At 42.0% G+C, this 72,089-nt stretch overlaps 2 protein-coding genes across 3 annotated transcripts; both read right to left on the bottom strand.

Moving 5' to 3' along the window:
* Positions 1 to 30,171: 30,171 nt before the first annotated feature.
* On the bottom strand, positions 30,172 to 45,074 carry rbm6 (RNA binding motif protein 6). Of its 2 annotated transcripts, XM_079578183.1 has the most exons (24): positions 44,949 to 45,074; positions 44,449 to 44,520; positions 42,912 to 44,340; positions 42,739 to 42,828; positions 42,596 to 42,665; positions 41,745 to 41,818; positions 38,125 to 38,199; positions 37,756 to 38,029; positions 37,218 to 37,372; positions 36,992 to 37,092; positions 36,844 to 36,910; positions 35,528 to 35,642; positions 35,392 to 35,450; positions 34,650 to 34,725; positions 34,478 to 34,569; positions 33,945 to 34,391; positions 33,646 to 33,789; positions 33,502 to 33,567; positions 33,178 to 33,402; positions 33,034 to 33,108; positions 32,719 to 32,805; positions 30,852 to 30,943; positions 30,711 to 30,771; positions 30,172 to 30,528 (listed from the first exon to the last, which is right to left on the bottom strand). In XM_079578183.1, exons 2-24 carry the CDS (start codon positions 44,499 to 44,501, stop codon positions 30,436 to 30,438), a joined length of 4,020 nt encoding a protein of 1,339 aa, XP_079434309.1. In that variant the 5' UTR covers positions 44,502 to 44,520; positions 44,949 to 45,074; the 3' UTR covers positions 30,172 to 30,435. The 2 variants fall into 2 exon arrangements, with proteins under 2 accessions (XP_079434309.1, XP_079434310.1); XM_079578184.1 differs by lacking the exon at positions 32,719 to 32,805 and having other exon boundaries at positions 30,173 to 30,528.
* Positions 45,075 to 47,297: 2,223 nt separating this feature from the next.
* Positions 47,298 to 65,598, bottom strand: LOC306979322 (caM kinase-like vesicle-associated protein). The gene is made up of 11 exons (XM_079578212.1): positions 65,296 to 65,598; positions 54,597 to 54,737; positions 54,375 to 54,506; positions 51,955 to 52,029; positions 51,732 to 51,870; positions 51,455 to 51,575; positions 51,302 to 51,377; positions 49,623 to 49,756; positions 49,474 to 49,552; positions 49,237 to 49,324; positions 47,298 to 48,514 (listed from the first exon to the last, which is right to left on the bottom strand). The coding sequence occupies exons 2-11, from the start codon at positions 54,689 to 54,691 to the stop codon at positions 48,233 to 48,235; spliced, it is 1,221 nt and encodes a 406-aa protein (XP_079434338.1). The 5' UTR covers positions 54,692 to 54,737; positions 65,296 to 65,598; the 3' UTR covers positions 47,298 to 48,232.
* Between the last annotated feature and the right edge of the window lie 6,491 nt (positions 65,599 to 72,089).

Below are 72,089 nucleotides of genomic sequence, written 5' to 3'. Positions count from 1 at the left end.
TTTGGCGGATGTGATTTCTGACACAACCAAGCCAAAGCTAAGAATCGGCAGCCTTCCGACACACAGACAGACTTATCTTATTAGGCCCGAGCCTGGATGAAGTCCTGGCAAAGGAGTTTTAGTCTCCCCGGTTTCTTGTTAACCCCCTCTTTTCCAAATTCATAAGGAATAATTTATCTTTTTTCCAGACTTGGTACAGCCACAATACATGCTTTTAGTTCAGTGTGGTTCTGCTTCTATACTTCCACTAAATGCCCCTTAATGGTCACACTAATACAAAATACCAAGAAAAAGCTAATTGTATCAGGTGTGTACTCTTACACAGTGACTCCATGACCACAGTTTTGCTCTTTTGGAGGAATCACATGCTCCTGACCTTTAGCTGTCCTCGCTGACACACAGATATTGAGTAACCCTTATCTACAGAGCAGGAGTAGCCAGTCCTGTCTGCCTGTCTGCACACTGGTCCGATGCACTTTCTGACCTCCAAACGGTGCCGTAAACACAGTTATGGGCCTGTGCCTGTCTCTGTGAGGGGCAGTGTCCTGTCACCACGAGGGAGACGCCAGTGTTCAGGAATTATGGGAAAAGGACGGTGTTATGTACAGACAGCAGATTGGAAAACAGATGAGGATGCAGCAGCGAGAGATAAGAGTGGCTCTCCACATGTTAACTGTAACTGTGACTAAATGATGAGGATAAGTCACGTCTATAAAACATGCTATTGATGGATAGGAAAATATTCAGAAAACTGCATATTTGGTTATTTCATTTGACGAGAAAAAAAATGTACTTTTATGGCAAGAATTGGAAGCAATAAGAATGATAAAATAGGTGTATGTAAGCATTAGGTGAGACCTGTCAGAAATGACCATACAAGCCCATACAACATTTCCTAAAACCCAAGCACTTCAGGCACACTTCAGTGACACATGACTAAACTGCATCACCAAGGAATTAGCCGTGATTTCTTTCACCCTTCATTCAAACATATGTCGTCGATTAGACCTTCATTACGGCTGGCCTTGCTCTCCAAAGTGTCGCCGATTGCAGCAGCAGCAGCAGAGCCTCATCAGGAAACTGCGGGGCTAACAAGGCGATTTCGTCTCACTGTGTTTGAAAGACGATGTGTGGTCCAGCTTTGTTTTGGTGACGAAATTAGCCCAGCTGTGTATCCTAAACAACAGCTAATCGGGGCACATTCTCCACAGCTAATGAACTGTCGCCGAATATCTCCGAAAAACATATGGCTTCACGCTCGGGAGGAGGCCGCCATATAGGCCCCGCATATACATTACATCACACCAGGCAAATGTGTGCACGTGTAGCTGAGTATCCCATTTACGAATGAGATAAGAGGGACAGGGACATAATAGTTAATGCTTCTTTTGTTTGAGTTGTGGCTTGTCACCCTTGATGCTGTGACACCACTCAAGCTGCAGAAACATTGCAATGGCTGATGTTGTGCTGCTAGAAACCAAAATGCTGATTTACTGTGGGATATTGTAAACTTGACAGCTTTAATTTTTCCAACACCACTTGACATAGATGAGATTTCTTACCCATGGGTTGGACACAAAATCAGAAAGTAATTGAGTAAGTATCGGTCCTCTGTATCCTCTGTATCCTCTGTATCCTCTGTATCGGTGCAGCTCCTCCTGGGTTTGTCCCTGTTTCAGAGCATGGTGTCCTGCACTGGTCAGCTCCTCTACCTCCTCCTTCCTCTACCTCATGTGCAGCTCCCTCCGCTCCACAACAAACTTTCACCATCTTCTAGGAAGAGGTTAGCAGTTAGTCTGTTTTATTATCCAGTGAACGTTCATAAACAATAGTAGGATTGAAGGTGTATGTTAGCTGTGAGTCTTGCCCTGATACCTCCTCCTTTGTCCCTTCCTAATCCTCCAGCCAGGTGATTCTGACCACCAGCCTGGCTCCACATCATGGAGATGGGTCCCCGAGCGCCGGCCAATGCTGGCAGCTCACTGCTCCTAAAGGTCGCCCCATGCGATACTGAGGATGGGTCAAATGCAGAGAACTAATTTCTCTAAAGAGATTTCTCTGCAGAGATTAATACAGTATCAGATTTAGATTTAGATTAGCTAGCAGCTTTCTTCAGGACCATTATTGACTCCACCGAACCCCACAAAAACAGGGCAAAGACGTACAAAAGCTTCCAGTAAAGCAATGTGGAGCACAGAACCCATAAATGCAGTTCGCAGAAAAAGGCAAAAAAAAGAAAAATAAGGAAAGCAGCTGTACCAAGAGAGGCAAGTTGCTGCTTGTTTACACGTCGCCAACCCCACCAACCCACCACTGTCGCCGTGCAAACTCTGTATTATCTTGAAATCATCTCATTTGTGTTGTTGACATGTACCTCCATCACTTAGGGGAGCGCCCCCAACACTAATTTCTCATTGGTACAGATAGTTTATCAGGGTAATTATGTGGTGTCAGCTCCTCTAAAGCAGAGCTGCTCTGGCCATATCTCGATGCTGGTTCTCCGAGGATTACTGCCTTCTGTCTGGGCCTCTGTGTTATCTCCATACCTCTCTCCGCTCCTTATCTATTGAGCATGAACCTGCAGAAAAACAAGAGTTCAACACAGCCAAAGCACACAGATAGTTGGAGGGCCAGACATCCAGTGCAAAGAGATGAGCAGGGAGAACAGTTGCCAAAAGCAAAATGGCGTTTTACAAGGAACATATGTGACAATAGAGCAGATTGCTTGTTTTAAAAGATGCTGCAGCAGAGGTGAAGCTCTTGGGAAAAACAATGAAGTAACTATTCCAACACAAGCAGGCACTTTTTAAATGATCTTACGCAGCAAGTATGTGATATGGTTCAGCTTACATAAAAAAGCTGAAGTGTACATTGTTGTTGTGGCACAATTTCATATCCTTTCCAAACAAATGATTGCCTTCCAAAAATGTGATTAATTTGATAAATTGTGCTATTCATTGTATCACTTTGGCTTTCAAACAGAGCCTTTCTACATGGTTGACCAACACACACTAGCCATATTATTATGTGGAGACTCCATGGCCACAAAATCCCACCGCAGCTGACCCAGTGCCACAATTGTTTTAGCCTCCATTTAGTGAATTGAACATGTTCCCAGCCTGAAACAGCACTAGCACAATGCCGGCTTGGAAAGGATTATTCAGTGCGGTGCCAGCTTTCTTTATGTCAATTTCATGTAAAAACATCTTGGTGCAAGGGCTAAACAATGGACAATACGAGCTCCCGGTCTGCCCATTCACGGCCTGTAAATTTGCTGTCTGCTGAGGTAACTGTCACTCAAACTGCACTATGTGAAGCAACAGTATTCAATGGCAAATTGGCTCTTTATCCCATCGTTACATTTTAGATTGGATGTTTGACCATGTGATTTCTTATACACTACTTATGGTTCGGTTCACTATGTTTAGATTTCCACAATGTTTCCATTTGCCCTTGTCATTTGGTAAAAATTGTGCAATTATACCATTTTTCCATTAGGGTAAATGGGGAGTTCTGGTCATCACTATGGTAACTCCATGAAAAATATGACAAGGGTTTCATTGACGTTTTTGACTGGAACGACCATATGGAATTTTCTGCCAGATTTTGTACATTTCTGCCAAACTACATTTTTCACTCCCCATATAAATGTTATTATCGCTATTATCACTATTTTTTAGTATACTATAGTAATATACTATTACTATAGTTTTGATACTTTCCACAAAAATCAGGCAAAATTACACAGTGAAACAAACTATCCATCCATCCATTTTCTTCCGCTTTATCCGGGGCCGGGGAACGGAGGCAGCAGTCTCAGCAGAGATGTCCAGACTTCCCGGTCCACACACACCTCCTCCAGCTGTTCTGGGAGGACCCCGAGGCGACACCAGGCCAGCTCGGAGACATAGTCCCACCACCGTGTCCTGGGTCTTCCACGGGGCCTTGTCCCACTAGGACATGCCTGGAACACCTCCCGCGGGAGGCGACCAGGAGGCATCCGGAACAGATGCCCGAGCCACCTCCTGCTCCTTTCGACGTGAAGGAGCAGCGACTCTACTCCGAGCTCCTCCCGGGTAACTGAGCTCCTCACCCGATCTCGAAGGGTGCGCCCAGCCCCCCTGCGAAGGAAACTCATTTCGGCCGCTTGTATTCGCGATCTTGTCCTTTCGGTCATTACCCAAATCTCATGACCATAGGTGAGGGCGGGAACGTAGATCGATCGGTAAATCGAGAGCTTTGCCCTCCGACTCAGCTCCCTCTTCACCACGACAGACCGAACTACAAACAAACAAACTATTATCAACATTATTTGAAAGTCATTGGTCTTGAACTTTTCTCAAGGCATTCCCGTCATCACAAAGAATGCATAGCAAGCTCTTCCAAGGTCCAAGCAGAAGATTGGGAGCTACGAAGAATACCATTACAAAAGTTATGAGGACAATATTGAGGACACCATACTGTCCTCAATATTGTCTTTCAGTGTGTAGTTTTACAGACAGATTTATTTAGCTTACATTTAGAGCCACATGCATTCCTCATACAACCCTGTCCGTTTGATCGCGCATCAAGAAGACCCTATCCTCCTCTTTGTCTCGACCCTCAACGTCCCACCGTCTTTCATCTAATCAAGCCCACTGAGTCATCGTAAACAGTTCCCCTGCATTATTCAAAGTAAAAAGCGCGATCAAAGTCCACGTGTCAGCGCGACCGCCCCATCGCTGCTGTTCCCGCTGCCTTTGCACGCCATCCGCTTGCCTTTCCTGTTGCCCCTTATCAAATCCTTTATCTCCGACTTCAAACAAAAGTCACTCTCCCTCCCAAACAACATCTTCGAGAGGCTTCTACTTTTCCTCTTCTATTTTACCGTCAATGCACGGAAAGCAGATTATCAGCCGGGCGTCGCTTTGTTGCTCCGCGGGGGGGAATGCGGGTATTTGAGTTAGATCTGGCGATAATGTTGGAATCATCAGAATATCATGTCATGCGACGGTCTTTCATGTTTCCCGGGGAAGAGAGAATGTGGATTTGAGCTAAAAGTGCAGAAAGTATACATGTTTCTTATATTTGCTTGTGTGTTAGTCATTTAGCCATGTCAGTTTTCAATGTGGACATAGCCATAAACCCAAAAGCGTTTGTTTCAATGTTTTGCTGTCCTTGTCATGAAGCATAGAAGTAAATTGGGATTTTACTTCATTACATCATTTTGAAGTTATTGTAGATTTCCTTCCCTGTAGCCTCAGTGACGTTGAGGAATGCCAGGATGCAGCGCTCTTATCGTCAGGCTTTTTGTGGTGAAGTTGACAGACCTTAGGCTCAGATTGGATCAAGTGTGCGTTGTTTTGATTTGCTCAGAGCAGTGACTTGGGAGCGAGCCAGACTTGGATGTCACCCCCCCCCCCCATAGACAGACGACACGCTATACGGCCGTGTTATCTACTGCTCTGTCACGCGTGTCCCGTCCTGGCACCGCACCTGCACCTGTCGCCATGGAGACCGCTCAACAGCTCTCACGCCAAGCCACCATATTTGTCTGTTTATGCCCACGAGCATGAGTTTTGTTTACTGTTCTGTTCATCAAGGAAGACTGGGATCACTTTGGATAGGGGCCCTCTTTCAACTCCATCTAGAGCCGTACATCGGGAAATACCAACTAACTTTTTTAAGGGTGTTTTTGTGGCGGATAATACCTCTGAAAACATGTGTCAGTATCTTTGAATGTGGCATCACCATATTGCGTCCATAGAGATGCAGTCTTGACTTTGACTGTAATCTCACTGCAAAAAAGCATCGTCCGTGTCCTACTAGGAGCTTGCTTGGTATCAGCGGGATGTTTGTTCATGAATTTAACGGCCGCACTTGTAGCAACATGTCACTTTAAAGTGATAGTCTAGACATCTAAATGTATTACAAATGTTATAAAATGTGCGAAATGGATCACCTGGTCTTGCTTTTTCATGTTAAGTAAGTAATAATATATACTGTATATGTTATTGTTTGTAAAGTCCGTCCTTCCTGGATCTCAGCGACTAATCAGAGACTTGTATCCTCCCACGTTGACCAATGAGACAAGCTTTTCCTGTGAACCAACCAGTCAGGGCCAATCAGGAGAGGTGGGGGAAGAGCTTAATAGTTTACTTTTGACAATTCTGTTACTGCTCTCCTCATTTTACAAACGAAGAAGGGCTTTCTAAAGAGGGGAGAAATTTTATTGTTTACTTAAAAATTTCACTCCATCTTTCCACACTTTGCAACTGGGTTTGTATGGATATCGAAATGAGCCATTAAATGTATTTCTTTTCATAATTCAATGTTTGTTTTTCACTCTGTGCATAACTTCAAATCATAACAACACCACCCAAGAAGTGACTTCATGTTTCAATCCAGCGTGCCAAAATAAAAGCACACAGCTTGTCTCATTGATTGGTTCAGCAGGTACTTGCAAAACTTCAAGAATATAATTAAATACACATATTTTAAATGTTTTGTCTGTTAACAGTTAAGAAGAAAGAAAGTTGAACTAATGAATAAGATGGTGCTTTTATTTTGGCGCGCTGGATCGAAACAGGAACTCACTTGTTGGGCGGCGTTGTTATGATTTGAAGTTATTCACAGAGTCAATTGCATTCATGACACATCATCAGATCAGCAACAAAAGCTTCCATAAAAGTGTGGTCTCATCTGATCTTCCCATTGCAACCTGTCATGTTTTGACTGAAGTGTCTTGCCCATGGACAGAACAACAGTATGTTCGTCATTGTTGCTCTTCATTTCTTTTATTACACTGACAAAACAAACATGTTTTCATTGTTTTTTTAAACGCTTCCAACATGCTGTGCTTTTGCCTAAATCAGAGACACATGCTGCACAGTGCCATGTGCGCGCGAGGAGTGTAAGCCAATGATCCTCACCTTCACAGGGAAACTGCTTTACAGTAATATTTACAGTCCTGCTCCCAGTGTGGGTCATGTCAATGGAGAGCGCTGACACACATAAGGAGACTGTTTACAAGAGCCCCTTCACTTTATGTGTATGGCCAGTTTGTGTTCAAAATGGATAGATCTAAGATAAGCTTATATTGACATATATCTGCTTTAAAGTAGACATTTATATATATATTATATATATATTTATATATTAAGATGGCACCACTGATGAGAAAGAATGTCCGACTGCACAAGGGCTGTATCTTCGCCAGTTTATCGTTTATCCAAGTGGTCAGTTTTACTATCACAACTTAAGGGCGTAAAAAAGAAAGAAAAAATGTCTATGCTCAAAATGGAAATACACACAAGCTATGAAGAAAAGTTACTAGGTGAAGGCTCCAAGCATAAACAATTGCTTTAGAAACTTCACAGTCAATAGTGTCATCGGATATCAGTAATACATGCGCTGGGTACCATATAGTCTCTCATTTTACAGTGTGCAGCATAAAAGCAACAAAGAAGGAAACTCAAAGACTAATGACAACATTGAAACCAAGTGGAAATGCAAATAAATGTCTTCATTTGGAGTCGTCAGTGCATGAAGAATGAAACACAGATGCTGTTCTTGGAGAGGTCACAAACTTTGCTGTAAGAATCTTTAATACAACTCTGATTTTAAGATCAAACTAATGATAAATTGATGGCCTCAGCTGGCAGGTTGGGATCCCCAAATTACTGTAATGTTGAAAAATTGCTTAATTTTATAATGAGCTTCATTATCAAAGCCTTAATGACTTTTATGTGGAAATACAGTATTCTGATATTAACAGGGTCAAACTCCTAAATGGTTTAAAGGAATAGGCCACTGTTTTTACATACTGAGATATGTTTTTACCTGAGCTTAGGCGAGTTGATGCGAACCTGTCTGGTCTTTGTGCGTGCGCTCAGTCACTCAAAAAGACCAAAGATGTTGTTCGCCTTTAGCCTCTCCTCCTCTCCTCCATGGGGCCAAACGGGGTGAAGTTAGAAGTGACCAAGCTCTTCCACGTTTCACCTATTTAGTGCTGATACGTAATGCGTGATACAAAAGTGCACTTTTCCTGTCCTCTCGTTCATTAAAACACTGGCTCGCAGTATGAGTAGTGCCCTCTACGTAACTCCAGTGCCATGTTGTACCAGCCCAGATCGAGTTCCATATAAATACATTGAGACGAGGAGACACTTCTTCAGGGCATTCCTCGGACACCAGGCTCAGGAGCGGCAGGTCACATGATCTGAGTCCTCTTCATCCACCGCCGTGCGACCGTCAGGCTTCGCCGGCTCCCTGTGTGAAATATGAACTGTCCTGGACCGGAGCCATGCCGCGAGGGTTGGAGAGAGGAGTCCTCGGGTTGGCAGGAACATGGGTAATCAACATCTTGTAGTAAATAAATCATCGAAATAAAATGACATGTTTTGATGACATATAGGCTATAATATAAGGATTTTGAATGACAGCACAGGGACACTCTGATTGGCCGTTGGACAAAGCAGAACAGGCTAAGAACTTGTAAAAAAAACTTAGCTTCATAGTTGATTATAAATGTAATGTGTGTAAGAGACAGCTCATCATAGCCCATGTCTGAGTGACAGTTATAAAAGAGTGCTTCGCTTTAAATGCCCAGCCCCAGCAGCGAGGGAAACCATGGGCAGCTCTGGGCCATATCCCATTTCCTCACAACTTGTTGCCCTAGTGCTATATAAACTGTGGCATGTGGAGTTGACACTTGATCCTGACCAAAGGCACCGACAGAGAGATTCCCCCGCGCCTCCTGTGTTCCCCTGCTCTTTCAAGTGCCCTGTCCCCTCTTCGTAACGGGGCGGACTAAATGGGACACCGGCCAACGCGAGGAAAGCAGCATAGGACCGGTGAATACATGCTCCGCTCAGTCATCGCCGTCCCCCCTAATGAGGCTCTCGAGGGAGCGTCTGCCATAGTGTCAAAGTGCTGCTGCAGAGTCAAGGCCCGGACTGCCCGGAGAGAACTGGACCATACCCGGACACGCTAACGACAGACAGACGGTTTGAGAGGAGTGTAGAGATGAGGACATTGTCTGGACTCATCTTATTTACCAACATTAAGCATCATCTGGGCACTGAACAAAATAAAGGGAATATGAGCAACACAAACTCAAAGTGGATTCCATGTAGTCTTCACCTTGTTCCCAAAGTTGTAGAGGTTTTCAAAGTAGTAAATACAGGACTTGATTGTAGTCGTTTTGGCCTCTTTTCTCAGAGGCTTACTGCTTTTTTTGTTCCAGACTGAAAGACTGAAAGTGTAATTCCTTTACATTCGCCAATAAATATAAAAAGTAATACAAAAATGACTGTGTGTTGACATACTATAGACTTATCTTTCACTCAATCACGGATACACTTATATGCACTTAATGAATGCATACATTATTGTTAAGCATTGGGTCAAAGTAGCAGATTTAAGTGGAAAGAATGTGACGAGTCTGTTTTGTGGAAAAGGTCAGTGGGCTGGCCCATGCAAATTTTACCATCAGTGCAAACAATCAGCAGCCGCATTAACCGTCGCCAAAACAAAGAGCTGCAGTTCTAAACAGCCGGAGCCTGACATTTCCACTACGTTATGGAGTAATGAGGTCCACTGGCATCAATTATTTACCTTTATTGAGTAAAAGGAGTTTCCTCCATCTTTAATATGAGACCTGATGAGCTGACAGGCGCGGAAAGGTCGACAAGCTGCCATGAATTTATCATAACACAAACCTGGAGATCGATATCATAGGCTTCTGAGGACGTCCGCTAATGCACGCGCTCCGGCGAGGGAGCCCCAGAGACAAACCGGGAGGAAGTAGTAACTGGAAACAGAGCAACAATAAAAGGGGCCATCTTGGATTTGTTCCAGATGTGCTGCGGACAGACTGCAGAAAAGTATAAAAAAAACAATAAGAGTTGATCATATACTACTCCAGTGCATTCCCTCTCCTTTGTGGCACATAGGTCTCTCAGTATGGACAAGATGGCCTGACACAACTCACAGAGGGCTGAGTGGCTGCAGTGTCTGGAGATGCACATTTTCAGACATACATTGGTTTGGGATATCTTGCTAGAGGTTTTACCTTATGCTGCGAGAACTAGTTGTTGTGCTGCCTCTGCTGTAAGTTTAAAGTGAGATTGCTACAACCAAATATCAAATACTGCGAGAATCCCCTGATTTAGGAGAAATGCTCTTTGGATTCACAAAGCTTTTATACTGCACCTTTATTAACTGGTGCATTGGGGCAGGTGTTGCGATGCAGACTCTCAAACAGTAGATCAGTGATAAATGTTCAATCTGTTGGGTCACCGTCTCATGATGGTCAAATGAATAAACAGCATAACTGAAATTAATTGTCAAAAGTAAAATTTCGTTAGTTATAAAATTGTCAAGAACATACTGTCAGATGTATCACCATTGCTCCATCGTTATTATTAGCTTCTGAAGTGCAGCATACAGAATATACATCAGGAATGATGTGAATCACCTCTTATCTCTCTTACACAACACTGCGAGTGGCACCTAGCTTTACTCTGACCACTCCGCTCTGAGCTGTACGCTCCCCCACTTTGAACAACAGGGCTCGTGAACTCCTTAATCCCTTTGTGGAGTCTCTTCATGAGGATTAGGGACTGGGCATGAGAATGAGGCAGAAACCAGAGATTGATCGTTATAGTTTCAACAAGAGGCTGAATTAAAAACAGACATATTTCCACAAAGAAATTCTTCCTGAATGTTGTTTATGTTGTTGACAAACCTCCAATCCTCCTAATCCCAGTCAGCGAAATCTTACTCATTCTGACCCAAGGGACTTGTGCTTGTCTCCACCGAGTCCAGCCAAACACTCTGCATTATTTATGAGAGCAGCGCTTGTTTTTATAACTCCTTTATAGACATTGTTGGTACCTCATCCCTGAACCAAAATAATGAGGAGCAGTAAATCTGGGTGTTGTCAGCAGCCACTTGAGCGGACAGGCCGGGCCCCGGTGACATTAGGTCCCGTTGGGCGTGTGATATGCTTTTCCTTTTGGACAGGTCGGACGGATTGGCCTCAAGGCCCATTTCACACCGGATTAGTTTCCATTTCAGCCCCTCCTGCTCCTCTCCAGACGTGAGCGGAGGTTAAGTCCCATGTCTTTTGTAAAAGGGTCTTGAATGCATCACAGGAGACCAAGTAAAGCTACATGCTGTACATTGGCAGGCACATTAAGAGACATTCCAAATAGATGAATTTCTTGTCATTATCTTAGCTTGAACACGCTTTTCCCTTACTCTGCAAAGTCTCCATGCTCTCCCGTGTCTGGAGAGAACATGGGCAGCCCTGGTGGGGGATCCATGATTCAAAATCAGCCATGAATTTCTTGAATGAATATGTTAAGATACACGATAAGCAAACAGAACTGAGTAATCAAATTTGTAATGAGAACATGCAAATGAAGTAAGGGAATAATTGCAAATGTATTCCACAGTTGAGGGTGCACTGCATTTCTCGTGCACAATGTTTTCAGTCGACATCTGTAGATACAAACCACAGGTCTCTCACCAGTGAGTTTGTGCATCCAGATGTGGACTCAAATCAGTCATTCTGGTTTTGTGCAAAACAAAATGGCTGTTTGTATCAGGGGAAATCATAACAGGAAGAGAGCGGGGGGGACAATAACGGGCGCCGAAAGACGTTTGAAGGACACCCGGGGCCCAGACACTTCATTACCATCTGTGTTAGCGGCATGTGCTAATGACGGCGTCTTTACACCCAACATGCGACCACAGCACAGAGCTATAGACATACACACAAATAATTCAATAAACATATGTCTCTTTCCACAAACACACGCATAAACAATATTATGTCTATATTTATCTCTATTTATAAAGCACTTGAAAATAAAACTCATTTACAAAGTGCTGAACAGCTTGAAAACGGGGTTACCAATATAAAGCTCAAAGTACATTTATTTTGCCATTGATTTGCCACATTGATCTGTAAACACAGCAATTTGTAAACAATCCCACGTGCAATGTTCTGATCAAACATCCGCAATACATTTTTCTAGGGGGTTAGACCTGACAAATTTTCCATCTTACGAACCCGCAAACGTGCAGAAACACACATTTGATGAGAGGGAAGCATTTGTGAGAGCTAGAAATGAGTTGGAGCAGCTGTAACTTTGACTCTCACGGCTTGGTAGTGCATCTTTAAAATCATGACTTCAAATCGACATTAATATTTTAGATAAATAAATGACAAAACATGTGTATTTACCGGTATAATCAGCGTTTCATTCTCCTCAGAGCATTGTGTGTGTTTTGGTAACTTAAATTATTTGTAAAATGGCCTCGCCCCAGACCTCACACACACTTTTAGACTACGGGGTCTTGGGTTTCTGAGGCTGCTGTATTTCTTGTCCAGTAACACTTCATCACAAAGGGGTTTTCACTCACACCACATTAGCCAGAATTCGGTGAGATAAATTAAGGGTGACATATGTGCGTTAACTTGAGCTACGGGCTTATAGGGAAAACAAAGGATTTGGAGAGAACATTGTGAAATCAACACTACAGATATTATACGTAAACGTGTGACTTTCGTGACGGTTGCCAACACCTTGCTATAGGTCTTACGATGTTGGATTTGAGGACAGATCGCCTGTACAGGATGGCACAGCGATTAGCACTCTCGCCACAAGAGGAACTCGGGTTTCCGGGCCGGGTGGGGAATTTCTGTGTAGAATTTGCAAGACGTGCAAGAACTGATTTTTTACTGAGGAGGCCTTTTTCTCCAGTCTGGACAAGCATCACAAAATCTGATTCAGAGTGTTCGTGCTACCGGCTGGAAAAAAGCAACCGTTCAAACCCGACGGTCTTTGTTGTCCAGGCACTTTCATACCTGTTTAGCAATCAGGAAAAAGTTGCTGTTCTGTCATCTCGACTTCTCCGTAGCAACAGCAGATCCGTTCAGCCACGCCTGCTGCTGAGTCCCATGTGGATGTGAGCCTTGCCCAGGGGTCAGTTTGGTCAGCTTCATTAGACCAGAACTTCAGCGAGGGCTCGACTTCCCCATCCATGCACCTCCACTCTACGCTCTACTGCATCACCTTTTGTCACACCTTTTCTGCCCCTCTTCTCCACCTCTACGCCACTCCAATACTCCTCTTCCCTTTCACTGTACCCCTCCCTTTCTGCCCCTTTTTCTACCTCTCCACGTCTTCTTCTTCCTCTGCCCCTGATGTGTTATGACTGAGAGGAAGGCGAGGCGGGACCTGTGTCAAATATACTGTCGACACTTTAAACAGGAAGAGGCCGGACACAGGCGAGTGGCAGCGAAGGGTCCCACTGGGAAGGGTCCGCTCGGATTCTGCAGGAAACTGAAGTCTTCTGCTCGCGAATAAATCTGGCAGCGGAAGAGATCGGGCAGGAACTCTGTAAGGGCGGCAAATATAAGGTGGTGTTATGTTCTACGTTGAAAAAACAAATATCCACAATGAATGTTGCTCTGTCATACTGTCTACATGAAGTCCTGAAGTGGTAAAGGCGTGTGTGTTCACAGTGCAACTCCATTTATACAAGTGTTGTCAAGAATAACTGAAAATCGCACCTTCATTCTCCACCTGTACGGCAACGTGACTTTATACAAATGTAGTGGAGTAAAAGTATTCTAAGGTTATAGGCTACACATTAGTACATACCGATTCATCAAATCTACGACCAATCGCCTGAACATACGATCAGCTTAAATGCCTTTGATGTATAAGTCTTTTATCAAATGTTACAATAAGTTCAAACATCTGTACAATATAAAACGTATAAAACACTTTTTATTTTTTCCCCCGCAGCTCACAAGGGGTTTGCCGAGAGGTGGGGAAGCAGCCAAAGCATACTAAAGCTCTCTGTGCTTTCAAACACATGTATTTTTGATTTATTTGGAGTGTAGCTGTATAGAATCCAGAGCACAAAAACACTAGGCTTCAGCCAATACTTTTCCTACCCAAACTGAACGAAAAACACCTCCCACCTCAGATTTCCTATTCAAAAATTTATGTTCAAGAAATCCGGATGTATAGTATATAAAAAGTGGAGTTGTAAAGACACCCCTGTATCCAGGCCCTGAGTGAGTGTCAAACTAGCACAGACATACTGCTGAACATAATCTACTATTAAATGATTGGCGGCGTTTACGGGACATTTTTGTAAGGTAACGCACCGCTTGCCTCTGATCATAGTTTCACGATGCAATTTTAGGATTAGTGGTCATCGGATCCGTGGATTATTTAAGATGGTGGCAGGGATGATGTCACTCGGAGCAAAAGGGAAAGCGGGGCTGTCCGGAGCGCACAAGGCAGACGGGGTAATTGCGATACACCCGCGTTGCTTTGGATATCCTCCTAAGACCTGCCTGTTGCTCTGAAATATGGGAAGTATTATGTGACCTGAAGCTAACTGGAAAAAGCTGTGGAATTTGTCAACACGGATACACAGAAATGTCAAGTGATAGGGCCCGCTCTGTGCTGGGCCTTTTGGAGTCGGCGTGAGTTAGAAACAAAGAAGAACAGAGCTACATCAAACTCGTGTGTTTGTTCCTCTGTTAAAATGGATTGGGCTAAATAATATGTCAGATCTTCGATGGGAGAAGAACATTCATCAAAATCGCTGATACTTCCCGTAACCCACAACTGATTGAAGAAAGATGAAGTTTCACTTTCATGTAGTTTTAAGAGCTGCTTTTTGGAGCAATTTCGTAAAACACAAACATTCTCTTTGTCCCAATAGCTAATAGGTTGTCAGCAACAATGCAGTTTCATTTATTTGAGTTACACAATTAACTATATTACACAAAAAAGATTTTCTAAATCGTCAACCCAAAAGACAGCATAATTTTCAAGTCTTTAACTGTTAGAGGATCATTTGAATGTGATTGTAAAAACTTCTCAGTGACAACGGTATTTTTTTCAAAAAGAAATATTGTAAACAACTCAAAATGCACTGTTCAGAGTTGTTATGCACAGCAGCGTTTCAATACATTTTATAGTTTGTAAAGAGCTAAACATGTTTGTTGAAGTTGCAGCATTAGGAGGTCATATTCACTGAAATCGATAGCAGCTTCAAAATTCTTGCATCCATTGAGTTTGAGTGAGTTTTTGGAGAGTTTGTGCTTGGATTTCTTTGCAGGATGTCAGAATAGCCTCCCAGAGCTGCTGTTTGGATGTGAACTAACTCCCACCCTCATAGATGTTTTGCTTGAGGCTCCAAAGATCTCTATAGGGTTAAGGGTCAGGGAAGGATGGGGTCCACATCATGAGTTTCTCTCCTTTTATGCCCAGGTAGAGGTATTCTTTACAGCCAGAAACTCCACATATTTTTCAAAGGTCATTTTCACACCGTCAGGGAGCCTTAAGGGGCCGACCAGCTCATGACTCTGGCCCAAAACATGACTCCGCCCCCTCCTTACTGACGTCACAGCCTTGCTGGGAAATGGTGGCCATTCACCAACCATCCACTACTCCATCCATCTGACCATCCAGGGTCACACAGCCTCATCAGTGAACAAGACTGTTTGAAAATGAGTCTTCATGTATTTCTGGGCCACGGCAGCCGTTTTTGTTTGTGAGCATTCAAAGAACAGTTTAGGGGAAGCCGGATAGAAGGTTTATGCACAAGGGAGTTACAACATTAAAGATAAAAGCCTAAAATACAGTGTGGCGTGTAGACTCACGAGGGGCCATAGGTCTGTCTGAACAGGTAGGTTTAAGTGAGGTTTTGAACTGAGTTATGGTCTGTATGGTTCACATGTGTTGGGGTAGGGAGTTCCAAAGTCGCGGTGCAGAGTAGCTGAAGGCTGTGTGGCCTATGTGGGACAGATGAGCTGACGGAGTGTGAAGAAGGTCCTGAGAGGAGGAGCGGAGTGTTCCAGACTGTGTGTAGGTTCTAATATTTGTAAAATATCAAAGGTTTTCATACCTAGTCGAAGGCATTCAACTATTTCACGCTTTTCATCAGCAGAGAGATCCTTTTTCTTTCCCATATTGCTTGAAAATGATGGTCTGCTTAAAAGTTTAGTAGTTTTTCCCTTCCCTTACCTTACCTTTATGACACTGAAATACAATTTGCATAATCATTTGGAATGCAGTGTATGCCGGTCTAGTCCAGTCTGTTCGATGCTGCTCTTTTGGTTTAGTCCAATCTACACAAAGGCTAAGTCCCATTTCAGAGCATCGCTTTCAGCCAAACTGTGGACCTGGTGGTGATACTTGGTGTGAAAAGTTTGACAATGTACCTTTAGCCCTTAAAAAGTACTTCAGTAAATGACTCCAGCTGGAACACTATGTCCCTGCTCCCCCTGTCCCGTCCCTCTCCTCTGGACAGACAGCATCTTCCGAGGTGAGCCCCAGGTTAAGTCGGCCATACCCTGGTGTCACACTTTAGTTTCTTTCATTTCCTCAGCAGTGCCCTCGCGCTCTCCCCGCTTCACGCCACACAGCCTCCTGACCGGGCCGTGATGAGGACCAGATGTGCTTCAGATGGTCGTCCCGAGAGAAGAAGAAGCGCACGCTCCAACGGTGAAACAAGTTCCAGGAAAAGGTAACGTCTGGGAGATAGTGTTCACGCTAGGATCTGCAATTTATGGGACTCCGAAGCAGGAGGTTTTATGCCGCATTAATGAAGTGCTGGCTTTATGATACAAGCCTCGTAAACACCTGCATGATTCCAGGTGTTAACACGTTATGTTATGCAATGTTCACGTTCACATTCCTATAGCCATACAAAAAACTTGAAATTTCAGGTAACACTTTCGTTCCCCTTATTCTTTATACTGTATTATATTTTGTTAAAGTGTTGGACAATATGAGTGCATCCAAAGGCATAAAACAAGAAATGAAAAACTAAATCGCTTCTACTTCATACATGGTTTGACGATAGATCTTTTTTTGTTCAACACCGTTTCCAAATGAAAACAGCACATCCTCCGTCACCCCCTGCACTGTGTGTTTAGTGTTAAGCAGAGAGGGCCGTGTGCTGTGTCAGAGGATGTAATCTAGGGCTGTGTTACGGCAAAGCTCATGGCACCACATGGCAACAGCTGAGCCATGTCAGGAGCAGAGATTGGACAGATGTGCTGATGGTAAGTACGCCGGGATTAAGCCTGCAGTGTGGGCGAATCACAAATAGGAAGCTCTACATTTACGAGTCTGACATGATTCAGGGACTTTTGGGATTATACCGGGACATGGAAATGTACGAGTTGGAGCATGTATTTGGCATCTTCATCGACACTGAAACAAGCGTTTGATTAAGAAAACATGTTAAGATATTTATATATTAGTAGAGATTTTCAAATACTATCGACTAAACTTGCTTGATGTAGCTTGAGAGGTTGTGGTTGTATTTTCGGGAGCTTCTTCTTCTTCTCTTGTTGTCAGATATAAGACTGGTAAACACACAAGCCAGAGACTTATTTAAACTCTGGCCACTCCTGAGAGGAGGGGTCAGGGCCCCCATTATCACGTCTCGTCTAATTACAATGATCTTTGTTCTGTCATTCTAATCAGTGAAGCAATTTCAGTGTAAGCGAAGTTTTGATACTGTAATTGAAAATTGACCATACCTTTGCAGTCAGAAAGAAGGGCTTTGTAAAATTAGCTAGTTTGCTAACAAGGGCTCATTTCACATAGCCTGGCATCCAGACTAATCTCCGATGTTTATTAATTAATAAACAGGAGACTAGTCTGGCGAGCCTGTCGTAGAAAAGCTTCTGCTTGAGGCGGGACTAATGTGGGACAACCGAAGCGCAGCAGCCAATGAGAACATAGCGGATGTGACGACAGAAACAGCGATAAGAAAGTTGTATCATTTGGACATTAACAATGAGGCTCCTGCCACACGGAGTTCAGTAAATGACTTCTGTCGTTTATGTCAGAAAAACTTAAGAATACAAGCATACCGGAGCATTACGTGAAGTGGTTGCTTGTGTTGAAAAACTACAAAACAAAAGTGCAACAACGTGACGCCCGTTCAGGGAGCTGCTCTGATTGGTCGGTCGGCTCCATATCGCTGCGTCACTTCCTTTGAAAGCGCAATGGAGTGTTGCCAGACCCTCTTCTGTAAAGAAGCGGAGTCTGGTTGGCGAGACTACATTTCACATGCCACCATTTTGCAAGTGATATTATGGGGACAAGAATTCACTTCCTGTCACTTGACTTCTCCAGTATGCTACGTGGATGTCACTCTGGGACTTAAATGGTTCAATTCAAGATTAATGTTCTATTAGGAACTTTCCAGAGTATTTAGATGGTGTGTGACATCTGTGTCACCGTGGGTTCTGGGCTGTTTAAAAAAGTTCCTCTCTATCTCTTTCAGGTTGGCTGGGGAGTGCGGCTGCACAGCTGTTTTCAGGTCTTTCCAGAGATGTCCCAGCCTGAGGGTCTGAACAATCTGGAGCAGGTTTTCATCCAGGATGTCTCTGTACATGCTGCATGAATCTGACTAGTGTCCCAGTTCCACATACAGCAGGATGCTGCCACCTCTATGCTTCACCATAGGTGGTATTTGCCTGGTGATGAGCGATGCCTGGTTTCCTCTAGATTTGATGGTTGGCATTCAGACCTAATAGATCTATCAGACCAGAGAATCTTGTCTCTCGTGGTCTGAGAGTTGTTGCGGTGCCGTTTGGCAAACTCCACCATAAAGGCCTGATTGCTGGAGAGCTGCAGATATGGTTGGTTAAGGTTCTCCCATTTCAAATAACGCTAGAGCTCTGTCAGAGTGACCATCGGGTTCTCGGTCACCTCTCTGACCAAGAACTCCTGACTGCTCAGTTTGGACAGGGGGTCAGCGAATGACGAAGGACACTGTGCTCTTCGGGACCTTCAATGTTGCAACAATTTTTCTGTAGCCTTCCTTCCCCTGATCTGTGTCTCGCTACAAACCTGTCCTGGAGGTCTACAGACTTTTCCTTTGACTTCATGGTTTCTGCTCATCAGTTTTATTGCAAAACATTCAAGATTTTATTGTTAATTGCGTCGCCAATTTGTTGCAAATATAATAATAATAGGGGAGCCTATAGGAACATGGGAAAATGAAAGGGATTCTAGACGTGTCAGCCAAACAAAGGACAAGCAGAAAGGTATTTTCAAAATGAATCCTAAACATGCACAAATCAGATAACCGTTATAGAAACATAATCCTGTGATCCTTTCTATGACCTGAGACAAATCCAATTTTCTCCAGTGCAACTTGAAAGGCGGGTATAGGTACAGCGCTGCATTGTCCGTCAGGAAATAATTTATCTGGTACATTCTTAACTTCATCTATGATTTACCAAATTACCCCTGCATCTTCTCAGATAACACCTCCGCCGTGAAACGCTATCTACTGTATAATGCAGTCCACCTTTATCAGCGCCGTCTCCCACATCAAGGCACGTCAAAGGATCCAGGCAAAAGGAGGGGAAAGAAAAACCAGGGGTAATTAATGGTTGTCGTGGGATACGGATGGGTTAGCAAAGCATTCCAGATGACACATAAATTGCAGTGTAATTTCAGAGGCTAGGGGCATTTTTTTTTTTTTTTTTTTGGAGCAAGTCTTCTCTTGTGCAGCCTGACAAATGAGATTCAAATAGCTATGAAGACGTATTACCTGAACCAGGGCCTGATAACACAACAAGAACTAACAGATTTTTGGGGGATTTTGTGGATTTTATGTCTGGAGTTTGGTCTCTAGAATCTACCACTTTCTCTTTCTGAATCCAGTTCAATTTCAGCTGTCAACAAGTACAAATAGTCCTTTAATATTGAAACCTCTCCATGGTGCACTGTGCATTTTCAACCCGCATCTCCACCTCTCGGCAGTCCTCAAGGAATTTGCTGATTACGTGTATCTGAAGCATGTATTTGGATCTATCAAAGCAAACAATGGGTCCCTGCTGACTGGTTTGTTAACAAAGTCGGACACATGGTGTAACCCACTGCAGCACTGGTAAAATAAACATGTCGGGGGGGGGTTGGAGGGCATTTATGGTCACTGATTAGTCAAATGTGCCCACACTTTGTCCCGGAGTGGGCCCGTCTCCATGTTTGATTTAAGCCCAAACAGCTGCGGAGGTGGCGTGCACACAAACCAGACCTGTCACTAAACGCAATCACAACAGCCCCGCCGAGATGGTGGCCGCACTTTCCTCGCTGTTGTAACTTGATTCCCTTTTCACTAGCAAAAAAAAACAAACAAAAAACAGCAGGTCCCTGTGACGATGTGGAGATCTATGAAAGTGATTCGGTCAAATGTGCTTCATGGTTCCACTGAAAAGAGGCCCAGATTCTGGTTTAAATGTCATGATTGTTGTAAAAGTGTGGTGTGGTTATGGTAACATTTTGGGAACGACTTGTCTTTACATCCCAGTAATAGCACAGTATATTAGTGTGATATCTAAAAGTGTGTTATTGATAGAGTTATATGGTATTTATGTGGAAACTGCTCATGGGAACAGGACACACAGCTTTTATTTGACTTTATTGCATGGTAGCATGACAAATCACAATAAGACAGTCTTGGATCTTGGAAGCAAAACGGGGAAGCAAATACATTATCCCTCATTATTCATGCTATCTCCATCCTTACCATGTTATTGTCATTATTGTCAAAACCAGACAAACCTGCCAAACCAAATATGCAATATAATATAATATAGTCATCATACTAACTGTGGGAACGACCTTGTGCCAAAACCTAGACTGCAGATAACATCAACAAACAACAAGCATTAAATGTTCTGGTAAACACATATGCCGTGAAACAAACAGCTAGCCCACGCTGATGTTGAAGGAAGCTGACATTTTTCCTATTTGTATTAGGCTTACGCTATAATTGTGACCAGGAGGTAAACAGTGCATAGTTTGGATGGAGAACAAGAGGGTTGTGATACAACATGTCAAAACAACTTGTTGAAGTCTGTATCTGTGCTTTATGTTGTAATATTGACGGTTCTGGCAGAGCTCTTATACCTCCCCTTCCTACTGCTGCGACTTTTGGTTGCAGTCGATCACAGGTGGAACTCGGAAAATTAGAATATCGTTCAGAAGTTCATTTATTTCTGTAATTCAACATAAACTGCGAAGCTTGTGTATGATATAGACTCATTACATGCAAAGTGACATATGTCAAGCCTTTGTTGAGCCATAAGAATCAAAATTCTAACAAATAAAGGCCACACATATGTCACTTTGCAAGTAATGAGTCTATCATAAATTAGTTTTACAGTTTAAATTGAATAACACAAATGAATGCACTTTTTAACAACATTCTGAGTTCCGCCTGTACACCGCCGATACATGTCTGCATGATGCTCCAAAAATAAACAATAATAAACAAATAAAAGACAAAAGGTAACGTAAAAGGATGAGATGCAAATTGGTCATTTTTAAACTCACTACTGCCACCTCAGGTCGTACGCGTTACTGCAGGTTCTATATCACGCTCACGCATAAGTGACAACTTTTTGAGTGACAGTGCAGGATTGTGGTGAACAGGTCTGGGCTATTTCCATATTTCCACAAATACTGGATGTACAGATTTTGTTTCAATGTTATGTGTCTTGGGCATAAAATGAGAAGTTCAAAAAACAGACATTTCAGATCAACAACTGGTCTGATTATGGAGCCTGTTCTTTTCAGGGCCACCTTTCACAAAAGCCATTTTAAAATCTGTTTCACTGTAGACTTTTTTTCCACTATGCTCCACTTTTGGGTGCCGCTTTCATTTGTGAGCCATAGAAGCATTTCATTTTCCCTCTGTGGGCTCTGACCTGTGTGCCTGACTCCAGCTCTGCCTCTATTTGTCAGGACCTGCCCCAGTCATCAGTCAGTGTTAGCAGCTAATGGCTGTCAGCTCTCATTGTACAGGTAAAGAGATCTAAGACCACCCAGTCTCATCTCTCACATTGGCCTGCACTTGCCTCAAGCAAACTCGACGAGTTGTCCATAACCAGACGGTCACTGAATTGTCATCAACACCAACAACAGGTTTAGGAAAACTTGAGCCCAAGTTTAACATACTCAGTGCATGTTTCTTACAGTTATAGCCTCAGTGAAATAAATAAATACATAAAATATCTGGAAACATATGACTCCTTTTAAAACGTGCACATTAAAGCATCTCTCACACAGCCTGTAGCTGCACCATTTCAGCTCCTAATGGCTTAGCTGCTGTCACTTTGCCTCCCCAGGGACAGGAAATGCTTTTCTTGATGCCTTCTTACAGCAATCTCTGCATATGTAATAGTCACATTATATCTATAGGAAGTTATTCAAATCTTCAAACATGGAGCACACCATTTGACATAATCGGGCTCTTTATACCTTTTGCATAATAGTAAAGGACATTATATGAAAGAAGCCAGGCTCTCAGCCAGGAGCCACAAAGAACTTTACTGTACCTTTAGTTTTACATTTTTCAATCCTAAAAGGAGGGGTGAAAGAATTACTTTTTGAGTCGAAGAAAAGAGACTTCCTCGCTTGTTCACATCTATTTAGCTTTAAATACTGTACATGAACTGTATCATGGACATAGTATTTTGTTTGTTTTGGAATCACAGTGGGTTTATGGCAGAACTTGTGCAAAAGCATGCGGCTTCATGTATTATACTCCTTTATGGCAGCAAACAAGACCTACTCTTAAAGCTGCTAATACTGTATGAAAAACAGCACACACATGATGTTTCTATAATATGATACAACCATGCTTGGAGAATAACATAAAGACCACAAGCCATATTAAAAAGCAAGATAGAATGCAATATGATTTGAGGAAATAATCCTCTTTTTATGATAGTATCACCTCCTCAGGGGGAATGATAATCATTTGCACAGTCAATATAAAGTATAAAAATGCTAAACACCATAGCCATCTATGGTGTTTTGCATTTTTGTATGGCTTACAAGGAAGGGGAATGAATATATCCTGGGGCCTCCTCAGAATGGATCATTTCTGAATGAGAACAGGCAGCATAAGCCACAGACACGACCATTTCCCACCGCTGCACTGAGAGGTTTATCAGCCGCGGAAAACTCATGTAAACTGAGGTACATGGAGGCAGAGCTCTCCTCCACAGACCAAGTCAGGAGGGATTTCCTCTTCTGTTATGAGAAGCTGTAGAGTAGCACAGTGTGAACAAAAACACTGAATAATAATAATAATAAAATAATACTTGATGTTGTAATGAATTGTGCGTCATATGCAACTGTCTTCCACCCAGAGCCAGCCTTATTGATTATAGTGTTGATGTAGGGCTATAGTTAATTAAACTAATGTAGATTTTATTTTATGTATGTTGATTTGATGATTTGATGAAATAAGAAGACACTGGTTAACTGAGCCAGGACGATGAGCTTGATCTTGTGGTGCAAAGGCAGGTGAGAAAGCCTCTCCTGCTCTACCACTGAGCCACCGGGCAGCACATGTTTTTTTTTTTTAATGTAAACAAGATTGAAAAGAGAATGAGTTGAGAAATAGTTCTCCCTATAGGAACTACAGAGCCCAATAATGCAGTGATTTTAGTGTTTGCGATTCATGACTTCCACCTCTGGAGAGCAGTTTTCATCACGCTCTGATTCGCTGCACATGTAGAGCTTTCCTGCAGAAGGAAGGCTGAGCAGACATGCCATGTTTCTGTCATCGCAGCATCACTCAGAGATCTGTGGAGCAGCTGTTGTGATGTGTCTGTGTCAGATATGACCTGCACAGATACCTGCGCCGCACTCCTCTGTTCCTCTGTTCAAGGAGGGCAAAACAGTGGCAAGAGCTGATGTGCGACGGTGGACATATATGTGCAGATGTATTGAGACCGACATAGCACTTACATAGCAAAGATCTCTCCTATTGGCTATTTAAAGATAATGATAGGCTCTCAAAATATCATCATCACAATCAGACCAGTGAGACTGACCTAAGAAATCATTTAAACAAAAAATATCAAAACCTAACACACAAACTCACTTATAACGTATTCTAAGATGCGATGAAGTCCAGAACAGAACATTTCCGTCATCCTGAAGTGGAAGACAATCATTTACTTTGATAATTATCCTTTATTGCTTCTGCGGCAAAGGGATTACACCACTGCCCTGCAGGCAAATAGACCTTTATTACTACGTACATTCAACCATACAGTGCAAAATATTACTCCTTATTCAGCTATCATGGGAAATATGGTACGCAGGAGTGAAGTTTAAAAATACAGTGTGGGTACGTTTGCTGCTAATCACCTCATATCAGTGTTTTAGGAATGTGGTGATATGGCAGCACATAATGTACTCTTTAGGGCAGTCTATTAATAATATTCTGTAGGACACACTGATGTAGTGCAGTCTAAGTGAGAGTCCAGACGTTCATGAGAATGAGGAAAGGTCAATGTGAACTAAATGTAAAATATGGGAAGGGGTAGAAGTGGTTTTCTGGTCCAAACATTTGTCAGTGGATCAGAAGGTTTGCTATGGCAAATCCCAAAAGAGCAGCTGAGGGGGGAAAAGCCCCCTAGGCACTGGACTAATATTAGTCTATACTCTGCCTGGCCATAAGCAGCCTAATAACCAGGTTATTCCATCAATGGATTTCTTCCTCCATGATGGCACGGGCATATTCCAAGATGACAGTGCTGGGATTCATGGCGACACATTGTGAAAGAGTGTATCAGGGAGTATTGAACAGGATTGGTCAACACAGTCCAGATCTTAATCCCATTGAGAATCTTAGGATGTGCTGGAGAGTGGTCACACTCTCCCATCATCAGTACAGGGTCTTTGTGAGAGGTAAATGCACCACTGGATCTCCTGACATTGCAGAAGTTTATTGAAACACTGCCATAGTGAATGTGGCTGTAATAGGGATCAGTGCAACAGGGATCAGTGCAATAGGGATCAGTGCAATAAGGATCAGTGCAATAGGGATCAGTGCAATAGGGATCAGTGCAATAGGGATCAGTGCAATAGGGATCAGTGCAATAGGGATCAGTGCAATAGGGATCAGTGCAATAGGGATCAGTGCAATAGGGATCAGTGCAATAAGGATCAGTGCAATAGGGATCAGTGCAATAGGGATCAGTGCAATAGGGATCAGTGCTCTAAGACTAAAGTGTGCAATACATTGTATCAAGTTCTTTTCTACTGGTTGTCATATTCCGTCTCACATGTTTATTGTCCGTGTTCAGCTGTGTGTATTTAGTGTCTTTGTATAGTTTGTGTTTCTATGTTTTCTGTAAACAACATTACATTTGTTAAATGTAAATAATATGCATTGTTCCCCCTTTATCTTAAAATAAATAAATAAGTGAAACAAGCTAAAGGCAGCGCAATATTAAAGCGTGTGACCTTTCTTTTGTCTTGACTTTTGTTGCTCGTTGGTGTAATGTCAAATACTAGTTGCATAACACCAACATCAACAAGTAGTACCTAAAATGTATTAACTAGTTATTTATTTATTAAGTTAAGCTTCAACAAACAGTAAGTAATCTATTACAACAAAAATTCTGTAAAAGCAACATGATTCCAAAGTCTCACATTCTTTTTGCAAAACACCACAGGTCACATTGACATTGACCATGACACGACCGCCTGTATTTTGAAGATTTCTTTTTGGTCCATATGGAACATATAAAGATGATAAAACACAGCTCTTAGTTCAAATACCACTGACGTTAAAAGCGTGGTCCGTTTGCCAGGTACACTGTCAGACGTGTCGGCCCTAACTCCGGTAATGAAAATAAGTGGCATTTCATTGAAGATAATAATGAGTTGCAAAGCGTGGGGAGTCGCTGCCAGGTCTCTCGATAGATGCTATAAAAGTGATGCAGAGCAGAACTTACAGCTTTATGACAACACGCCTATAATGCAATAAGATTTATCAGGCCCAGTCACACGAGTCTGAGCACTTCCAACGGCCGCTTTATAAATCTCAGCTTTTCTCAGCTGTAGAATGCCAAATTTATAACAACTACTTAGCAGTGAATAATAATGGATTCAGATTACAATAAAATGCATCTGACGTATTCTGCTTTCATGTTTTTTATGGCTTGCATTTGCATGACCTCAGCCATGAAACAATGTTTTCTGTGCTCTCGATGACAGGGGCAGGGGCTACAGAGAATCACAACTCTATCTAAGCATGTTCATAATTATAGCTTGCATGTTGGCTAAAGCATAATTATGACTTTGTTTCATGGATTGTTCCTGTGGTAAGTTTTAATCAGGATTTATTTAAGTGAAGTGACAATTTAATGAAGAAAAGTGGGAAAAAATATTACTGCAATTGCATTATTTTATTTATATCTGACACACTCATTTCTCATTGTAACATGGTTGGCATAGCAACAGTTTCAAATCTTAACCTCTACATATGTCACTTCCTGCCCATGCCCAAGAAGGAAGTGAAATAATAAACCTTACAAAAAGGCCAAACCAGGAAAAGTTTATCAAATGTTTCACAATCTTAAAGGAACAGGCCACCATTTTTACAAACTGAGATATGTCGTTACCTGAGTGTGGTCACTTTCAACTTCACCTCCGTTTGGAGCCATAGGAATACATTGGGAGAGGCCAAATGCTAACAACATCTTTGCTCTTTTTGACTGAGCGCACACACAATAACCAGACAGGTCCGCATCAACTCGTCTGAGCTCAGGTAAGAACATATCTCAGTATGTAAAAATGGTGGCCTGTTCCTTTAAGTGAATGTGCATTAACTGTGTTTAAGTTCATATTTTGTCTTTTGCACCACGTATGGGACAAGACAAAACTAAAACTAAACTAAACTTGAGTTTGTTGGACATGTTGGTCAGATCTGAATAAAAAGTATAGAAGGAATTGAAGTTATAGTACTGTACTATTTTTTTCCAGGAGTTAATGCTTTATCCACTTGCATGATTCAATCAATAATATTAGAAAATGAAATGAGATTATAATATTATGTATAAAAGTATACAGCATACATTGACGGACACATGGATCACCAGAGGGTTGAGGTTTGGATGATGAAATTCTTGCATCTCGTACAGTCACACTAAATCAATATCGTTTCCCACACTGATCTATTCAAAATCATGAAGCCGCAATCAGATTGACATGGTTTTATTTATAAACAGAGTAATAATAACCTCCATGGCTTCGTCTTAAAACTTTTAATCCCGTGCACAACTACAACGCATATTTTGGGGGATTTCTATGACCTCACCCAAAACCAAATGTTTCCCTAATGTTCTCAATGACAGGAGGCCGGTGTTCTGGCTTCAAGCACATTCTGTAAATATAAGACATTCCTCTGAAGGACGTCTTAGCGTTTTATAGATTATACAGTAACAGACATCATCTCTCAACTTGTGCTTGAGAGGAGCCTGCAAAAGCCAGATGGAGAATTTGTTCAGACAGGCGTGATGTTGCTATGGAGGCCGTGTGCGGAGGTGCAGCCCCCCTTTTGTTTGCATGGGGCGACCGCAAACACATGCTCCCATTTAGGCCAGTTATTTGACACAGGGACGCATGTTTGATCAGTCGTCAAAAACGCACGGAGAGGAGATCCGCCTTCATCATGTCGTCTTCGGACATGTGAGCATAATGTAAAACAAACCATTTCATCCTGGGTCTTACTTTGTGCAGGGGTTTACTTAAAGTTTACACACATTATGATAAAAGGGGGCCTCCAAAGAGTAGCAAAGTATTTGGTGAAGACACACAAAGACGTGGCACAAAAAACTTTGAAATATAGAAAAATGCAACAGGAAATATTCCCTTACATTAACACATATTCACACGAATGTGCTCATTAATAAAGATTAGATGTTTTCTTATTACTGGTGTAGACAACAATCTTATATCGCACCAAAGCATTTGTAGATGCAAGTGTTTAAACAGACCTATTTTACCAGATCCTAATAATAAAAACAATGCATTGGTTTCATATGGTGCTTTTCTGGACACTCAAAGACACTTTACATTGCACTATTCGTTCACTCTATACTCAGTGGTGGTAAGCTATTATTGTAGCCACAGCTGCCCTGGGGTAGACTGACGGAAGCGAGGCAACCAGTCTGCGCCATCGGCCCCTCTGACCACCACCACTCACTCACTCACTCACTACATTTACTAGGCTTCCTGGTGTCTCCCATCCCAACGGTCTCCCATCCAAGTCCTGCCTGACCCTTCCCTGCTTAACTTCCTAGGTCTGACGGGACTGGGCAGAGCAAAGGCAGTATCCTATCAATTATGTGTGCCTATTGTTATTATATGGATTAAGTATCTTTATGCAGCATGACAAAATGTACTAATTTGATTCTAGCAGTTGTGTGCACAAAACTCCCAGGAAATCATGAGGCGGGCTACTTTCAGAACTAGAACACAAATACAATTCAATTCCTAACACTGGATTAGTAGCCATTTTCTTGTCCTCAGATTTCTGCTACTTTTGCTAATAACAATCTCTTGGGGATAATTGACGGCCTCTCCATCTCCCCCTCAGTCTCAGTGTTCATTCACATGACAGCTCCCAGGGCCCTGCCATCTTTGGGCTCTCATACATAAACATACTGTATAAGAGCACACAGGTGTCTGCCAGTGCTACAGCCCTGCCACTGCACTGCCATTTCTTTACTAGTGTTGCATATTGGGATTAAAAATGCAATTCATCATGTATTCAAATCCAGATTCAGAAACAGTGCACATATTCAGAAAGACCATAAAGATGTGAGGGAACATTGAGATTGGATTCAACTGCAATTTCAGTTCCATTCAAATATAAATCACTATATTGGAAATAAATATAATCGTACAATTTGGATTTCTGGATGCCCAAAGACAAAGCTAATCCAAGGTGTATAAATCAACAATTTAAGACATGAATGTGGTAAGAAATCTATTTATATGCAAATAGGACTAGTCCTACATCTGTCACACTTTGTTACTGTGACTGCTGCCTGACCTACAGTGTACAAGGAAAAAAGAAAAAGGAAATTGTTCGAAGCCAGTCATTAACTTAAGATTTGGTTTCACAATGCGTTTACACATAATCAAGTGCGTTCAGCATGATGATCCAGACCCAGAGGCAGTATGATGGAGGGTTCACGCAGCTCCAATTCGAAGTACATTATATGAATATGATCTTGCTGCCCCCTAGTGGAGAGTCCAATCTAGGGCGCACCAACAGAACTGGACTTCTATTGCCTTATCTGCTTTTCTCAACACTCTAGGTAGGGATCTCCCACCTTTTTTGTTTGTTTTTACCCCGGAGAGCTGATTTATGGAATAAAAAAAGCAGAGAGATACTTCTTTGGGGATCCTGAGAAACTAGCATTAATGTGGTGTACAATCTGCACTTTTAGTAGCCAAGAGAATAGGTTTACTTTTCTCTCAGTAATAACTGTATTTTCAGATTGTGTTCAATGTTTTTATACCTCGATCATTTGGTGCACAAAGAACATTTGTGGCCATACCGGCCGATCCCGCTAGACCTCGGAAGATAAGCAGGGATGGGCCTGTTCAGTACTTAGATGGGAGACCGTTTGGCAACATCAGGAAGACTGGCGAATGCAGTGAGTGGTGGTGGTCAGAGGGGCCGATGGCACAGACTGGTTGCCTCGCTTCCGTCAGTTTATCCCAGGGCAGCTGTGGCTACAATAGTAGCTTACCTCTACAGAGTATGGAGTGAATGAATAATGCAATGTAAAGCATCATTGAGTGTCCAGAAAAGCGCTATATAAAACTAGCGTAGTACTATTACATATTACATATTTTTGTGTTTGAAAAAGCTACTTTAGATATATAGAGATTGGTAAGGAACTGGTGGGAGACGTCTGATCCAGGATTATATTTGGTAAAATCCTGATTTACAAGGTCATCGCAGGGGCACTTCGTCTGCAAATGAAGTTCCTAACGGATAACATTCTCAAAACGGTTTCCTTTGACTACAAGTATGACAATAGCGCTTTCCCCCTTTAGACGAATTAGTTACTTTGTGTGTGAACTTTGTGTAAGGATAGATATTGACTAAATTAGTTTAACTTGCCGAGCACTCAATGCAAAAAATTAAGGCTTTATCGTAAACATGAAAATAAATGCTGTTGAGTCAAGAAAAGTACTTTCACATTCTTTACTTAAAATGTATTTCATTCACTCCCCTGAAAAGAAAAATGTAAAAAAAAACAAATCTAAAATAAACACACAGTTACAGCATCAAAAAAGTGAGATGGCCAACGTATTTCACAATTCACTGAGGAACTGCAAAAATAAAGACATTATATGACAGTGAAACATTATTCTGTACATTATTTATGACAATTCAATACACTATTTCAGTCCATGCAGCGCGAGGCCACACATTTCATTTGAGACGCTGAGTTCAGTCCCGTTTTCTCGGGGGGTAAGTGACAACAGTGGCAGTTCATAGTATTGGTCTCTATACTGTAGTAGAGTCACTTTGGCAATGAGAGCTGGTGAGTTAGTCGAGTTCCTTGTATCGGGCAAACATGGCATTGCGCACGGCTTGTTTATACTCGGCGTGACTGTACACATGCGGCTTTTTCTTCTTTTTCTGCAAAAAACAAAGTGGGGATACTTTCAACACGTGCGGCAAGTGGACGGGACCAAACTAATGAAAACTCATCAAACAAAACGGCTGTACATTTGGCACTACATGAGTCAAGTAGAAAAGTGACCCCATGATAGATTTGCTAGATTGTAAAAAAATTATTATTATTAATCCCATTTCATTACCTGTGCTGGTGCAGGCTCCGCTCCTAACCCTGGTCTTTCACTCAGTTGACCTTTTGCTTCCCTAAATAAAACACACATAAACGATTAGCTTAAAGTTCCTTCCAAAATACTATCGTCACGTTTGCATTATGAAGTCCTGACCTTGAGCTGCCGGCCCAGTTGTCTTGGTGCTGTGGCTGTGGCGGCTTTCTCTTCTTTTGTTCTGGAGATTTAGTGACTGTCTGCGCAGTCAGCTGAGGAGAAATATTTTTCCTTTAGATTATAATATACACACTGGGCAAAGTTACTCAAGTATTTTTCCACAGAAGCATTGCAGTACAGGCAAGTTTACTCAAGCATCGTTTCCCGGGCATTCAAAAGAACAGTACCCGACTTCTTTCAATTAATTCATGAAATATTTATTATTACTTCTTCTACTTTTTATTATTACTACTCTGACATATCAATCTTACTCAAGTAAAACTACCTACATCGTTGACGTTTGGTGTGGTTATAGGCACGGACTCTGCTGAGTAAACATTCAGATTGTAGCCAATATCCATCCATTGTTCTATATTCACACTCAAACGTCAGCATACATGACAACAGACACCCGAGGATGCCCAAGGATACAGCGTCTGTGCTCTCGTGTTGGGCTCGAACTTGCAGCCTTTGGATTGGTGAATAAACGTGAAGTGGCCACTGGAGCACCATACTGCAATCTGAAAGGTGCACTGCGTAACCTTTTGGACTATACTGTTGTGGCAAAAAAAAAAAAAAAAAACATGCTACTAATGACACAGGGCTGGACTGTCCATCGGGAGATTTGGGAGTTTTCCCGGTGGGCCGACGTACTTTTGGGCCGGATGGGCCAATCACACCGAAATAAGGCCCATAATACCTTACACCGGCCCACAATTAACATGAAAAGCCATCAGAATCTCTATCATTACATTTACGCAAATACACAACTTCTCCACTAGAGGGATGTGACACCTTTTATACCCCTCTGGTGGCGCTTTTTTGAGTCATGGTTCACAGATAATCTGGTATAATGAGCAATGGGCCTCTGGGACATAACACTCATGCCCCTCACATTGTGAATATAAGAGGAAATAGTTTATTGTAACTCCCTCCAGGACCCACAGAACCTCAGACCTCTATTTTTTATACATTTCAGACAAATGTTTGCAAAGAAGTCTGGGAGTTGTCAGGTGACTCTGTCTTGCCCCTCGTCGTCAGTGCAGTTTGTAAATCTTCTAGTTTCCATTGAAAGGATTTACAATGTTTGGCCTTTTTGGGACTTCTATTTTCACTCCACACCTCTTTAAGTCCGTGGTGAGTTTTACCATTTCATCTTCAATCTACAGTGCGATAATTTGGTTGGTTTTGAGAAGTTTATTTGTGTTGCAGTCGCGAGTGGAACTTCATTAACGGAACGCACATTTTAAGATTGTGAAGTAATTTTACAAAATTTCCTTCAAGTTATAAATGACAAGATTAAAGTGTTGAGTGCTATGAGGTGTTAGCCTGAATTCGGCAGAAACAAAATGCAACTATTGTCCTCGATTTGTAGCTTATACTGTTTAAGTTCAAGCCAAGGGTTTATTGTTTTGCTCATCACCTCAACTGTTTTTTTTTTTTGGGTCTTGACCCAAAAGTCCCGGGCCGATTTTTTCTGCCAGTCCAGCCCTGCCAGCTCAACACAGAAAATGCTATCACTGAAGTGTGTAGTAATAGAATGAATTTGGATGAGAAACTAACCTGTTTAAATCTCAAATTCTACAGCCTTTCATCACATTTCCATGGAGATGAGCTGGAGAGGTACCCACTCCCAGTAAGTTTACAGCCATATCTTAGGAAGGGTGAGCCTCATAAATGTTTGTTTGTACATTTATGAGGTATTTTTCAATGATGAAAATATCTGTCATAAAATAAATGCTTGTATTTCAATATTATTTATTGGGTAAAATTCTATGCAGTGTGGCTTTAAGTATTCTTATGCTTCCTTAATAATTAAAACACGAACCTCAGCATCATTGTTGAAACTAGAACTGCCATCTTCCTCTCTTGTGCATTTAGCCTCTGCCCTATTTTTCGATTTTCCTAATAATTTCTGGGGAGACAGTGGCACAGTGGTTAGAACATTTGTACACAGAATCCAAGAGTCTGCAGATCGATCCCAGCTTCAACACTGTTGTTGTATCATTGGGCCAGACCCTTCATCCTCCGGTAAAGGAATGATTGTTTGAATGTGTGAACTGAAACGCGCTTTCACAGTCTGGAAAAGCACTATATACAACAAATACATGCGATCCATTTTGTTATCACTTTTCCACTGCACCTGTTTTTCCTGGTTTTCTAGCGCCTCTAGCTCCTTCTTTGACCTTTTAATCTTGAGGTGAATCTCCATATTTTGCTGTGATGAAACACAAATATTAGAAACCACATAATTTAAGTAAAGAGTCAAACACGGCAGAACCCATACTTTGTGCAGGTCTGACAGCTGCTGGTGCCGTACGAGTGCGTCTTTGTTGGGGAACTGCCTCCTACAGAGCAGACAGGCCATCTTTTTCCAGTCAGTAAGCCGGTCCTCCTTCTCCGAGAGCTGCGAGCGTTTAGCTGCTCTCGGCTCCTCCTTGTCTTCCTCCACCTCTTCGTCACTTCCCGCTCCGTAGTCCGACACCAGCGCGCCCAAAGAGCCCATGGAACGCTGGAAGAGTCACATCTCGCTAAAGGCACTTTGTTTTCATTTGTCTTATTTCGATCAGTTCAATGTAGAGATTGTTTGGAAGTAGTTTGGAAATCATACCTTTGACTTCTCGTCTTTCTTAGCAGGAGCAAGTGGCATTTTAAACATCTCATCACTGCCGGTTACCTGAGCGTTTAACAAAAGACGCGTCAATTCGAACTTTCAGTAACGCGGTTAAAGTGACATTCCAGTTTTATCGCCCACCTTTCTCTCAAAGACAGCGAAGCCGGCGTCTGCAGATTTGGACTGTCTCCTATCGTCGTCGCCCCTCGATAGTGGCGAGGGGGTTCGAACACTGTCCTTTTGGCGATTCTGAATCTTTGCCCACCGCTCCATATCTTTCATAATCTAGGGAAGAAAAAACAAACAAATTATGACTGGATTCTGCATCTTCTTTTGCATTCAGCAGATCGATAATGCCAACTTTTTACGATTTTGCCGACCCCTGCTTTAAAGTGAAATCTAAGACTATTTGAAACGCCAGCCCCCCAACATGACTCTACCTTCACTGCAGCCCGAGTTTTTAGCTTCTCCTCTGGTTTGTCCCTTTTGTCATCATCTTCCCTCTTGTCCTGGGACGCCGTGTCTGTCATTGGGGCTGGCTCGGGCTCGGGCTCCACAGCGGGCTCTGGTGCAGGCCCTATCGGCGCCGCCACTGGCTCAGGTGTGGCGTGTGAAGCATCGAGTGCCGGAGTGAGCGTCGTCGGCGCGGTGAGAGGAGGGAGGGGGATGAGGGGCGTGGGCATTACAGGAGCTGAATGAGGGTTTGGTGGTGGTTTTTTCATCTCCAGCGGGGCGTCTGCTGCGGGGTTGGACAGAATGGCCTGGTCCTCCATCGTCATGGCTACTGCATGTCCTGGATCGGTTGGTTGACCAGCAGGGACCGGGATGTAGGTTTTCAACACAGGGTCCCAGTAAAGGTACTCTTGGGTTTCAGCATTGTAGAAATACTAGAATAATAGTTTGAAGAGCTCCATGTTGAGTCTGCTCTTTAAAGTAACAAGGATATGGCTGTTTAGTAATGTTCACGTCTTACCCTGGAGTTGGGGTCATAGTACAGTGTCGTCTCAGGATCGTAGTAAAAGCCGGAAGTGGCGTCGTACAAGTAGTTGCTCACATCTGGCCCCTCTGAAACAAATAAAACCAAGGTGACATTGATCAGAGCAAGCACTGCATAATCTGGCCCCGTTATGGCCCTGTGTGCTCACCGTAGACGTGCGGCTGTGACGGCTGATGGACTGGCTCAATTGGAGCGTGAGCTGGAGTCTCACCGTAAACAACTCCCTGTAGAATGAAACAAAGAAACCAGGTTGATTCACTGTAATCAAAACAAACGGGTCCAATCATGATTAAGATAAGCCTTTATTAATCTCACATTGGAGAAATTCACTTGTTACATTCAGCCCTCAAGAAAAATACTGAGGGTGTGCAGAATAGGCAGGAAATGTGCAAACAATTAAAATTCACTATCCATTAGGAACTTCACTTGCAGAGGAAGTGCCAGGACGGGCCCCATATATATAGACACAACATACGTTTACTTCATTATTTACTGTGTAAATACTTCTCGTCCTCACAAAGTGGTGTTAAATTGCCTGCGCTGTTTAGCATGTTTTCCAATTTCCATGATTATTGCTTCAATGTGGACCACTTCCCTGAACATTGTAGCCGCTTAAAAGGACCATTATACAGTATATATAAATATAGGACTATTAACATAATAATGAAGCTTCTGTCCAAACAAAAACACTTTCCACAACTACTGTTGCACCCCCATACTGCACCAATGGGCTATAAGCAAGTAGCATTCAGATTATAAAATGTTAAACTTTTTCATTTATTTTACCATGATTATTGATTGATATTGATTGATGGGCAGGCATTATCCCACCAAACTATATCTTAGAGAAAGATAAAAACCTGATCAGAGGCGCTTCAAGCTTAACTTACCTGGTTAACACTGGGATTCATAGGCATGGACATATCAGGCACGCCTGGCATAAAACCACCTGAAGACAGAAAATCTAAATATGAGAAGCCATAAATAAAAATAAAAATAGCCTATTGAATGTCAGAGGAGTCTTGCCTTGCATTTCTGTGGGCGCACTGACAGGCGGAGGCATGGGGGGCACGTACTGTGGAGGAGGCATGAACGACTGCTGCTGCACATGAAGAGGTGGTGGTGGCTGCTGAGGCGGGGGCTGCAGGGGAAAGTTAGAACGGGCAATGTCAAATTTATTTATAAACAAAAATTTAAAACCGACCAGCCAACTGAAGTGCTCTACATGTAAGAGGCCATTTGATAAGGGTTTGTGCACGTCCAAAAACTATAGCGCGTGTGTGATAGCAGCTTTGAAATTCTTAAATCCATTAAACTTGTGAGTTTTTGGAGAGTTTCTGCTTGGATTTCTTTGCAGGATGTTAGAATAGCCTCCCAGAGCTGCTGTTTGGATGAAAACTGCACCCCACCCTCATAGATGTTTTTGTTGATGTTCCAGAGGTTCTCCATAGGGTTGAGGTCAGGGGAGGAGGGGGTCCACATCATGAGTTTCTCTCCTTTTATGCCCATAGCAGCCAGTGATGCAGAGGTATTCTTTACAGTATGACATGGTGCGTTGTCATGCATGAAGATGATTTCATTCTCAAACCTTCAGGGATCGTAAAGGGGCTGACCTGCGCCCTCCCCATGATTCTGGCCTGAAACATGAGTCTTCATGTATTTCTGGGACCACTGCAGCCGTTTCTGTTCATGAGCATTCAATTAAGAGTTTAGGGGAGGCCAGATAGACGGTTTATGGACAACTGCAGCCTCTGGAGGGTCCTACAGCTTCAAATACCTGTATGCTGCTTTGTAGCAGCTGTTTTATTAATCTGATGTATTTGTCTGGCTGAAACCGTCCTTATTGTGCCTTTATCTGCACAAAACCGTGTGTGCTCTGAATCATCCACAAATCTCTTATCTGTACGATGATTACGCTTAATCTTCCATGAAATATCGAAAGTTTTCATACCTAGACCAAGGCATTCAACTATTTCACGCTTTTCATCAGCAGAGAGATCCTTTTTCTTTCCCATATTGCTTGAAGATGATGGTCTGCTTAATAATGTGCAACATCCTTTTTCAGTAGTTTTTCCCTTAACTGGGCTTAACCTGAAAACTAATCATCCCAGGTCTCTGAGATTGATGTCAGTGATTCAAAGAGCCCTGAGACTCAATACCATCCATGAGTTTCATTGAATTCATTTTTTTTTTACCTTTTTGACACTGAAATATGATCATTTGGAACGTGGTGTAGGGTGTATAAGCTATAAGTGGTCAGCATATAGATCGCAAACCCAAATCAGAGCAAACAATTAACTGTGAAGTTAATCTGTTAACTCCACAATCAAAGCTTGACTTACCCACATCATGCTGGGCTGGGGAGGAGGATTAGCTGGGATTGAGCCAGGGACAGGGGGAGGATTGTTCCTGCATAAACATGAGATTATTCAAGTACTGTAGTTATTCTCACATATATAATTGAACATGGTTATGATTGTCAAAACTTACGTTGCTTGATTTTTTAAGGGTTTCGCAATTTCAACGTTAACTCTAAAACCATTAATATACAGCGGCTCAGGCTTGAAAAGCTCCACCAGACGTTTCAATTGCTAAAAAACACAAATCAAAGAAAATTACTCGTGCAATTTCATTTTCACATTAGTGTAAACGTGAAGCATAACATGAATAAGAAGGTCAGAAAGTTTATTAAACTTCCAAAATGGAGTCGTTTTACCTCATGTGATTCCATGTCGACAAAGCACAAAAGCTTCTCTCCAGTTTTGGCCTTGACCAACCGAACGTTTCTTTCGTCCAGATAAGCATAAGGATCCAAAGCTTTCAGGACGGACTCCACTGTTGTATCTGGCTTCAAATATTTCATTATCATGGCTGTGGAGGACAATTTTAGAAATATATGTATTATGATGTGAATTAACATGTTTGATTAATAGACAAGATTAACTATTTAATACATTTCTAAACAATCTAAAACATCATCCAAAAATTAGTCCAGTTGCTTTTTTAATAAACACAATTGATTTTCTAAACTGTCCACACAGGGCATATATTTATTATTAGTATAATCTTAGTTATTAATTTCAAGACAGATTTTTTGTGAGAATGAAAATTAACAACAATCTACCAACTCTGTAAGAATGTTGCCATCCTTCCACTTTAACTGGACAGCAGTGGCTAACTGCTTTCCACCACAGAGTGAGGCAGTGAAGGAATAAATGACTGAGCGTCCAGACAAGCCATTCCATACAACATACTTTTGCTGTCCCTGTAGTCTGGCTGTGGCTGATGGTGTAGCGGAGGCTGCTGGTGGGACCACGGCTCCCTGGGCAGCTCCTCCAGCTGCTGTTGGCCCTGCTGCTGCCAGGGCTCAGGAACTGGTTCTGAGCTGCGTTGCCATTGGTCTATGTTGTCACTGTTGGGGGCCAAGCCTGTAGCAGAGCCGTTTAGAGCTCTTCTCAGCTCTTCAGACGGGTCGCTAGGCCTACTCAAGTGGTGCTTGGGGTCATGAGTTATGTGATGGTCCAAGTCCTATTAAAAAGCAAAATTTACTCAACTTTAGTCAGAAATGAATTCCCCCCCAAAAATAAATGGGTAAGAACTTAACAAAGGCAGAGTAAACTGACCGGAGCCCGTCGGTCACAGTCCTCTGGATGGATAAACTTCATTGATGCCGTACTAGGGCCAATCTTGAGGGATCCCTGAAATAAAGCAGGACAATTAATGATGAGATTTTAAGCACGTGTCTAAAAGCAGTTCTACCTACACCCAACATGCATCATATAAGCTGAGCGCTTTTGAGGCCTGACAACAGAATGGCCACCTAGCAAATCTCTCTCAAGAGGTTACGGTTATAAACCAGTGCTTTCATAAGGCCATTTTTCAACATCCTATTCTAGGCTATTTTAAAAATGGGGGGCATTATGTTATAGAAATACATCACTATCTTACACTGTGTTGGTTAGAAACACCACTCGGCCCGTGTGGCTGTAGTTAAGCTATGGCGAGTTTTTACGTGGTGATGAAAGGATTAAGCTTAGCATTGAGAGGTGAGGAAAGCAGTTCCTGGATATGTAGGACCTCAGAAGGAGTTTTTAGGGAGTTGTCACCGTGGTGCTAAGAATAGCTTCAAAGATTACTCAAGGATGTGCGAGTGGATCGAATCAAGCTCCGGGCTATGCTTTGGATGAGAGAACAACATTGTTCTAAAAAGTCTATTTTGCATAACACCCCCCTTCAAGCAAAATATTACAGGCAACATTTCTGCTATAAATTAAATTCAATCAATTAAATAAACCTCTCGTTACACGCCGCAGGTTTAAGAGTTGGAATATCTTCAAATGGAAGAACTTTTCTGCGGCAGTCTGTTTAGTCAGCTTTACAAGGTGCTTCACTTTTCCTTTGTATGGCATCAATGGCAAAAATTGTGAATTCACCTTTCTCGATTCAAACCATACATTTTATTGCCCTGATGGCTTACTGTCCTTACCCTTTACTTAGACGGCCGGAACGCCATTGAATTAGAGCAAAACCATCTTCCTACACCACCAACCCTGTACTGACCAACAATGGCTATTCATGTTTACTGACTAACAAAAACGATTGCTTTCCAGAACGGCGGAACCAGATCATCATGAGCCAGTTTTTGTGTGAATAATGACTTAAAGCAGTAAATATCCAAGAACTACACAACTAAACAACAGGAGCATTGACGACAAAAAGAAAAAAAAATATTGAGATTCGGCAAACTGGAAAAAAAGGTCAGACCTCTAGTCTGCCTCATAACAGTACATTACAAAGTACATTATACTTTGACAATCCAAATCCATCTCTATCATGTCATTAAAAAAAAAAAATCAAATCAAACCACAAACCAACACCCCAAGAACACCCCAATAAATCTTAGAAATGCAGAGCATCCTGTTGACCTCATATTCAATAATAGCTTTCCACCAGAGTTTGGTGTGAATGAATAATGACTACAGTGTGGCGATTTGGCAAACTTGGTAACACAGGCTTGAAAAGCACAATACAAGTGTATGCCATTATCACAGCTTGGTCGGGTTCAGGAAATTATCCAGAGGATAAGTAAACAATATTTCAATATGATCCACCAACAGCAACTGCTTGAGAAGGGATTTATTTTAACACATGGGCTGCATGAAACCTCAACAGCAAGAGCTTTGACTGAGAGCAAAGCGGCTCTATGTATAAATCCTGACACGGGTGGGGTCATCCTGTGCAGCATTTACATGTTCATTTACATGTTCTCCTTGTGTCTGCACAGTATGCGCAGACTGATTTCTGTAACTATTCAAAATACATACAGCAGAGTCCCCTCTGGGGCAAGAACTTCCCCACAAGAAACTGAATCACAGTGGAACCGTCCTTACTACAATTCTGCGGCTCAATAATCCAAAATGAAGATTTTAAACCAATACCATAACACACCTACTCGGGGAAGGGTGAATAAGAATGTCCCTATGTTTTTTTTTTGGCAGAAGGATATTTTTTCCCCATTGTTTAGGTTAAACAGACAGTGAGTGAAAAGGTAAAGCCCACAAATTAAATCTCTTCTTCTTGAGATCACCAGGCGTGTAACTCTTTCACCAGAGAAAGCGTCACCATTTGGAGGCTATGCATAAAGCAAGTCTTCACTATGTTCTCTGGACATGGAAACTAATTTCCAATGACGCTACATGCCAGGAGCCATAAGTGCCAAAAGAACTTCTGAGCAAAAATTCTGAAGAAGCCTCTTTTAGACAACAAAGCCAACATAAAAAAGAACATTCTTCACGATTGCAGAACGTAGCTCGGCACAGACTACACCTACAGCAAAGAAGATCAGCAATGTGTGAAAAGCACAACACATGTATTGAAGTAGAGGCGTAATTCACTCTCCCCACTCCTGAGGGGAGGGGTCAGTGCACAACTACTCTGTTGAAAATATTTTAACGTCTGCTATAATGAGCCAACACAAACAGGTCAGCATTAAATCTTTCACATTAGCAATTATTGAAGCCTCCTAGAAACATGTTCTTAAACGCATGAGATTCTTGTATGAGTTTAGAAGTTCAAATTTCAGTCTTCTCTCAAAAACAATGTTCATTAATTGTGCACAATGAGATGCAAATCTACTTTTAAGCTGCCGCAACAAATCCTCAACTTTCCAGACCGAGGTTCAAAACGTTTACAAATTTCATCACTCAACAATCACATCATCGTTTCCATCCTGTTGCCGTGCTTTGACATCTGTATAACCTCTGTATTTGTCAGACTCACAATGAGGTATTCTTCCAAAACCAGGCAGCCCAAACTGAGATTGTTAATACTTTAAAAAATATACGGTATTTTGAAAGCTACCAAACCAGCAATGAATAACTCAGCGAAAGCTTAGACAGTAATCAATGTTGCAGATCAATTTTCACGACTATAGATCAGATTAAACTACCATCATTGCAATTAAATGGACAGCCAGCCAGTCAATTCAGTGGTGGTACCAAGACACACCAACTGGCATATTAGGTAATGGCAAACCATCAACACACTGTTGGCAGGTGGCCAGTAAAAAGGCAACAAATGGTGGTCAACTGGTCGATAAGTATATAGTAGTGATGCACAGGTCGGCCCGGTCGGATAATCCAATGATGATAAATGTCAAAATCACAGCGCCAAATGTGTGCACAATGGCAACGTGCAGCCACCAGACAAAAGGGATGCATTGTTACTAACCTGAAGAGAACACCTTCACACTGCACACGATAGGTTCATGCATTGGACACTTTAGTTCCAAACGCCTGTCCAGTCTGACACGAAGTTGTACATGATGTGGTGTAAAGGCTGGTCAAAGTTTCTGCTCTCTTGTTTCCTTCATAAGTCCACTTCAAACTTATCTCTACAGCTCAATAGACGCAAACAAACGCACCATTTCTCCAAATTAAACTTACGTTCACGCGGCACGCTCCCGTTTGCATGACAGCCAGGGTTTATTTTTCGGTTTGCACTGATTTTCATTGGGTTGGATTGGGCAAGGCCAAGAAAAAAAGCTGACCCGCGCATCACTAGTAGACGTTTACATATGATCAACTACTTTTTACCAGTCTGACTATTTCAGTAGTTTGGGAGTTAAAATGAATTGTTAGTATATAGAATATGTCTCCCCCCCAGCTCGCCCTCCCCTAAAGCCATCTCAACCCCTCGTTTCCAGGTGGAGAGACCGCCTCGCTGAGTGATGAGGATGGGCCACCTTGTTGGACTCCATGATGTGGACAGCATCCTCGAGGTTTAAAAACTCCACAATGGCAGTATCGTAGCTGTAACCTGGGGACAGCATTTGAAATACAGATGGTCTTTGTTAGTCAAGTCCAGTAAAGGCAGGCACGAAGACACAGAAGACAGACTTCGATCGATATGAGCACATTAATTATTTTTTTTTACCAAGAAAAACATTTCTTTTTACATTTCAGATTTGCTTCTTTATATATATATATATATATGTATATGTATATAACTGTGTTTGGTAACTTCTCAGGGCAGTTTCAGTGTATAAAGGGTATGCACATTTTACATCTACACCGAAATAGAACCTTCCACTTTCCACTCAATTTACTGCTGTTGCTGTGATGAAATGCTAACTGCCATGCTGTTGCTATGTTATGACATCACACGCATAACCTCTATTATGCATCTCTGAAGCAAAAAGAAATGTGTGCAGTTTGTTTGACCTTACCAAAAACAGAACTTGCGCCTTGTAGGAATAACTACCCGAATGCTTACAGGTAAAAAATAAAATAAAATAAAAAAGCACCAACACTGAAGAATTCATTTATGTGCTTAATTTCAGCAGCTAATCCTGAAAATGAATAGTTTCTGAAAGACCAAGTTGACTTTCCTAAAACTTTCATTGCTTTGGTAAAACCACAATGTTGACACAAGGACCTCACACCAAGTGAGAATCCGCCATATTCCCCATGTCCACACAATACAAAAAGCAACATTAGAAACTAGGCGACTATAAGAATCGAATGTCGAATAGCGAAATATCGAGGTGTTATCGAATGAGCACTGAGCACAGGAGTGCTCTGAAACAACACCTACCTGGCACAACAGTCTTTATCTTCATTGCCTGAAGTGGAACACCATCTGGAGTAGTCAAGGCTCTCAAAATCTACAAACAAATGGTCAATTAGCAACAGCATATTTTCACAAAGCCCCACCCCCAGAATCATTAGAGAACGTACTTGCTCCATAGAGGCATTTTTTGGAATACCCGAAATGGATACGGTATTGGAGGCCGGATCTTCGAATGTTGCACCACGGTAGTCTTGATCCTTTTACAGAAATGTGTTCAGTGTCATAACCTTGCATTTGTCATTTGTACTAAATACAAGCGCACCAATATATTCACACACACCTGTGAAGCAGACTCAATAAACTTTGCAGGTGCAGCTGGCTTACTCTCACTAATCAGCTTGTCCGGTGTCAGAAACTCCTGAGGCTTGAAATCAAATGCTCTTGATGCTGTTCGGTAATCAATGTCCCTGTAGTCCTGGTCCCTTGGCGGTCCACTGCTGCAGCTTAAGTCTGGGTCTTTATTCATCTTGGCCTGCTCTGGGTTGTGCGAGACTTCTTTGAAACCTTCAGACAACTTGAGCAGCTTGTGCGGAGGTTGAGGCGTCTCCATATTCGGTGGCGGATGATCCCGGTCCTTGAGCCAAGGTTTGCTTTCATTTTCTCTATCAAGAGAGTCTTTAATTGGCTGTAAAAAATCGTGTGGGCCTTTTCTGCCCGGTAAGTCCATAGGAGGAAAGTCATCTCTGTGTGGAAAATTGAAATCTTTTGCTGGGTAATCCATTGGCATACGATCCCTTTCTGGAAAATGCAGAGGATCTCTAACACTTTCATCCCGACCATACTGCATTGGGAATTTGGGTTCATTGGTGCCACCAAAACCTTTTGGAAAATTCACAAAGGGTTTTTTGTCCTTATTGCGTTTTTTCCATTCTTCCGCCAAAGTCATCTCCTCCCCGCATCGATAGTCAGTAAGTGGACTGTCCCCCCCCTCATCATTGGCTGGCTCCACTGTGGTTTGGTTGGCACGGTCCTCTGGAGGCAGCTCTGATCTTCCTCTGTCCACGGGAGGGACAGGATCATTTCCAACCCTCGGAGGGGATCGGCTTCTTCCTCTGAAGTCAGACATGGGTCCAGGGCGGTCTCTAAAATCCATGTCGGAGTCAAATCCGCCTCTCGGACTAAACGGCGGCCCGGGTCGTCTGTCCATGTCCATCATCCTCCTCTCATGTGGAGGCATGTTCATGTCAAAGCCTTCATCGAAACGCATGCCCAATGGAGATCGGTCACGCTCCTCTCTAAATCTGTCGTTTCTGTCCATTCGATCCATAGGAAAACCTCTCCTCCTATCATTGTGAAACGGTGGTCTGTCAAACTGAAAGTCGTCTTGGTCTCTGTTCATGTCCATAAATCTGCCTCCTGGTTCACGCTGGGGCATATCTCTTCCATCCAAGTCATCAGGGTGTCTCTCAGGTCCTCCAAAACCGGTGTTCACAAATGTCTTCCTATACGAAATTTCTACTTGTCTTGACACATTAAAGTTGGGCTCTTCATCACGCCTGAAAAATTCCCTTCCTCCCGGGCCTCCCATGTCTCGAGGGTCCATGTCATGCCCCCTCATGGGTGGGCTATCCATTCTTCTCATGTCCATGGGTGGGATGTCAAAATGTCTTGGACCCGAATGGCCCATTGGTCCCATGTTCATGCCACCCCTATCTCTAAAATCAGGCATGGGGTGATCCCTGCCACCATACATGTCTTCTTGATGATCGCTGAAATGTACGAAAATAAACAGTTACGATACACTTCAACAGAAACACATAACATAGCATAAGCACTACTTTCAGTCGGGCAAAATAAACAACAAATATTTTGATCACCGAACGTGTGGTCCTCTCCATCGTCTAGGTCCAGGCCCAGGTCCTTCCCACATATCTGCAGAAAATGGTGATCTGCAAATTGAAGGTGAAATCAGGGAGTTTCAATCAGGCATTAAAGCAGACAACCATAAGCAAAGACAGGAGGAATGACATTTGAGTGCATATCCCGTGTTTATAAAGCATTATGTCACTGGCAAGGCCTTTAAAGCTTCAATAGCAGGCCACAATTCAATCACAAATGCTAATCCTCAACCAAGGTAACACATGTTTGGAGGCAAAAGTTCAGTTATTGCCTTTACGTCGGGCTGGGAAGCGAACCATTCACATTGTACTTAAAAAAAGGCTCAATGGGGTACTGGCACAGAAAGTGACGCAGCTGCTAGCATCTTTAGCACAGTCCCTGAGCCGGTAGCTCTGCGCCATTGCTTTATCAAACACCATAACAAAGCAGATACACCAAACACGTGCGGCTTTACAGAATTTCATTCATTAACGCAAACCTTGTTTAGTCTTTAAGTCCAGTATCGACAGAAACGTAACCTTATCTGTAGCTTGTTAACGCTGCAAAACAAAAATGGAGAGACGGAGGTGCGTTCTTCTTCTATGAATCATGACCGGTAGAGTTCTGTGCTTCTTCTTCTTCTTCTTTGACTGTTTAACGGCGGATGCAAACTACAGAGTTCTGCGCTTCTGCCGCGCACTGGTGAAAAACAGTACTACTGCCACAGCCTTGCACGCAGGACGCATACGACAAAAATCATTATAAAAACAAAAGAAAACATATATTTACGGTGGTTAATAACTTAATTGTAAATTATGACCAAATGCAGTGGGAGCAATAAGGAAAACAGCAGCAGCCTTAGCAATTAATACATCAGCCACCTGTAATACAAATCCAAGCTACAGAGATCAGAATGAATGAAGAAACACATAACAAAGGACCAGGATGGTTGAATTAAAGTTACTTAGTAATAAACAATCAAAAAAGGGCGAAAAGAAACAGCTCCAGCTTCCACCTTAGGAAGAGGCTTTTTATTTTGTTTTTTTTCTTATACCACTTTGCTTGAACAAAGACGACTGAATTGAGGGTGGTCAAAGGGAAAAATGCCCTCAACTTAAACAAGTCAGTCCAGTTGATGACTTTGGAAAATTCTACAATGAACTCCTGGACCAATGAGAGCCCACATAAACATGTTGACGCATAGCATATTATGAAAACTGCATATTCATAACATGAGGCAATACAAATACTGAGATGAAATGTTTTGCCTTTGTATCTGGTCAAATGGCAAAAAAGAGCAGTGGGAAAACTGTATGGAAGTTTGGGTTTACAGTGAACAATCATCCCTTGAAATTCTTTAAGCACTGCATCAATCCACAATATGCATGCCTGCTTTTGTTCCATGGTGGCTTCCTCCTTGTTGGCTTCATAGCAGGTCAGCTACAAACAAAGTGAAATTAGTTTACATTACATTCTGAATCTCTCTATTAAATTAGAAGATAATTATTTTTGAATATTTATTAGTAGGCACTATATCAGATCACGATTAATGATTACAAGATGATCAGTAAGCCCTACATAACAATGAGAAAAGCACAACAACACCATTTTCTCGAGGTAAAGGTAGGCCACTGATAAAACAATTGACCAACAGAATACATTTTGTTGTACAAGTTGGGATACAATGGTTTAGGATGGGTGACACTGACCTATTCGACCACTCTTTACTGTTCTTAACCTTGTTTCAGTTCTTTTGTTGCACTGTTGCCAAGTAGGGTGACCACCTTTCCCTCTTTTGGGTGCACTGTGAAGCTTTGTCATCCCGTCCCACCTATGTAGACAATATCAAAGTTTTAAAAAAGAGTTTGATTTACATAGCTAATGACAATTATCCACCAGTTTTGTGAGTCACTGAATGTCACTGAAATGCATTGTACAGTTGTTTCAAGTCGGCATTAAATCCATATTTCATCTTTTATGCCACATTTACACAATTTACTTTCCCCAATTTGCCGAATGTCCAAATTTGACACAGTGCCTCTGCTTGTTCTAATGTTTCCACATTTTTAGAAATGATCAATGCTTCGATTAAAAAAATAATAATAATTTTTTTTAAAAGGAAAGCAAAGCAAAGGAAGCGCTTTAATCTAAGTTTGAGTCCAACATTCACTACTATTTGAGGTGGTCACTCATGGATGTAGTGGTCACCCTCCTGTACACTGCAGCCAGGCCAGCACATCAGCCAGTGTCGCTTCTTCTGGTTCTGGTTCTCATTCTTCTCCTGTAAGCTCTAGTTGTTGTTCTCGTGGCTCTTCTTCAAAATCCAGTTCGTTTTTAATGTTAACCATGGCTCTATAATAATGTCCTGAGTAACCCATGATACATGACAGTGATCAGTGATTTATTCTGACATTTATTCAGCACAGGTGTCGTATTGAGCAACACCATCACCTAGCGGCTGGAAACTGAATTACTTTACTAGTTTAGATCCATGGCACAGTGTCGTTTCAGAATTTGGCATGTTTCATATTAAGGTTGATTCTACCAGTTGTAGAGTTAACTTATGAATACATGAACAAAGTCTAAACCAACATGACTAAATAGTCCTATCTAAATAGTCAAATAACATAAATTAACCATACCAGAATAAAACTATGCAAGATCAAAATGCCTATAAAAATATAGCTGAAATCCAGTTGATTCCAGTCACACAGCCATTTTTTCCCCACAGATGCTTTCTGAGCCTCTGCTGTTGATACATATATATTAAAAAAATGAAGTCAAGATTGTATTGCTCATTTTATTTAGCCACAAGCATTGGAACAACCAGTTGTTTGCTAAAAGTAGCTAAAGAATTGGCTTTCATAAAATACACAACCGTGAAAACAAACATTGGTAAATCACTTGGACTTTTTTAATTACAAGTGACAAGTTACACAATAACATCTAACATCACATTACAAATTAACATTTTAACTAGAATTCTACATGTAACTGTGTCAAATTAGACATAAAACACTAAAACCAACAAAGCAGCACAAGACACAGAAACAGAAAGCAAAGGAAAGTAGTCGCTCAAATATTTCAGACACCGGCGAGACTCAAGTGGCTGTATCTGAAACACTTGAGTAGCTATATCAACCTACTGCAACAAATATTAAGGCACTTCAACTGAAAAGAAAGAAAAACAAATTAATTACATGACTTGCTTGCATCTTAGATTGTTACTTTCTGCTGCTCTGATAACTAAACTGTAGGCCTCGGCATCCTATTTGTCAGACGTGTGATATCTGACACATTGTACTAAGAAACATGAATACCTGGACATAAAACCTCTTTTGTATGTGAAACATCTGACAAAATTTTTATCAAAGTCGACTTAGTTTGTCCTTTACCGGTCCAAAGTATGGTTCTAACTTGTGAAGCTGACATCTAGAAACATGTTGAGCATACAAACACCTCTACAATATATACAGTTAGTCAAAGTCAATGGGTTTCACTAAAATACATTTTCGCTTAAACAGTGAAGGGCAAGGAAACCAGCAAAGGGCTACTTTTCAAATAGCTTTAAAGGGAATTATACACAAATCAACAAAACAAAACACTATTAGGTCAACCAACACAAGAGGCAAGATGACAGAACGCATGACGCTGTTGAAAAAAGTCAGCTCAGGTCAAAACAAACATGGCCTTGTATCAAGCCGAAAGTATCACGGGTGACAGCAGGTATGTGTTTGGCTGGCAATGGTTCAACTAATTCTTCCCTTTGTTTTTGTTTTGAACCTATTCTGCCTTTTTCTGCACCTGGACGGCGTCGCCATTGCATCCTGTCTGGGGCGGCTGCTCGTCCGGTCTCGCTGCGAACATTGAGACAGTCTGTGTGTCCGAGGACTTTTCGCTGAGAGCGGCCTTGATGCTGGCGGCCATGCTCAGGCCCCCTGCTCCTGCTCCGGTCAGGGGGGTGGGGGTGGGGGCATTGGGGTCAGCCACGGCCCCGGGACTAGCGCCGGACTCTCCCTCAGACGCACGAAGTCTCTTCATCAGGGTGGTCACTCGTACCGCTTTCTGCAACGAGCGGATACACGCGCACAGGTCAAAACAATGGGGGTCGTGCTATAGTTAGTGGACAGAAAAATGACACCTAAACTTCCCATTTTCAATGTACTTTATAACATTGATACCTAATGAAAAACACAGCTGGGGTTGTGTTTTAACTTTTGTCTCGTTCATGCATTTTTAATATCGAATGGCCTGAAAACAATTGGCCTGTGAACCTGCTGATGTCCTGTGGCGGGCCTACTGTGTGTTTTATGAAGAGCAAGCAGATTCTCCGGTCTCTTTCTAATGATTTCAGGGCAGCTCTAGTTTCATATGCTCAGAGATTGGAACTGAATGACTTATTCGCTTTCCTTGCACGTTTTGAGGAATCAAACATGAACAAACTGCCCCTTAAACGAAGAAAACTGCAAGGTTATTTTTGCGAGTAGATGTCTTACTTATATTGTAGCAGGCCAGCAGATAAATGGCACTACAAGTTCAACACATTAGAACAACATTTCCCCATCAGGCACTTTTATTATACATATTATTTTATATGGGTAGATAATGTATAGTGTATTTCAGCATATTATTGCACATATATTAAAAGGAAGTCACTATTTAAAAAAGGCTTAGTTTGTTTCGTCACTCAAACCAACAATGTGGCCCTGCATATCAGAGCTTCAAGGCGCGCCCCGTTACTTTATGATGTCCTAGGCTACAAATCTAATCCGACAGAAACATTGTACCTTCCACTTGGCTTTGGCAAAGTTCTTCTCAATCTGAGCACAAACTCCATCCTTGATGTTTTTGTCAGAAGCCGCATTTCCTGAAATCCTGTGACGACAAACAGTTATTGTAGTTAAGTAAAGCTGAATGGGCCTTAACCTCTTGAGTTAGTTACCCATGGCCAAATAGACCCTTTCAATGTAGCTTCGGGTCTAAGAGGTCGGTGTCCACTGCTCTGAATCATTTTGAGTTCTTACCATTCATGGCTAATAGCTTCCTGCGCCGTGAGCCGCTGGTCCTGGTCTACCTCCATCAGAGAGGCCACTAAAGACTTGGCTGGAGAACAACAGGAGCCATTAACACACAAAATGTACAATAACAATGATTACACTGAATGAGCACTAACCAGAATCAGAAATGTCATCCCAATATGGAGAGTCAAATTCATAGTCTCCCGATAAAATCTTAATGAAGAGATTTTTGTCACGACTGTCCTCATCTTCATCGCCGTCATCATAGAATGGAGGATTCCCAGACAACCTGTTGATAAGAGACATGTTTAGGCCAACCCATCCATTGACCTCCATTTTACAACAATATTCTTAAACCTTTCATAACCCAACCCTGGTAGAGACTGGGAGTTTGAGATTTTTGGTTTAAGAAGAGATAGCAGATTGAAGTAATGACACCATGATACCGGCCATACTGAATGTATTAATGATGAGAAGTAAAATAGCTTCTTTTACTCTGCACTTCAGAACTTTTCACACAATTTACCTACAACCTGAATACGCCTTTTATTTATAATCTAGAACTTATTTATATTTGACACAAATATCAAGACTACACCATATCTTAAAGCAAGGTGTACTTTGTTCCCATAGAACAGGGGTCTGCAACAATCAGCATCAAAAGAGCCAAATTAAAGTCTCAAAGAGACACAGTGGTGTTTTTGTCAGCAAACAAAAAAGCCTACATCATCATTATGTTGGTAGTATTATGATTAACACAATAAAGAAAAGTACACATTTAATGTAAAATCTTTGAACGATAGGATTTGAAGGCATCTGGAGGCTCCTTTCCAGAAGAAATTGAACAAACGTAGCCCGATACTTTACAAGCAGATCACTCGTATAACTGCACTTTATGGGTTTACTTTTAGACCGTTTTCTTTTTTTAGAGATATCGATTTGAAACTGGCCTTTTATGCCTAAAAATGCCCAAGATTCCACATATTTTTGGCAACCTGAATAATGGACGGAGCCTGGTTTAAATGTTTCAGAGGGGATTTTGGATTTCTTGTTGAGTTTGAAGTAAGATGTTTTTTTTAGAATAAAAAAGTTAAAATTTTGCCTTGTTTTTGTAAATTCAAAACTCAATAAATCAGGGTAGGAATTAAATATTTAAAAAATGGCCAATGTTCATTTGCACCAACAAGTCAACACTGCATCGTTTCTCAGCGCGGCCGAAAAACGGCTTTGTTTTCGTGTAGTAGCCGATTTTATGTGGACTTCTCCGGTGCCATGTTAACAGATAGGAGAAAAGGGGCGGGCACAATTCATGGCGGCGCCCACGTGAACTTCCGGAATAAGGTGAATATATATGTTATTTTTTTGTAAACTCCTTCCTGGATCTCAGCAATAATCAGAGTCTTGTTGACCAATGAGACAAGCTTTTCCTGTGAACCAGCCTGTCAGGACCAATCAGGAGAGGTGGGGGAGGAGCTTGATAGTTTCCATTTGAAAATTCTGTTACTGCTCTCCTCATTTTACAAACAAAGAAGGGCTTTCTGGTTAAAGAGGGGAGGAATTTGATTGTTTACTTTCAAATTTCACTCCATATTTCCTCACTTTGCAAACTTAAAGGCCATCACTTTAAAGACGCATGTGAGATAGTGGTTGCTGCAGTTGGGACAAAATGTGAAGTACCCAGTGCCCATTTGCAGATGATGAGCGAGGCTCGGTCAGGTGTCAGAACTATTCAGCCGGGGGAGTTCGCCTATCGTACATGTTTAAGGTTGATGAGGGAACAAGGAGCCCCTCAGGCACTGTGCCATCGATGTCATTACAGCAGGCCACTACTTACAGTATATACATGATGACACCTATTGCCCAAAGGTCTACAGGCCGCCCATATCTCTGTCTCCCGACCATTTCAGGGGCTGAAACAATTTGAAAAAATGTCAGTACGGAGGACACGCTGTATGTTGCTGGAGATTTGAAGTGAAACAGAACGTACCAAGATATTCTGGGGTGCCACACGGGTCTCTGATCAACCCGTTCTCCAGCTTCGCCAACTGAAAGTCACTGATTACAATTTTGGAGTGCTTCAGTCGATTATAGTACACCAAATTCTCCAGCTACGAAAGAAAAATCGGTAACTTCAGTGTCAGTAACATTAACATTAGTGAACAGCACAGGCCATAGCGACTGGGACACACTATTCGAACTTTGAATACATAGGCTGCTAATCCCATCTTTTTGAATGGTAAAGTATGTTGAAACATTTCTGTCACCTTGAGATTTCTGTGGACGATTTTCAGGGAGTGCAGGTAGGCGACTGCTTCCAACACCTGCCTCATAACGTTGCTGGTGTCCCGCTCCGAATAGTACCCTTGATCCAGAATCCAGTCAAAGACCTCTCTGCCTGTAGCGCTGCACAAGTCACCGCCAAACGTGTCATAACAGAGTAAAAAATATTCTTAGATTGGCAGTCGCTTTGCCTCCCATAATACTCACAGCTCCAGGAAGATGAAGTATTCTTTCTTGGTTTCGAAAGCGTCAACCAGCTGCAGGATGTTGTGATGTTTTACCCTTTTGACATGCAGGAAGAGAGTTAAATTAATCTATTGGTAGGCAAAGGCAAGAGAGCTCTCTACACTCTTCTATAGCATATAAAGTCTCTTCCCTTTGTGCATAGCATGGTAGCAACAGAAATAGATACCCCCAGTGTTTATGCAGTGTTCCTGTAGCAATGTCTAAGCATTTTGGGGAAAATACTGTTGTTTTTTTCCTCTCAAAGTTGACGTCTTTTTTACATGAACTTTAGCGTTTCAGGGTTGTTGTTGTTTTTTATCTCAATTCACTAGTTCTGTGACATTATTTTGTGACCAATGGAATAAACTTATATTTATGGGAATATATCAGCTGTCTTCACTTAGACTTGCTTCTAAAGGCTCCTTGGTGATCAAGTCAGACTGCAATGATATGACTTATGTGTAATGTACAGTATAGAGCAGGCAGTAAATGATGCTGACTAATACTTTCCAATATGTTTTGAGGCCCCAAGCAAGCTGTGAATATTGGAACAGGCAGGAAGCCGTCAGTCAAACAGATTTTGTGTTTCAGAATTAAACATGTATGTGTTAAAGGTTGTGTCTTTACGACATTGTAGAATTCAATATCATACATTCAGATCAAGACAACAGGATACCTATTCACGCTTTTTGAATACATTTTTTGAGAAATTAAACAGTACACGGGTGTTGAAGATTGATCACATTAAGGAAAACTCTCCAAAAACAAAACTTCCAAGGGCTGTTTCCCAAAGCCGAGGTACCTCAGAGATCAAATCTGAAAAAATAAAAATAAAAACTCGAAAGGGGGACACTGTAGCAATAAAAATGTGAAAATGCCATATATATATATTAATTTCAATGCCCAAAAAACAAATCTGGTTCTTTGCAATGTCGTGACATTTGCTTGAATGTTTGAGCCAAATAATGTACATTTCAAATTAACAAAACAAATTATTCAGTTTTTCTATTATTGACTAAAAAGACAACTAAAATGAACACTGGCTGTAGAGCCATTAAACAAGTCAAAGCAGGTATTTTTTTCTTAAAAAGTGGAATTTAAAGCAGTACTAAGTAACTTGTTTACCTTCATAAATCCTTTCCATAGTCCCTCTGGGGGTAATACAAGTGTTAATGGGATGATTGGAGGGTCTTTCATCTCCCCTGGTGTCTCTGGCCAGAAAACCACCATTGCGACTGCACTTCCACCGGGTCAGTGTAAGTAATACACACTAATGGAATCCCGAAGAAGAAGCTAACAGGCTAACGGGCAAAGCTAACTGGCTAGCGCCACTTAAACAGTATTTACAGCCAAGTTTGGGTGAAAAAAATGATCTCCATTGTCTAATTGGACGTACAATATCCCTCTCTCCCTTTATCTTTTCTGTCAGCATAGAATTTACTCTCAAGGACAATTAATATATAAAAAATAAAAAAAACGCAAGCACTGCTTTAAGAGCTTTAACAAGTCACACAAGCCAGCACCACTGTTTTTTCTTCTTTATTTTCTAAGCGCCTTGGTGCATTATGGGTGATTTTGGCTGTTGAAAGGCAGCGAAGGCTACACTGATGTATCCTGACTTGAGCATTGGAACAGCACTCGGGCGGTGAGTGATGATGTAGAAGCCTGACCACGCCCACTTCAGACCAAGGCATAGCAAGGTACCTAGGCTTTGGGAACCAGCCGTTGAGACCTACACACTGATTTGTGTCCCTGCCCTCTTGGTAATATTGTTGGAACTCAGTTACTAACTTTAGCCCTGGAGAAGTGATCTGGTTAATTGAAATGTTGAGCCTTAACATCTGTCACAATTCATCTTGTGGCTTTAACTCTTTTCAGCATAGCACAATTATGGTTCTGTGATTGAAAGAGAAATCATCTTTGTTCATTGTTTGGGTTATTATTGCTCTAAACGCTCCCTTATCACTTTGTTAAATGGGAAAGTTGTTCTGCCTGAGGTGGGTCGCTGCAACCTCAAGGAAACCTTTCAAATAAAAGGCAAAGCATCTTCAATCTTCAATCCAAAAACAATTCGGCAAAGATGATAAATTGAAAACCTTCTCCACAATGGAAAAAGTCTTACACCACTGACAGCAAAACGAACATGTGGATAATTACAGCCATATTTTGTATTTACCATAAATCAGGTCATCCCTATAGATCCTGTCAGATTGCAGACCAAACCGGAGAAAGTCAACTGTTTAGTTTAAGCCTCATCGTGTGAGGGAATCAAAGACTGTCCTCTTATTTCTGAAAAGTGAATGCTGACCGTGTTGACGCTGGAAACGCTGTCAGGTCTAAAATAAACCATGTTTTTTGAAGTAGTCGGTATTGGCACATATGGAGCATGAAACAACACTCACATCTTGAGGATCATTATCTCATTCTTGGCAGCTTTCCTCACTTTCCTTCCGTCCTTTTTGTGAAACTTTTTACAGGTGTACATTTTCAAGGTGGTCCGATCCTTCGCCCGGAAGATCTCACAGAACTCCTCCCTAGAAAAAAAAAAGGATTTTCGGTACATAATATCACATAATACAGCACAGAGGCAGATCAGATTGCTCCCGGCTCAAAAGATCACTTACGACTTGACAGCTTGTCCCAGGTCATATTTGTCGGTGACTTCTGCGGGACTATTGTAATCCTTCTTCTCCCCGAGTGTTAAACAACCAAATGGCATGGCAGCTCGGGCCGGGGCCGCGAAAAACTCCACAGCACAACACAATCTGCGCAGAAAGATGGGGAAAGAGGGGAGACGTTACTGCAGTGGGCATGGCAGACAACGTGCATCTATAATGTATAAAGAATCCGAATCAAAGAACATACAGAGCTCTGCAGAGGAACAACATACAGTTTGGAGTCTGCTGAGAACAGTGTGCCAAACCTCCAGAGAATAAAAAGCAATAGTGTTAGTGAAGTGTCTCGCTATACAGGACACGTCAACAGGTCTCACACAAACAACAACTTAGTGGTAAAGATTTGAGTCACATCTTTGCCACATCTATTGGCTTCTGATTGTGTGAGCCGAAGAGAGTGAATGAGAAAATACAAACAACACAAATTGAAACCTTTGGTGGACATTATTAAATATAAATATAAGAAAAATGTACAGCAGGTTTTCCTTCATTTAACATTCTTTTTATTAACTTAAGCTATTTTCTATGAATATGGCCAGAATTGCTTATCAAACAAGCCAGGTTTCAATTATTTTATATTTTTTATGTTTCATGTTTAGTTGAGTTTCAGAGAGGATGTTGGATATCTTATTTAGTATATAAAAACACTTATTATTGGGGGAGAAAACACATTAAATCAGGCCGGGAGTTACGTATTGAAAAACCCTTGTCTCGAAAAAAACAACAACAAAAAAACTTAAAGGCGTGTAGAATTTTCCCAATATATAAAATTGAAATACAAGCATTTATTTCATGACAGATGAAACATACTCATAAATGTACAAACAAACAGGTGCTTTTGCTGTGAGCGGCTCATCTTTCCTAAAACATGACTGTAACATCACCGGGAGTGGGTACGTCTCCAGCTCGTCTCCATGGAGATGTGGACTAAAGTCAGCAGAATTTGAGACTTAAACAGGTTAGTTCCTCATCCAAACCCATTCTTTGATCACCCACTACAGAAATTGTATTTTCTGTGTTGAGCTGGTCATTTGGAGCAGGTTTCGTATTGATGGCAACAGTATAATTCAAAATGTTACGCAGTGTGCCTTTAAACAAGTAGCCTACATGACTGGAAAATGTGGTGTCTGCAGGTAAGATAAGATAAGATAAGATGATACTTTATTGATCTCATAGATGGAGAAATTGCATTCGATGAGAGAGCATCCGGCAGCAGCACCCATTCAGTGCGCACCACTCTTTTTCCACTATTTTTTTTCTTTGGTGAAAGATGGTTGTGTCGCGGCCGCCATCTTCACTGTTTTGGTCACAGGAGGAGCACTGGTTGATGGGAAATCCGTAGACGATGACCACGGCGGTGGAGCTCTTGCGCTTGGCCACGATGTTCTTGGCCACACAGGTGTAGTTGGCCGTGTGGGACAGACGCGCCTGCTTGATGATCAGGTTGTGTCCACGGTGATGTAGAAGTTCCTGTCCTCGGCCGGGTCGATGATCTCGTTGTCCTTCAGCCACTCCACCCGCATGACCTTGGAGGATGGAGAAACTGTAGCTGCCCTCTGTCTCCTCTGATCGTCTGAAACGGTGCACCGCCTCCTGGGCTTGTCCCCGTCTCAGAGCGTGGTGTCCTGCACTGGTCAGCTCCACCTCGTCCTTCCTCTTCCTCCTGCACAGCTCCCTCCACAGTCTATCACCATCTCCTTGTTGGTCCCTTTTGTTGTTTCCTGTAGGTGCTGCTTAAAGATGAGATATTTTCGCCACAACGTGTTAATGGAGATGCATATGGAGAAATGTTGAATCGGGGCCACAATAAAACAGCTTATTGTGAGCCAGGACACGATGCAAACTGTCTCACACCCATGTTACTGAATGGGCCGACATCGACACACCACAAAGCCAGTGGGAAGCAACAACTGTAAGATATGAGATAACGCATATAAATCACATCCTCAAAAATAATCCACGATTTCACCAGAAGAGAAGGAATGAAAAATACATTTAATGATAAACATACTGTAGCTGGGCTCAGAGAGAGAGCACCTGCAGTGAGTCAGCCCATAGCACTGCAACACATTATTCAAGAGATTCAGGTGGACTTGACCCATCGTTTCAGTTTAATGCACTGTAAAGGACTGGAAAGATGGGCTACAAGAGCTTGCTGACAAAAAAAAGTGTTATGTAAAATCTATGTATGCCACAAAGAACAAATGTTCTGTTCAGTATATTGTGCTTCTGGGAACAACGTAGCCTTGGACTCACTGCTTATTTTGTTGTTTGGCCAGACACACATTATTTCCAGTTCTAAATACAGAACAAAATGCACACAAATTAATCTGCCTCCAAGTCAATACTCAAACTGATTTATTCTTACTTTTCCTATGCGTCTTTGTGAATGAAACGCAACTGGACTGCCTTGAAACCAACCAGAATGGAGCTCGAAACTGCTATTGAAATATCCCCCAATTTTCCCATAGCCCTCCAGAAGCCTGTACTGTAATGCACTGCCAGTGACAAAGTACTGAGAATGCACTTCATCTCCAAAGTGTTCACAAATACACATATCTTCCTTCACTGCTCAGATTTGTGACGAGGTTATGAGGCTAAACTGTTGCGGTGGAACAAAAGATACAACCAAAGCCGCTGGATATTCCCGGGCACAAAAGCTGTAGGCCGTGTGAATGTAAACAGTGATTGTTGGCAGTTCCTTCAGTGGATGTTGTGGATGTGGAGAGTGGGAGGATGTGAGTGAGGCGCTGTCTGGAGCAGGAGCCAGGACTCTGTCACTACCACGGGGTATGGATGCTAACAAGGAGCGCGAGAACTAGCATCTAAGAAAATATACATGGTAAGATATAGCACAAAGTTTACAAATCACTTTTTATGACGTTAAATCTTATGCACAAAAACAATGTTCAATGTGCTACACTGAAAAAAACAACACTCCTTTTAAGCAAACTCAATATGTGTAGGTTATAATTGTGTATTGGTATTTCATCTTCTGACAAATGACTGTACTCATTGTAGCTTTTTATTATTTTTAAACTTATAAAAGCCCTTATAAGGACTGGTGTTGAAACCATTGGATTGCTCATTGATAATATGTTTGTGTATCTGTCTCTATTAAATAAAAAAATAAAAAAATTAAAAAAAGCAAAACGAAGATCATTGTTAACCTCTTTAACCCCCACATGAAGTCATCACAATTTCTCCAGTTCAGCTTTACCCAAATCTAAAAGCTTGAGAAAAAAAAAGAGTCAAGATGGCGTCAAAAACGAGATGAAACCGAGGATGACAACACAACAACAATTGTAATGGAAGTAATGGAGTAATGGAAAAAAAAACAATGGAAAAGTGACCAAAAACACAAGAAAAGAGCAACAAAGCGTCGAAAAGCGTTGAAAATATGGCACACAAAAAAAGTAACAACTTGCATTTTGTTACAAAAAAATGAGGCGTTACCCTAGCCTATACTGGCTGAAACCTTTTAGATTTGGGTAAGGCTGAACTGGAGAAAATGCACTTGGTTATGATGGGGGAGTAAGAGGTTAAGTGTGGCAGCTGAGGGCTATTAAAATACACAGAATAGCACGATATAGGTTTTGACTTGGCACATTTAATGCACACGAAGATCATGCCTCCACAGTACAAAACAGTAACCTAGTAAGTGGTAACATTTTGCTTCCTCATTGGAAATGGCACAAGATGTGATATAAAAAGAGGTTGTCACTGTACCAAAAGAGACGTGAGCAAGTCCCAGTTCTGTCCTTTGAGTCTGGAATTCTGCCACTTCTACTTAACTTTCCTACGACTCGTGTACCACGGGCATTTCCATTAAACTAAATATTAACTACAAAATCGTGAAAACCTGACACGGGCACATACGGGCTCATTCTATTCTGCTGGACACTTACTCCATTGTTCTTTCTACATGTGCAGGTGCGTGGCAAATGATATTACAATGGATTAGTTGGTGGCAAACAAGAAAACAGCAGTGTGCTAAAACTCTTGTTACGCAACCAGCAGCTCCCGACCACATGTCATCACGGACCATCTCCTGTCAGCAGCAAAAGAAACAAACAGTCAGTTCATTTTTTTTTCTTTCGGTGGACAAATTTGCCCGAAAGCAACCCTGAAATGCTCCAAGGAATGCATTTGAATTAAAACAGCCTTCTTATTTGGCACCTGACTTCGATTGTAGTCAACAATGTCTGGAGTATGGCTGCAGAATCATCAACCAGTGCCAGCATCTATTTTAGGACAGAACTCTGTGTGACTAGAACCACACAGGAATCAGGGAAACTAAATTTAGTCCAGAAAAACAGCAGAGAGACTTTTTAGCAGCCTCAAGCCTTGTGTCAAGTTCATCAGTCCATCTTTGTCTAATTGCATTCAATAAATAGCAGAAAACATGCACAGTTACGGATAAATTCATAATTATGCTTTGTGATTTCCCTCTTTTGAGTGTGCTGTAAAGTTACAACAAAAGGGCAGACCCCTGCTGCAATAGCATCCCGTACATGTTTCCAAACTACCAACAGATGTAACACAGAAAGCATTCAGTGTTTTTTTTTTCACCACATACATCAATTCCTCAGTCTCCATCTGTCTCTGCCTCAACCCGCTGCACAATCTGATCAATTCACGCCGATTCCCAGCCTCTTGTTAAATAGTTTCCCTGTATTCACAAAGATAAAAGATTTCCCCCTTCACCACCAGCAGCAGAAAGATTCACATACTTGAATAGTGCTGAATCAGTCGCCTTTATCTCTGCCTTTTTAAACCATCTTAATGAAGTGCTCCACATAGACGGGCATGCACAGATGGCTCATGTCGCGAGTGCATTTAGAAAACCTACATTATCAACTTGAAAATCATCAAGTTTCAACATTGCGTTATGAAATTTGATATTGCTAGTCACTTTTGAGAGTTCTGTATAGAATAAAAAATAACTGCAAAGCATATCCTTATAATAGAGTTCTTAAAATGCCTATGAAAATCTGAAATATTGTCTTATGCACATTGCGTATTGTATATTGTATTACACTGGCCACTCTGTTATTTAGTGTGTCACAGCACTTAATAATGAATTTAAAAATCTGAAATATTGAAAGTGACACCCAAAGTGTCAAGTGACCTCTGTCAAAATAACACCGTTCAGCCTTGACCATTTTCCAAGAACTAAGCACAATCCAGAGTAATGTTTTTGCCAATGCCAAGACTCAATAAACGAGTTTGGGGTTGCCTCAGGAAGGAACTATTATAGTCAGACATTATCTGCTGTGGTGTAAAGTGGAGTACGTTTGTGCTGTGCCATCTGCAAGTGCCACACAATAGATGCACAATTCAGTTTTTGAAAAGGAGTTTGCAGAATAAATCTCTGTGCTCCCTGTTTGCAAGAAAAATAAACTGAATGACAGTGCAAAATGTGCCACAGTGAAAAGCAATAAATAAAATAGCACAATAGCAAACTATTTTTTGCCAATTCCTGCAGGGCTTTTCATTCAGGTATTTTTCTGGCCAACAGCATTATTTCTGGTTATATACGGTTAATTCTGGTTGTTAATAATAATAATAATAATAATAATAATAATAATAATAATAATAATAATAATAATAATAATAATAATAATAATAATAATAATAATAATAATAATCATAATAATCATAATCATAATCATAATCATAATCATAATCCCTGGTGGATCCCTGAGTCTTCAATTCCCACCTCAGGAAGAGCTTCACCCAGATTTCGAAGGAATGGAGAGCGGAGTGGACCATGTTCTCCTCCTCCATTGTCAATGCGGCTGTTCGCAGTTGTGGCCGTAAGGTCACTGGTCGCGACGCCAATCCCCGAACACGGTGGTGGCGCCCAGAAGAAAGGCATGCCGTCAAGTTGAAGAAGGAGTCCTACATGGCCTTGTTGGCTTGTGGGACTTCAGAGGCAGCTGAGAGGTACCGGCAGGCCAAGCGTGCGGCATCTCATGCGGTCACAGAGGCAAAAACTCGGGTCTGGGAGGAGTTCGGAGAAGCCATGGAGGAGGACAATCGGTCGGCCTCGAGGAGATTCTAGCAAACCATCCGGTACCTCAGGAAGGGGAAGCAGTCACGTCTTCTGATGAGGAAGCAGAGGCTGGGGACTCGGAGGGGGGCTCGCCAATCACCAAAGCTGAAGTCACCGAGGTGATTTGAAAGCTCCTCGGTGGCAGGGCTCTGGGGGTGGATGAGATTCCTGAGTACTGAGTACCTTAAGCCTCTGGATGTTGTAGGACTGTGTTGGGGACAGTGCCTCTGGATTGGTGGTCCCTCTCTTTAAGAAGGGGGATGTGAGGGTGGGATCAAATTCCTCAGCCTCCCCGGTAAGGTCTACTCCAGGGTGCTGGAGAGGAGGATCCGGCCGATAGTCGAATTTTGGATTCCACTGTTGTGGTGAAGAGGGAGCTGAGACGGGGGGCAAAGCTTTCGATTTACCGACGTTCCCACCCTCACCTATGGTCATGAGATTTGGGTAATGACCGAAAGGACAAGATCGCGGATACAAGTGTCGGAAATGAGTTTCCTCCGCAGGGTGGCTGGGCGCACTCTTCGAGATAGGGTGAGGAGCTCAGTTACCCAGGAGGAGCTCAGAGGAGAGTCGCTGCTCCTTCACGTCGAAAGGAGCCAGCTGAGGTGGCTAGGGCCACGGATGCCTCCAGGCCACCTCTCTCGGGAGGTGCTCCGGGCATGTCCTATTGGGAGGAGGCCTTGTGGAAGACCCAGGGCACTCTGGTGGGACTATGTCTCCGAGCTGGCCTGGTGTCGCCACGGGGTCCCCCCAGGAACCGCTGGAGGAGGTGTGGACCGGGAAGTCTGGGCATCTCTGCTGAGACTGCTGCCCCTGCGACCCGGCCTCAGATAAAGCGGAAGAAAATGGATTGATGGATGGATGGATGGATGGATGGATGGATGGATGGATGGATGGATGATAGCCTACTTCATATAAGTAACACTCGAAGTTCATGTCCTGAACCCACAATGCTGAGGTCAGCAGCCCTATAACAACTCGAACACTAGCCTGCGTGTTCTTAAAGTGCTCTTCCTGTTCCTGGATTTGTTTCAAATTGTGTTGCAAAATGTGTTGCAAACTGTGAACTAAATCTTTAATTTAAACACATGATTATCCAATCTTATCACAATCACATGATTTGCTGCAAAAAAAAAAACCACAAACACAATTCAATATCTTAAATGTTGCACCCCATGATTAGGCCATGTTGCTGCACATACCGCTGTGTCAAATTGGACCTCATTTCTTAAATAGTGTGTGACATGTTTTGTGTTTCTCTCATTTCTTCTTAGTTTTATGGGATACTGATTGTGGTAAAAGTTGAAATTGTTTTGTTAAGCTCTCAGTCACTCAGGAGTAAAGGTTTTCAAAGTGGTCAACGGGATTGGGCCGTTTGAGTTGTACACTCATTTTACTTCTCTTCTTCATGCTGGTTTTAAGCCTCATCCTGTCGTTTACCCAGCATTACCCTAAGCATTGTCCTGAGCTGGGGTGAGGCCATAGGTCTTTGGGTCACTCACTTTACTATCTTGCTTTCTATTTCCAATGCGGAAGTAACAAAATACACATCCCAGAAGAAGTCATGTCCTAAAAACAGATTTACATTCTTGTTAGTTGTAGTCTATATCAACATGTCACACAGATCTTTAAATTTGGTAAGAAATATGGCAATAGTATCTGTTGTATTCAACACCATACTGCAGACATCCCACAGGAGCAGCTGTTTTGTAGATGCTCTGACCTAGTTGTATAGACATCACCTTTGAGCCGTCGTCAGACTCCCTCTAGTCCTTAAGCTCGCCCAATTTGCATGGCTCTGGCGCAATAACATTCTGCTCTCAAATACTGGTGCCATTGATTAATTTATCCGTAATAATCCCTTCCCTTGTCAGTGGTCCTAATGTTATAAAATACCTGACTGGTGTAAATAATACCTGCTAAATTCAACTTTGTATAAGTGCTTTTTGAGGGGCATATTAGTAACACTGTCACTAATAGGTTACATTAGCTAATACTGACCAGTTGCACCTGCCAACAACAAAGTACAAGTAACACCTTTGTTTCCATGGCAACACTGCATTCACCATTGTCACTAGATGTTAAGCAAGAAAACAGTCCGCTATAGACTCTAGTCACTGGCCTCAGAGGTGAAAAATGCAGTCACATGTTGGGATTAAGCTGGGTTAGTTTTTTTTTGTTAATGTGTGTTTTTGGAGACCACTTTCTCGTCTTCCTAAATCTTTCTGCTGCTTTCTCCAGTGTGATGCAGTGATTTGTATCCTCGGTACAGATCCTACGACACATGCCTTCTGCTTTGGGCTGACGCAAACAAATTCACAATGTAGGATTTTGGGTTCATAACGGAGATGTTTAGAAATATAGTGACGAATAATTCACACAATTGTTGATGCTTAGACAAGTCAAAACCTTTGGATATTCAAATTGGGGTTCAAAGCCAGCTCACATCAAAAGACGATATAGGCATCAAATATTGTCAATGCCAAATGTATTAACAAATTGATGTGTTCATTGGTCTTGTGTGGTGCAAACATTTCCACTGTCATAGCAATTCAAAACATTATTAATGGCCAAAAGGGGAAAAAGCGACATGAGTGAATCCCATGTACAAAGTGAAAAGACTTTGCGCTTTAATGTGTATACTGTTCAATAGATTTCAAATGTTGATTTCACCCCCGCTTCAAATTTTAGCACTGAAGTCATGCTTTGCATTTCATTTTAGCTTCTTGATTCTCATGCCCAGTCGCTGTGTGCAGCCAAGCCCATTCACTTTCTCAACCGAGTGAAGAGAAATCTGACTCCTTACCACTAATGATGTCTTCTTCCTAAATCAATCCTTTCAGACGTCTTTGGGAAATTGGAAATTATACATAGCTTGTTTGTTTCTCAGCTTTAAGTATATAAAAGTGCATTGAAACGTAGATTTTTCCTTATTATAACTTGCAGTTTTGGGGATATTTGAAAACGAATGAGTGAATTTCAATGGTGGTTTTGTTTTGAAATAGGTTCAACTCCTGCCCATTGTCCAATATCTAAAACAGTGTATTGCCTAAGACTGGCTCTTCATTCATAATGTAATGTTTTTTTATTGGCCAGGGTCAAGTGAATTTTCTTCAAAGACAAAGCGTGTTGGCAGACGGCCTTGTGCTCACGCCAACTCCCCGTAAACAGCCCCTGCCTAATGCGTCATTTGTATCTGCTGTCATGCTTAGCAGCCGGCTTTCTGAACATATACAGCCTAAACTTAGACCATCTCCATCACACTTTTAGATGGGATGAGCCTTCGTGTCTTCTTTAGTGCTCGTTGCTGTCACACTCTGCTGTTCATCACCATTGCCAAAGCCCCGACCAGCTTCTTCTGATGTTGTTTTGTTTCCATGGCGACCGGAGCTACAGTATATCCGCACTGTGGTACTGTCGGTATCGCTCAACACCAAAAAACACCGCATGCATGTATGAAAAGCATGTATGAAAAGCATGTATGGGCGAGGTTAGTGACCGTCTCCTATACAGCGCACCATTATGTGACCGATACAGCAAAGTTATGTTGAAATGTTCTAGTGCTATAGTCATGTGAGAGCCCACTGAGAAGACATTCAGTACAATATTAAGATTTTATGTAGGCTATATATGCATGTGTTTGTCTACCAGTCAGCCATGTCCAAAGTTGCCCATTTTTAACACGATATATTCAAAGTCAGACTAAGACAAGTAAAATTTCACTAAACAATTAATCGCCAGTATGTGAACATCCACTTTTGAGGGATGTATCATGAAACACATCCCTCAAAGAAAAAAGTTAGGTTACCCATGCACTGGCAAGCCCTTTAACTGTGTAAATATACATCATTCCACACCAATGTATTGTTTATGTCTCAGAAAATCATAGCCTAAAACTATAACAATCATTATATGTTGTGGATTCCATTAGACATTAGTAGTTGGCTAATGAGTGTGTGTGTGTGTGTGTGTGTGTGTATATTGTCATGAATGAACAAAGTTTCACATTTCATAACCCCAAATGCCAAATTACATTTTAAGTGTATCTTTTTGATCAATCATGGTGCTTTAAATGTCTCCCAAAGCAAAACATCTTAAGAAATAAGCTAGACATGACAAGTAGTGGCCAGAAGTGACAGTCACATGTGTAAAAGAAAAGATATGAAAATAGTCTCTGACACACACTTTGTCCACTAAATCCATGCAAAACAAAAGTCCAAACTGACAACAGGAGGAAACATCTGTGCAACACCCAGCATGCAGCAGTCTAACTCCACAAGTTAATTCCAGACATTATTAGAAAGCCATATGATTATAGGCTCTCATGTGTCTTTGAAGTTTGGAGGGCATCGTCCACGTTTAGCGTCTTGACAGTTCAAACATTTCATTTACGCATAGCTGTTCCAACCAAAAAAGTGCCAGTCCGCTGAATAGGATAGGCTATTGTACCAATGCCGCAAAAGTTTTCCATCCAATTCGTGCCGACCGCTTCAAACGGCAGAGCGCGCCGACCCTCGCCGATCCGCACACTTCATACATCTTTTTTAAGTCGATAAATAGGCGACTGTACAAAGCGCGGCGCCCACTTACCTTTAATGAAGTCAAAAGGTAACAAACTGCTGCCAATATTTGAGGTTTTTCGCCCTTTTTTTCTTTATCTTTATCTTCTTTTTTTCTTTTTCTTTTTTTTTTTTTACTTTTCCTCGGCTGACTGCTGTTTTTTACATCCGCTGCGATGTGACACAGATTTTTAAGATCTCATTTCCAGGAGCAGAAGTCAGCTCGTTCACGGGTGTATTACGTGAGCGGGTGATGGAAACAGCGGCTGGTGAAGCAGGACGGAGGGGAGCAGCGCGCGCGCGTGTGTGTGTGTCCGTCGGTGAGCCGCCGCTGTCTGCCGCACTGTATGTGTTTATGCGTAAAAAAAAGAAAAAAAAAATGTTTGGAGGAGCCGCGTGAAGGGGAGTTTTGACAGTGAGTGAACCTGTGAACGTCTGCGCTGTTACCGCGGCGTGCAAGTGTCCCATCAAAACAAAGTGTGTGTTTGTGAGCAAAGTCCCACCGGAAGTTAACCCATCGACACACAAAAAAAAAAAAAATCCACTTTTTAAAACAGATTTCGGGTTCGCTTGTTAAATATGTTATTGGACGCGCTGCTGATTTTTCCACCGTGAACTCTGCGCCTGAAAAATCTGGTGCTGGGATTACAGTTGGCATGAGTTTGGGATGAATGAATTTCACACACAAAATAGTTCACTGCAGTAATGGTGAGGCAGTCAGGGGGTTTATTAGAAGGACTAAATAGGCTATTTTGCTCCTACTTTTAGGGCCTTTTTAGTGGCACACAGTAGACATTAGACAATGGAACGAGCATCATCTCGCTCAGCAGTCTCAGTTTTTCGCCCTGCATGCATTAGATTTGTAGCCTGCCTTAAATCTTTTTTTTTTTTTTTTTTTTTTGTATGTGGCCTGTTTTTCAGTGCATTTAGCTTAAATTGACTCCAGACATCAATTAGGGCTACAAAGTATATTAAAGAGGGGGTATTATGCTTTTTTCAATCACATAGCACCAGTCTATATCACACTACAATGATGACCAAACCTTCTGTTGGTCTGTAAATGCAGTAAATTAGAATAACTGCCTTGTATAAAATGTCTCTCTCAAAATGGCTGTAGTGAATGTCTTGAAATAGGCCTCTGTCTCTTTAAGAACCTCTGACCCTTTCCGACACGCCCCCTCCACACGCTGTCTGTGGCATCAGTGGGGAGGGGGTTCTGCTGAGGAGCAGTGGTTGGTTACTCGGCTGGTGATGAAAGCTCGGAGGCATCTCCGGGAGGTGGGGGCGTTCCTAGGAGGACTCAGGCAAACCTATCCCTAAAATGGCCGCCATCAGAGTTTTTACAGATTACTCAAAAATATGTGAATGTGCCAAGGCAACACTTCAGGCATGTTTTTAATGAGGGAATGACATAATAACATGTGATGTAAAGCTTGAAAAAGACGATTTTGCATAATACCCCCCCTTTAAAGAATTGTAGCCAACTTTTTGCTGCTTTTTAAAGGCACTATACAGAGTTTAAAAATGTTAAAATAATGTATTTTCCTCCCCCTACATGTTCCAGCCATGTCCTAATGTGTAGAATGAGCCCAGACCTGTTCACCACAACTGCCTCTAAAATCATTAACTGTAACTCAAAAAGGTTTTAATTCGGTCCAAAGCGCCGTCATGCACGAGCTTAATATAGAAGTTGCAGTAACACGAATGACCCGAGATGGCAGTAGTGAGTATAAAAATGGCAAAAAGCCCCTTTAAAGCAGTACTAAGTAACTTAGTAAATCATTTTCGTTGTCCCTTTGTGGGTAATACAAGTGTGAATGGGATGATTGGGATTTCATCTCCCCCCGGTGTCTCAGGAAACCACAATTGCATCTTTCCTGCCTCCAGGTCGGAGCACCAATACACAATAATGGAATCACGAAGAAGAAGCTAACAGGCTAACGGGCAAAGCTAACTGTAGGCTAGCACCACTTAAACAGTATTTACAGCCAAGTTTGAGTGAAAAAAAGAATCTCCATTGTGTAATTGGATGTACAATATCCCTTTCCTTTTGCCTTTTTTGTCAGCGTAGTATTTACTCTCACGGACAATTAATGAGTAAAAAAACAACAACATGCTACAACACCTGCAGTGGCGCTTATGGCCTCTAGGGGGCATGAGTTTCTTAGTACCGCTTTAAATTTCTGCATTGTTAAATTTCTACAAACTAAATCTCGTCTTTGATTTACGTCTGTTGTTGTTGTTGTTGTTTTGTTGTTGTTGTTGTTGTTGTTGTTGTTGTTTTGTTGTTGTTGTTGTTGTTGTTGGCAAACTAAATCTCGTCTTTGATTTACGTCTGTTGTTGTTGTTGTTGTTGTTGTTGTTGTTGTTGTTGGCCAATGATCAAACTTTATAAATGAAAAAGTCATAATAATAAATAGGAATAAAAGTGGCTTCAGTGTGTTTTCAGTATCATTTTTCTTCTTATGCTAATCAATCAAAAGATCAGTTATAACCACTCAATAATTTAATTGTTCATGTTTGAATTCCTCTGTGTGTGTTTTTGCGCCTCTGCATAGAATCTAAGGGGAAAAAAAGAGAAAGACTGAAATAGAAATTTAAAAGAAAAATCCATATTAAAAAAATCACACGGCATGTTCAAGAGATTCATTTTTGTCCCGATTGATTGCACTGTAACTTCTATTCCCCTCCTCATTTATGCAGTCGAGTCACACGCTTGTTTGACCTTCACCAGTCCCACTACTATTTAAAAACGCAACAGATCCTCAGTGGATCAAACCCACCTAATCTCCACAGCCGATCACTCAGTATTCACTAGTCTGCCATTAAAGTCTATTGCTAAAATTGTCCACTTGTTCGCTGCTCGCTTCCCGCTCCTGTCATAGCATACGCAAAAAGTGAACGTGCGTCACAGGAGCTTGCAGGCAGTTCCACCCTGCGCTTCTCTCCAACAGAAAAAAGGAAAAAAAAAAAAAGAATACTCAATGCTCTCTTCTCTTTGCTCATCCTTATGTTACCATGGCTGCATCTGCTTAATCCAAGTCTATCAATGGACCACAGTGACTTTGCCCAACCCACCTTTTATTAGCAACAAAAAAAAAAAGAGCTTAGCATTCTCATTGTGCTCTCAAGTGTGAGAGGACGGAGCGAGAACAGCTGCAAAAAAATGACAATGGTGCATGCAAAGGTTCTTTGTATTCGTTCAAGGTAAACACATTAAAAGTTTTATGAACATTTATTTATATACGTAGTCTGTAAAAGGAGCTTTGTGGTCTGCGGAGTGTTATGCTGGTTCATTCCTACAGCCGGGCCAACAAACAGACTTCCAAGTGAATTCTCTATGTTCTCACTGCTCCAGCTTCTGAGCCCTGCAAACCATCATGGACTCGCCATTTTCTATATATTATAAGACTTTGGTCTAGTCTCTATTCATTATAGACTTTAAGAGAGCCCCTCCCTGCACTGTATATTAAAGAGAGGGTATTATGCTTTTTTCAATCACATAGCACCAGTCCATAGCACGCTACAATGATGACCAAACCTTCTGTTGGTCTGTAAATGCAGTAAATTAGAATAACTGCCTTGTGTAAAATTGCTCTCTCAAAATGGCTGTAGGGAATGTCTTGAAATAGGCCTCTGTCTCTTTAAGAACCTCTGACCCTTTCCGACACGCCCAGGGTTGCCAGGTGGAATTGGGCGGTTTTCAAAGCCATTCCGCGGGTGAAAAAAACTGTCCGCGGTTTTTTGCCTTGCTGTAATCAATGTTGAATTGATCAAAATCATTATTTCGAAGGCAAACCCAAGGCTCTGTAAACTGCTTTTCCAATAAGGGAGGGAAGTAGGGGCGGTTTCTCATCATCGTCGGAGCACATGGGCTCTGTTAACTAGTAAACAATATGGAAAATTTTCCGCGGTTTTCAGATAATTTTGGGCAGGTTTGGCTGCCCATACCTGGCAACCCTGGACACGCCCCCTCCACACGCTGTCTGTGGCATCAGTGGGGAGGGGGTTCTGCTGAGGGGCAGTGGTTGGTCACTCGGCTGGTGACGAAAGCTCGGAGGCGTCTCCAGGAGGTGGGGGTGTTCCTAGGAGGACTCAGGCAAACCTATCCCTAAAATGGCCGCCATCAGAGTTTTTACAGATTACTCAGAAATACGTGAATGTGCCAAGGCAACACTTCAGGCATGTTTTTTAATGAGGGAATGACATAATAACATGATGAAGCTTGAAAATGTCGATTTTACATAATAACCCCCCTTTAAACTATATAAAAGATTTGAACTCATTTTGAAAAGGAGTGACCGTCTGGATACCTGACGTGCAAATTATACCACATTAGCTTTTATGTTTACTGTGTTTTATGTTTGCGTGTGTGCTGTGTGTTTGGAATCATAGTCCACTTAGCCAGCAACTACAAAACAACTACTACAACAACAACAAAGAGCTGCCTGCTACCCGTAGAGCCGTCTGCTCTGAGAAACGGCACCTTTGCATGCAGCGCTAATTTATAAAACATGTTCACATTTCTTTTTTAATTTTCAACTCTTGTGTTCCTTGTGCTTTTATAAGATGAGTCAACTTTAGCTTAACTTAGTTGTCATAGAAACCGGAGCGGTAGACTTGTGAGGTCGGAGTGGATGGGAACCTTTGGTGAAAGAAGGAATGCTTCAGCAGCAGCACAGACCTTGAGATCACTGCAGCACTTTCACATAAACGAACACGAAGGGCTGAGGTGTACTGCAGTGAGTAGGGAAAAAAAACATCATGATCCGTGAAAGAGGACGACTTCGAGTGTGCTAATGTGAAAGGATGCTGTTGCTTTCACCATTTGGAGATACAAGGGGGTACATTTGCAGGTCATGATTAATACGGGCCTCCCTGCATTAGGTTTTATCTACAGCTTCCTCCCTACATAGATGTGCCAGTGTTTGATGAATTTGTGAAGTTGGGGTTAAGCTTAACCATAAATACTTCTAATTAACATAGCGCTTAATTACAGATCATAAGGATTTCTTTATGAGATTTCCCATCTGTTGCAGTGTTTTATTGTTTGGACACTTCAGCAATAAAGTGGAGAGGAAAAAACTGACAACTGTCCGAGCCGGGACTTGAACCCACATCGCTGCAACCATAAACAAGCTTAAAGGAATAGGCCACCGTTTTTACACACTGAAGGGGGACTATATTGTGAGGCGTAATGATACGAGGAGCACAACGTCCGCGCAGTAACTCCTAAAGGTTATTGACGGAAGTTACTGCGCGGACGTTTTGCTCCTCGTATCATTACGCCTCACAATATAGTACCCCTTTTTATCTGCTTATAAAATCGACATGTTACATTTCTGTGTAAATATACTTCGCTTGAAAACACTTTACGTAACTTTATTGATAGAGGGAACACATGGAATAGCTTGGTAGCTTCTATCGTGAGCTTTTTTGGAGCTATATGACATTTCAACCTGGATAGACTCAAACAGACGAAAGCGGTGATTAGGAAGATTTATTGACATGTATATTAGTTTTGGCGATCAGACCCCGGCGGTAGACATCGATGTATGAAAGTCAGTATGGATAAACAGCTAGCCCCCGGAGCCTGGACACTGGTGGTGGTATGGAAGACCCGTGAAGCCGCAGCAGGGAGAAGCCGTGGATGGAAGAGGCGGAGATGGGGTGGAGGCGGGTCGCAGCGCAGCTGGGAAGCGAACGAACCATGATTGCTGGGGCTTAAAAGCGGGACCGAGGGCGATGATTGGCTGCTATGGAGGTGCGGCTCTTACACTGATGCTGAGGTGGAGGTGTGGCCTTCTCGGAAGCGATCATTGGCTGGAGGTATGTGATGCTGAAAATCGTCTCCCAGGTTGAATTAACGCCTAGGCTTCATGTGGGAGAGGCTGCGTATGTGCTCCGTTTGTGTGACAGAGCGCACAGACAAAGACCAGACGGGTATATATTAACTCGTCTAAGGTTAGGTAAGAACATATCTCAGTATGGAAAAATGGTGGCCTATTCCTTTAAGACCCTTTGTCAACATGCTGCACATTATATTGTTTTGACTTTTTTTTTTTTATGTTTTGCTGTTCTTCTTGACTCTGAGTTTCATCACAGCTTGGGATTAGCATCAGAAGTATCCAAGTTAAGTGCACCTTCTTGCAGCTTAAACACACGTTTTATCAAGTCAAAGCACATTGATACTTACAAATTCCACAAAGCGGCATACGTAGTGTCACTCAGTGCTTCCCCCCAAGGTGCTGTGTGAGTACTTTAATTTTGAAATGATACTCAACTTTGAGAGCAACATTTTCCACCCTTCTACTCACCAGTTTGAAGTAGCTCGTTCATGCAGCACTAGACTATAGTTGATAATGGCCCTTATTGTAATTGTAGATACAGTTTTGTTTTTTGACTTCGATTTGGGGCTCGTGCCAGTGTCACAGATGATCCACTCGCACATCGAGCTGAACATTTGGTGCTCTTTGAGGTTACCATGGCGACCGCATCACGGCTCAAACCGGATGTCCATAACTTTGATCAGCTGCGTGACCCGAGTTTCTGCGTGTCCTGTAAACTTTTGTTGTCATTCAAATTGCGTGGCTGACGTATGGTGAACGTACGGGGGAAAAAACTGTGTTCAAACCTCCTCAAGGGTTAATGAGTCAGTTGCGTAATCTTAATCGTTTTATTTGTCTATCTGCAGGCGAATGAATGAATGAATGAATGAATGAATGAATGAATGAATGAAGAAAGGAAGGAAGGAAGGAAGGAAGGAAGGAAGGAAGGAAGGAAGGAAGGAAGGAAGGAAGGAAGGAAGGAAAGACAAAAGTCCTT

The sequence above is a fragment of the Gobius niger genome, assembly GCF_951799975.1.
Source record: "Gobius niger genome assembly, chromosome: 20".
NCBI classification, from domain to species: Eukaryota; Metazoa; Chordata; class Actinopteri; order Gobiiformes; family Gobiidae; genus Gobius; species Gobius niger.
The sequence above is the reverse complement of the archived record's forward strand: the minus strand, read 5'-3'. Positions and strand labels throughout refer to the sequence as shown.

Excerpts from the sequence above, each read along its gene's own strand:
- rbm6 (XM_079578183.1), bottom strand. The coding sequence starts at position 44,501 with ATGTGGGAAGGACCTGGGCCTGGACCTAGACGATGGAGAGGACCACAC. Across the intron at positions 42,666-42,738 it reads AAAATGCCTCTATGGAGCAA|ATTTTGAGAGCCTTGACTAC; the intron begins GTACGTTCTCTA and ends ATTTGTTTGTAG. Across the intron at positions 34,726-35,391 it reads TGAATCCCAGTGTTAACCAG|GGAGTTGTTTACGGTGAGAC; the intron begins GTAAGTTAAGCT and ends TTCATTCTACAG.
- LOC306979322 (XM_079578212.1), bottom strand. The coding sequence starts at position 54,691 with ATGCCATTTGGTTGTTTAACACTCGGGGAGAAGAAGGATTACAATAGT. Across the intron at positions 54,507-54,596 it reads CTGGGACAAGCTGTCAAGTC|GGAGGAGTTCTGTGAGATCT; the intron begins GTAAGTGATCTT and ends TTTTTTTTCTAG. Across the intron at positions 51,871-51,954 it reads TACTTCATCTTCCTGGAGCT|CGCTACAGGCAGAGAGGTCT; the intron begins GTGAGTATTATG and ends TGACTTGTGCAG.